Source organism: Elaeis guineensis, chromosome 16, assembly GCF_000442705.2.
Source record: "Elaeis guineensis isolate ETL-2024a chromosome 16, EG11, whole genome shotgun sequence".
NCBI lineage: Eukaryota > Viridiplantae > Streptophyta > Magnoliopsida > Arecales > Arecaceae > Elaeis > Elaeis guineensis.
The window spans coordinates 25,578,935-25,651,023 of record NC_026008.2 but is presented as its reverse complement, the minus strand read 5'-3'; the positions used below and the strand labels follow the sequence as shown (position 1 = coordinate 25,651,023).

General features: G+C 34.5%; 1 protein-coding gene across 2 annotated transcripts; it reads right to left on the bottom strand.

The window, feature by feature from the left end:
- Positions 1 to 28,289: 28,289 nt before the first annotated feature.
- LOC105059272 (cyclin-dependent kinase F-4) lies at positions 28,290 to 38,920 on the bottom strand. Of its 2 annotated transcripts, none has more exons than XM_010942513.4 (18): positions 38,784 to 38,920; positions 36,091 to 36,498; positions 35,501 to 35,994; positions 35,336 to 35,414; positions 34,953 to 35,021; positions 34,785 to 34,874; positions 34,558 to 34,696; positions 32,994 to 33,096; positions 32,850 to 32,902; positions 32,696 to 32,762; positions 32,441 to 32,549; positions 30,647 to 30,712; positions 30,446 to 30,514; positions 30,272 to 30,338; positions 30,065 to 30,184; positions 29,255 to 29,289; positions 29,102 to 29,177; positions 28,290 to 28,745 (listed from the first exon to the last, which is right to left on the bottom strand). In XM_010942513.4, exons 3-18 carry the CDS (start codon positions 35,506 to 35,508, stop codon positions 28,498 to 28,500), a joined length of 1,398 nt encoding a protein of 465 aa, XP_010940815.1. In that variant the 5' UTR covers positions 35,509 to 35,994; positions 36,091 to 36,498; positions 38,784 to 38,920; the 3' UTR covers positions 28,290 to 28,497. The 2 variants fall into 2 exon arrangements, with proteins under 2 accessions (XP_010940815.1, XP_010940816.1); XM_010942514.4 differs by having other exon boundaries at positions 28,290 to 28,742.
- Positions 38,921 to 72,089: the final 33,169 nt, after the last annotated feature.

The window sequence follows — 72,089 nt, the reverse complement described above, 5'->3', positions numbered from 1 at the left end:
TTCATTAAGTTTGATTTTAAAATCTTCGAGTTGTTGCTTAATCCACAAGATTTGAGCACAACAACTTCCGGCTGCAATGTATTCGGCCTCAGCCATAGACAGTGCCACCGAATTTTGTTTCTTGCTAAACCATGAGATTAGGTTAACTCCAAAAAATTGGCAAGTTCCACTTGTGCTTTTTCTATCTAATTTACATCCAGCAAAATCAGCATCAGAATATCCTAACAAATTAATTTGTGAGTCCTTAGAGTACCATAACCCTATAGTTTGTGTACCATTTAAGTATCTAAGGATTCTTTTAACAGCATTCAAATGAGATTCCTTAGGATTAGATTGATATCTTGCACATAAGCAAACACTAAACATGATATCAGGCCTACTTGCAGTTAAATATAATAATGAGCCAATCATACCTCTATAGTATTTTAAGTCTACGCTTTTACCTTCATCATCCTTGTCAAGCTTACATGAGGGACTCATTGGTGTGCCAATTGGTTTGCAGTTCTCCATTCCAAATCTTTTGAGTAGTTCCTTGGTGTACTTGCTTTGGGTGATGGAGATTCCCTCTTTTGATTGTTTGATTTGGAGTCCGAGGAAGAAGGTGAGTTCTCCCATCATGCTCATCTCGAACTCTCCCTGCATAAGCTTAGCAAAGTCTTGACAAAGGGATTCATTAGTAGACCCAAAAATTATGTCATCAACATAAATTTGTATAATTAGCATATCATTTTGGTTTCTTTTAATAAATAGAGTTGTATCCACATTGCCTCTTGAGAAACCATTATTTAGTAGAAATTTGCTTAGCCTTTCATACCATGCTCTAGGTGCTTGTTTTAGACCATATAAAGCTTTATTTAATCTAAAGACATGATTGGGAAAAGCATGATTTTCAAATCCAGGGGGTTGTTCTACATATACTTCTTCAGAAATATATCCATTTAAAAATGCACTTTTAACATCCATTTGAAATAGTTTGAATTTCATAAAGCAAGCATAAGCAAGTAGAAGTCTAATGGCTTCTAATCTAGCAACAGGTGCAAAGGTTTCATCAAAATCAATTCCTTCTTCTTGATTATATCCCTTAGCAACCAGTCTTGCTTTATTTCTAATTACATTTCCATGCTCATCTAATTTGTTTCTAAAGACCCATTTTGTGCCAATTATTGAATAATCTTTAGGTCTTTTCACTGAGGTCCAAACATTATTTCTTTCAAATTGACTGAGTTCTTCTTGCATAGCATTAATCCAGTTATGATCATTTTCAGCTTCTTCAAAAGTTTTAGGTTCAAGTTGAGATACAAAAGCACAATGATTAAGTACATCTCTAAGTGAAGAACGTGTTTTTACCCCATGCATAGGATCACCGATAATTAATTCCTTAGGGTGGTTGTGAACATACCTCCATTCCTTGGGTAAGTCATTTGTACCTTGAGGTTGTTCTTGAATTTCTTCACCTTTCTCATTTTGTTCATCTTCTTGATCCTTGTCTTCTGGAGTTGCTGAATCTTTTAGAGTGATCTCCTTCATACCTTCTATTAGTGGATCTGCATCATCAACACCCTTATTCTTCCTTGAAGGAAGATCGTTAGATTCATCAAAGACAACATGTATGGACTCCTCAACTACTAAGGTTCTTTTGTTGAACACTCTAAATGCTTTACTAGTGGAGGAGTAACCTAGAAGGATTGCTTCATCTGATTTTGCATCAAATTTACCAAGTTTTTCTTTGCCATTATTTAATACAAAACATCGGCAACCAAAAACATGAAAATAGGCAATATTTGGTTTTCTTCCTTTCCAAAGTTCATAGGGGGTTTTCTTTAAAAATTGTCTTATTAAAGCACGATTTAAAATGTAACATGCTGTATTAATAGCTTCCGCCCAAAAATATTTTGGAAGATTGCTTTCACAGAGCATGGTACGGGCCATTTCTTCTAAGATTCTATTTTTCCTTTCAACTACCCCATTTTGTTGGGGTGTCCTAGGAGCAGAGAAGTTGTGGCCAATTCCATTTTCATCACAAAAATTTTCAAAGTCATGATTTTCAAATTCTGTTCCATGATCACTTCTAATATTTTGAATTGAAAACCCTTTTTCATTAGTGACTTTTCGATAAAATTTCGTGAAAATTTGAAAAGTTTCATTTTTGTGAGCTAAAAAGAAAATCCAAGTAAAACGAGAGTAATCATCAATTAATACAAATCCATATCGTTTTCCTCCTAGACTAGTAGTTTTAGTTGGTCCAAATAAATCCTTTTTGATTAATTTTGAAAGAGAATGCATGCTAATATGTGCAAGTCTACGATGCCACAGCCAACTAGTCTCATTTATTTTAGCATTTAAGGAAACTAGGCATTGCATGTCTAATTTAGTTAAATCATTCAAGTCTACCATATAAACATTGCCATGCCTATGTCCTATAAATTTAATGCCATCGTTAATAGGACTCGTCACAATGCATACAGATGATTCAAAACTTACTTTATACCCTTTATCACAGAATTGACTAATGCTAAGTAAGTTATGCTTTAAACCTTTAACAAGTAAAACATTCTCAATGTATTTGGAGGGAGTGATACCAATGTTACCTATCCCGATGATCTTTCCTTTGCCATTATCTCCAAAGGTGACCATCCCTCCATCCTTAGCATCAAGCGTGATGAATTGTGATTCATCACCAGTCATGTGTCTCGAGCATCCGCTGTCAAGATACCATTTTCTGTTTCCTTCTTGGGATGCTAGACACACCTGCAAGCACAGATCAAGTTTCTGTCTTAGGTACCCAAGCTTTCTTGGGTCCTTTCAGGTTAGTCAGAATGGTTCCTTTTGGAACCCATATTTTCTTTGTGTTTGCATATTTGTTAATAAGACATGTGTATGATTTATGTCCTATTCTTCCACATTTAAAACAAGTAATATTTGTAGGCTTTTTGCTTGAATAATTTGCATAAATATCCTTCAAAAATTTTTGTTTCTTCAGGGGTTTATAACCAAGTCCAGCCTTATCATATATAGCTTTCTGATTATCAAGGATCATATTTAGCTTGTTTGAACTTAAGGTGAACTTATCTACTATAGATTTCAGCCTGTTAATTTCATCCTTAAAGTTTTGATTTTCTTGAATCAATGTGAATTTTTCAATTGAAAGAATTTCAGCTTGTTTCACTAAGGACTGATTTTTCAATTTCAGCTCTTTGTTTTTCTTCCCTAGTTTCTTTAATTCATCAATTGAATCATAGAAAGCTTCATGCAATTCTTCAAAAGTAAATTCACTAGTGGATTCAGAAGTTACCTCATTTTCATGTGCCATCAGGCACAGATTGGCTTGTTCGGTTGAGGTTTCCTCGTCGGAGCTTGAGTCATCACTCGCACTCCAGGTCGCCATCATTGCCTTCTTTTTGAATTTCTTTGGACCTTTCTTCAATTGAGGACATTCGGATCTGAAATGTCCTGGCTTCTTGCACTCGTAGCATATAGAGGTTTGATCTTTCTCCTTTTCTATGCTTTGATCCCCTTTTGTAAATTTCTTTCTCATCCCCTGTTTCCTTTTTCTTAGAAACTTCTTGAATTTTCGGGTGATGAGAGCCATCTCCTCATCCTGATCTTCATCTTCAGAGTCATCTGTTTCATAATCAGGTGAAGTTGTGGATTTGAGGGCAATGGTTCTTTTCTTTTTGATTTCATCCTCTTGATGTTGCATCATGCTAAGTTCATGAGTCATCAAGGATCCAAGAAGCTCTTCTAGAGGTAGAGTGTTCAAGTCCTTTGCTTCTTGGATGGCAGTCACCTTGGCTTCCCAAGTTCTTGGCAGTGACCTGAGAATCTTCCTTACAAGTTCACTGTTAGTATAAGATTTGCCAAGACTCTTTAAACCATTGATTATATCAGTAAAACGAGTAAACATAGCAGTTATGGACTCATCATGCTCTATTTTGAACAATTCATATTTATGTACAAGCATGTTTATTTTAGACTCTTTTACTTGATTTATTCCCTCATGGGTGACTTCTAACCTATTCCATATTTCTTTAGCAGATGCACAAGTAGAAATGCGATTAAATTCACTAGCATCTAGTGCACAATAAAGAACATTCATAGCTTTGGCATTTAATTGTGCCAATTTCTTGTCAACCTCATTCTATTCTTTCTCGGGTTTGGTTGACTCCTCACCATCTATAATCTTGGTGGGTGTGTGAGGACCATTCACTATGATACTCCACATATCATAGTCGAGTGCTTGTATGAAAATCTTCATCCGAGCTTTCCAATAGGTGTAATTAGACCCATTGAAAAGTGGAGGTCGGTTTGTTGATTGCCCCTCAGCTAGAGAAGTTCCAACATGGGTTGCCATAGATCTTTGGCTCTTTGATTGTTAGATCAAAGAAGGGCTAGAGCACTGGCTCTGATACCACTTGTTGCCCAGCTATGCAACCCAAGAGGGGGGGTGAATTGGGTTTCTAAAAATTTTAAGCCCAACAGATAACTTATGAAGAACAAAACAATGGCTTTAAATCAATATTAGTTAACTAAAGCAGTATTGCAAGGATATAATAAAGAAATAAGATAAAGCGATAAAGCACACCACAAACACAAGGATTTATAGTGGTTCGGTGCTAACCTTGCACCTACGTCCACTCCCCAAGATCCCACTTGGGAATTTTAATCCACTATCCTTTGTATTCAACCCGAATACAAAACGTCGGAAACTCCGACACTAGCTATCCCAAGCTAGAATACAAGACGTCGGAAACTCCGACCCTAGCTATACCAAGCTAGAACACTTGTTTCCCGGGTACAAGCAAACCCAAAACACTCCGATTTCAGGTTCAGATTAACCTTTCCTTGTTTTGGAAATCCTCCAAAAACAAGAGCAAAAACTCACAAAGAGTAAGAATATTTAGAGCACAGATGAATACAATAACAGCTCCTTAAATGAGCAAATATAACAATAAAAGCTTTACTCAAATGAAGAACCTCTTTTTCAGATTTTCTCAAGATGAATGAACGGTTGAACGCTTGAGAAGAGGTTGATTGTTGATTGAAGATCTCTTGAAAGCTTTGAACGATCTCTAGATCAAGGTTGAAAACAATCGACTTGAAAGATTCTCTCTTTGAATGCTCTTGCTTTTCTTTTTCACAAACTCTCTTGAATATTGTGGATCCTCTCTCTTCTTCTTGAATATTTCGTTGATCTCAGATTTAGGATCCTCTCTTCTCTTTTGATCTCACGTTTGATCTCCCGATTTCCACCCTTTTTCTTTGCAATTTGATCTGCTATTTAATCTGCAATTTCCTTTCACCATTTTAAGCATTTTATGGCATTAGTAGCAAGAGAAAATAATTTAGGCAGATAAAGAGCCGTTAGAGGATTTTTAGGAAGCATAAATGGCAATTAAAATGGGCAAAAAAATAGCCGTTGCTGACATTTTCCATCGCAGGGGTCGACTCATGAGTCGACTCATGCTTCAGGAGTCGACTCATGAGTCGACTTCTGTTGCAACAGACCAGAAGATCTGATTTCTTGATTTTTTGGCTCAAATCAGCAGAGGTCGACTCATGAGTCGACTCATGCCTTGTGGGTCGACTCGTGAGTCGACTCACAGGTCGTGCCAAGCCAAAAATCCAGCGTGCCATGGGAATTTTTTTGTGCCATTCAGCTCATAGTGCCATGAGTTGACTCATGAGTCGACTCATGCACTTCAAACCTTCATAACTTCAAAAATATTAGTCCAAACACAATAAAATTTTCACCAATAGATTTCAAATCATTTGTTCTACCAAATGGTACTATCAAATCAGGATTTTAGTGAAATTACGATTTTGCCCTTGAAGAGCATAAGGACTTTTTCAATTGTTTGTATCCCTTCAATCTGCTTTGTAATCATCAAAATCAATCTAGGAGCAACAACCACTATTGTAGCAGAAAGAAAGAAAGAAAAGATAAAATAAAGGACACAATTAAATATATGGATTAGCCCAAGGCTTACCTCCATGGGGTTGCAAGCTATTGAAATTTCATGATCTCATACATGCAAAACTTTTAAAACAAGTATGTAGCATAATTTAAAATTTTTCAAATTAAATCTAATTTGATCTAAGCATGCATAAGATCAAATCTTCAAACCATAAACAGGATCATCATATGTGAGATAGGACTTAGATACAGAAATCAAATAGAAAAAAAATAAATAGAAAACATACCTTACCATAGATCAATCCTCACAGTGAACTGATGATCATGGATGTCTTTCGAAGGTCTTTTGTAGCTGCATAAGCGTCCGGCCTCTACGGATATCCATACAAGACTCTAATCTGATCAAAAAATTTTTGATCTCATCAGGGTGCTAGCATCCTTGCAGAGATTGCATCTTGATGGTTAAATAATCTTCTTTTCTCTCAAGACACTCTTAGAGAAGAAGATGATGATAGGAGGATCTTAATCTCTACACTAGAGATTATGAGAAGAACTCTTTCTTCTCTTTTTTTTTTTAAATCCATGCACCAAATCTCTACAATAAAGATGTAAAAATTTTGTCCAACTTTTGGACAAAGAATAAGAGAGATACACATGTCTAAACATGGACAAAAGGGAGAGGATGTCCAAACAACCAACACTTGGTTGTTTGTAAGAAAGAAAGGATATGGGGATACATACCTCATGCCAACACCCATCACGTCGTCCCTCTCTCTCCCTTAATTTTCCATGCACAAAACTCTTGGATTTTTGATGTCTCATCTGATCTCTTCTCAGCCCCCAAACGTCCCTTGCAACCCACGTTTAAATAGGCTAAAGGGATAAGACTTTGGGTAGGAAGATAAGAGTCCATAACGCTTAGGACTCTTAGAATTTTTATGCCACCCACAACAAGGTTTCACACCCAGGTTTCTCACAGAAGGAAACAAGATTAAAACTCCTTCTTACATGTTAAAAAGGATGAGGCATGGAGTATTTGTGGCACACAAAATCAAGGTGGCGTGGGGCTGTTTTAAGGCCCATGAAAGGAAGAGTTTCAATCCATGTAGGACTCCTATTTAGGTGGCTGTTTTAAACCCAATAAAACTCTAATCAATTCTAATCATATTAGGACCAGATTAAACCTAAATAGATGAAAAATTAAATTTGATTTGGAGCCCAAACTATTTAGATTAGATGTCACCTAATTGGAGAAAGAGTCTTAGTCCTTTTGGACTCTTGCTTGGTGCTTAAGTCAAACTAAATTTAATCCTAATCTAATTAGAATTTAGTGCACCCATGAAAATGAGAATTCTTAGTCCAAATAAAAATTCATACATCCTAGTCTAATTAGGAATTGAGTCAAATCCAAATCTTAATTTAAATAGGAATCATTATCCCATGCAATTTAGGTTATCTCATAACCCAATCAGATTTGATCAAATCAAACCCATGTCAATTCAAATTTAATTCAATTTAATTAGAGTTGATACAAACCCCATAGCTCAATCAAATTAAGCCACTTAGCAATCTAATTACTAATTAATCTTCCTATAACTTACTAACTCTTTAACGAGTTACATAATGTAACTTTTACATTGGATCAATCATCAATCAAATTGATAATCAAATCTTATTACGATTCATAATCATAATTCAACCATTTGATCAGTCAAAAATCTCTTTTGTGTGTGATCTCATAGGTTCTATTCTGTTTGGTAGTGAGATATATTGTAATCTCTATCATAATATCATTGAAACTCTTTTCAATGGATTGGAACAGTTCTAACTCTGCCCATCAAGGATCATCGATCATCAAGATGATGCTTATGGGTCTTACAATCTATCAGTGACATCTAACAGTATGTAGTGGCAATCAAGTAGAATAAAAAGTGATAAACCTCTAGGTGCAGTTAACACATGATACAGTTCCTCTATCGTGAGTCCCGATCAGATGGTAGGTCATGGATGAATCATCAAACTTCATCATCGGTCATATGATAGATTCAATCAGCTCGAGTCCATATGTGATTTTATGAAAACTATTTTTCATCAATCACACTGCTATGGTCATAGACTTAAGGACTCAGCCTCTTAAATTTCAAAGGACTACTTTTTTCTGCTAGGATCGATAGATCCCATCTTGATGCACATCCTACTCCTATAGTGGACCAACTGTTGCCAACATCCATTATAAGGCTCATTGAGACCCATGTTGATGTGTCAGTCAAACTCTAGCAGTCTCACTGTGAGCAGTAGTACCATCTCAGGTCAAAAGATCAGTCATATAACTGCAGCATCGAGAAAGTCACTAACGAGTGAGCAGACATCTATGTGACTTCTCGTGTTAGTCACGTTCAGTGCTAGTTGTTCTCTAACAACCACCTGCACTCTTACTCCAGTGTCACTACACTACAGACTCGAAATTCATCTATCCAAAGGAAGCGATCCGTGCATTGGTCTATCCAGATCAATCACCATCCTTATGATGATCCTATGACCAGGAGCAATTTAGAAATTAACCATCAATGATACATGTCTCGAATTCTCAACTCTTTGAGAATATATGCCATCATCTTGTTAATCTCTTGGATGATTTATGGACACATAAAATATAAATGACAATATAAATATCCAATAAGTACAAAATTATATCTTAAAAATATGATATATGTCAGTCAAAATTGACATCTAGGGTATACATCCAACAATCTTCCACTTGCACTAAAGCCAATCTGCCATGTACCAAGCCCTATCTTTACAAGATAGGCTTTAGTCTTTAGCTTGCTAAGTGACTTACTAGTGGGTCATCCACATCTCATATAGAGTTTGCTCTCTGCACCTCTATATATTTCTACTTGAGGTAGTCATGTGTTCTGCTGCTCTATGTGCTTGGATATCTGGTGAGACTTAGGCTCCTTAACAAGGACTATGGTACCATTATCTTTACAGTATAGTATCACGATATCTGATGGCATAACATCCAATTCTACAACTAACATTAAAATCAAAATATATCCTACACATCTACAGTGTACTCAGCTTCCATCGATCGATTACTTGGAACCTTTTTAAAATATCTACATAAGAACACACCCCATGATGTAGATATTCTACCATCAATATCAGACATAAAATATGAATTGGTGTATCCTTCCACTCCTAGCTTTGATCTTTCTCTAAATTAAGAACAAATCCTTAGTTCTTCTTAAGAGCTTAAGGATGTTTTCACAGCAATCCAGCACTTTCAGTCTGAATACAACTGATATCTACTCGTGACACTCACAGTATTATCTATATCAGTTCAAGTACATTATATGGCATACATATATGCCCAAGAGGATAGCAGATCCCTCTTCGAGATTTTTATGCTGGACTCTTTCAGCATCTACTCTCTGTACTTTATTTATGAAAGTATAAGCATCCAATTACATTTATCTCTATAGATCTTTAGGATGCCTGCTTTATGTATTTCATAGAGAATTCTATATACAATCATATATTAACCAATGTCAACATTGGACACTCCCACTGATCCTTTTGAAAATATATAATTCCTCTTTTCTGATCAAACAATTTGATCATATCATCAAAATGACTGTTCCAACTCTAAGAGTATTGTAGATTTTATGATCTTCTATCACAAGAAGTGAAATTCATAAGCTATTCCATACAAAAATCTTCAAAAGATCTCTACTGAAAAAAACTATTTCACATCCCTTCTTGGAGTCGATGTCTTACATCACCTCGTTATAGGTTCTGGGATCATCTCTATGTTTCTCTCTCCCATGAGAAACGACTTTCTCTACATCCATTGTTAAGCATACCCAAGTACTTTTCAAGAGAATTGGAGATCCTACTATGTGTACGAAGTGGAGGAGGAATATATGTCTACTAGCTTATGAGGAATAGGTTCTTAAGGTCCTAAGGCTCACCGCTCTTCAGAGATACACTCTTAGAGCTTAACTTTTCTCCCACTGCTTCATCTTGGTTAAATAATTTTTTAAAATAGCATGTCGGGTCATAATCATATTGTAATCCTTTCAGAAGGTAATATCCCAAACTCTTTTAGGATGAGCTTTATAGACCTATCCTCTAACATATCCACCTGCTATCCTCGACACAAGCTGGACATCCTTGGATCTTAAAATAATCAAGATTCAATTCTCACCATGTCATATCTCATACGGTGTGGTAGGAACAGATTTTGAGAGAACCCAATTTCATAAAAATAAAGCATGATCCTAAAGAAATATAAATAAATTAGTAAAGTTTATTATGGACCAAACCATATCTCATATAGTCTCATAAAACTTCTTATCTCATGGAGCTGAGATGTACTAAGAGAGGTCCAATATGAAACTATACCATTTTATGAGATAACCAAGAAATTTTTTTCATCGGTATTGCATCTTCGATCCGATCGAAGTACCTATAGGAATTTTTTGATTTACTTTTCTACTTCATATCTGAATTCTTTGAACTTTTTAATAATTTTAGATTTATATCTCATACACTTATCTATACCATGACTGATCTTCGGTAAAGGTAACAAAGTAAAGTAACTCCTTGGTTAGCACATCATATGGGCTACACACATCAAATGTGTACAAGGATAAGTATCTCAGTGGTCTTTTTTTTCTTGTCTCACAAGAGTAGCTTGGTCATATTTTTTCAAAGAGATGATATACAAACTAAATATAACTCAACAGTCAATGAGCCCAAAGCTCATATTTCTTCAGTTTGTTAATCATTTCTTCTCCAATATGACTTAGCCTAAAGTTTCACATATATTTAAATTTTATCTCAACTCTAGATCTCTCTGATCCAATGGCATTCACTACTTGCTCAATTAAGTTCACAGATGCATCACCATGCAAATGATAGAGACCGTCTCTAAAAACTAAATCCAAACGATAATCATAAAGGACAGATATCCATAGCCACAGCAGCAACTCTTGTCCTATTATCAATTTCAAGGGTTACTTCCTCTGCCCTCTACTGTTCCATCGACTCTATGTAAAATTACTAGAGTATATAGCTCAACTGGGAGAAAAAAAATCATAAGGATAGCATTGAGTAATTTTGACATATCTACTCTAGGTGTATCTTTATTTCTTTAGGCTCTCTAGGTATTTACCTCTGAACTCTTTCAAGGTTCTTTTGTTACCAACTCTTTCACCAATTCAGAAAAGATGCCAAGATGGTCTTTCATGTGGTAGTTTACCATAAACTATCCATATTAATTAATCAAGAATCGCAGGATCAAATCCATAAGTAATTCCTCATGCATGGTCATGTCGAGCCTTTTAAGCTCCTTAATATCCTTGATCATTATCAAATAACGATCATAGACTGACTGCCCATCACGCATCACATGCACTGTGCGACTCTGATTACCTTACAACACTTGTAGATGGATCAATGTGTCGTTGGCAGTGAACATGTGCTCATGCATATATTGGAGTTCATCTAACATGGACTTCAATATTTAACATATATCTTTATTATTATTATCCATCCATTCATCAAGTATAGCTCGTTGACTATGGGTTGGATGGGTTGTTAACATCAGAATAACTTGGTAGAGAACATTGCTTAATTTTTAAAATTAAAAATAATTTTTAAGCATATAAGCCAGTCTATGTAATCAATTTTGGTTAATCGATTGATATCTAGGATTCAAGCTAGAGAGTTGGAAGCTGACATAATGAACAGCAGAGAGCAAAGATTTTAGTTAAATATTTATACTTATTTTATAATTTACTCTAAAAATTTTTAGATACAAAAAAAAAATTTTACTATTTTATCAGATATCTCACACTCTTTGGATGGAGAAACAAAAATCCTAATGCGACAACTAGATTTCTAGTGGGTACTGTAGTCCCACCGATGCCATGCACCTCACCTAACAGTTATTGGTAATACGAATGAACACCGATGCGTGGATAACTCATTGCCCAGATGCTTCTCTAAGCATGTTGCAGCCACTTGATCTTCAAGTTATGTGGGCTCTCCAAACAGTTATTGCCCATACTCCTTAGTTAAGCCAAACTCACCATTCACAAGCAGGTGCAAAGCCGTCATTGGATCCCTCACCTAACAATAATTGGATCCAACCCCATCTTTACCCTAGAGTAACTCTTTGCTAATAAAGTGATTGCGTGTTCCTGATGCAACTGAACCGCTGTGACCAACCAAGAACAATCAGCATTGGTAGCACGGCCGCATATCTACAACGGTGGAAGACCTTGGACTTAATATTTGTAGAGAGATTTGAATTTAGGTCTCATCTAATCAGTCATCACATGACTGATATAATTGACATGGGCTAAATCAAACCACCAAGTAACCATATTTGAGACTCAATCTTCTAAATTGGCCAGATAAGTGGAGATTGATGGGGGTCCCCCTGTTGCTTTCCTTAGACACCAATAAATTGATCAGATCAATGAATAGAATCAATTAAATAACTACATTTCAATTACTTATCCTAGACACCAATTGGACAATTGATTTGAATAGTTTAGCTTAGGTGAATCAGATTCGAGCTATTGAGCCGAATTAGGTCTTTAGGTTAATCAATTCTACATATCGGTCTCAATCGATTCGATCATCAATAATTGTATGATCTTAAGCTCTATTGACCTCACTCTGATCAACACTTGACTTGCTTTGATCAACTGCTAAATTAATTTAGACCCAATATGATCAAATCAGAAATCTTATGATGTAATCCAATTATATGACCTAATTTGATCTTTCCATGACCAATCCCTCATGCACAAACACTAATTTTAGATCTTAAATTTAAATTTTTATATCTAAATTCTTTGCATGAAAAGTATATTTTTGATCTCGAAATGATTTCAGATCATACATATAAATATGTATCATATACATAAACAGTTCAGATCATAGAAATAAATTTCAATCATGTTTTCATATATCAGATATATGAATCAAAACAGATCTTGAAACTCTTTTCAGATCTAAACAATGAAACATATATCATATATATGCTAAAAAAATTAGATCTAAAATTTTTTTAATTAAAAATTTTAATATCATTCTAGGACAACCATATAGTATAACAAGTTATGCCGGGACAACCTTATGTCAGAACGATATCAAAACTTTCAGATCTGAAATTTTTCTCTACAGATTTTAAATCTAAATCATAATCTCATGCATATGACATGGCTCTGGTACCATTATTAAAATTTTATAATTTCATGCATGCAAAATTTTTCAAACAAGTATACAGTGAAATTTAAAATTTTTTAAATTAAATCTAATTTGATATAAGCATGCATAAGATCAAATCTTCAAACCATAAATAGGATCATCATATGTGAGATAGGATTCAAATACAAAAATCAAATAGAAAAAAATAAATAGAGAACAAGTTTTGGCATGAATCAATCTTCACCACGAACTGATGATCATAGATATCTTTCGAAGGTCCCTTGTAGTCGCACAAGCGTATAGCCTCTACGAGTATCCACACGAGACTCTGATCTGATTAGAAGCTTTTTGATCTCACGGGAGTGCTAGCTCCCTTACAGAGATCGTATCTTGATGGTTGAATAATCTTCTTTTCTCTCAAGACACTCTTAGAGAAGAAGATGATGATAGGAGGATCTTGATCTCTATGCTAGAGAATATGAGAAGAACTCTTTCTACTCTTTTCTTCCTTAAATCCATGCACTAAATCTCTATATAGAGATATAAAAATTTTGTCCAACTTTTGGACAAAGGGGAGGAGAGATACCCATATCTAAATATGGACAAAAGAGAGAGAGATGTCCAAACAACCAATACTTGGTTGTTTGTAAGAAAGAAAGAATATGGGGATACATACCTCACGCCAACAGCCATCATGCCGTCCCTCTCTCTCCCTTAATTTTCTATGCACAAAACTCTTGGATTTTTGGCATCTCATCTGATCTCTTCTCAGCCCCCAAACGTCTCTTGCAACCCACGTTTAAATAGGCTAAAGGGATAAGACTTTGGGTAGGAAGATAAGAGTCCATAACGCTTAGGAGTCTTGGAATTTTTATGCCGCCCACAACAAGGTTTCACGCCTAGGTTTCTCACAGAAGAAAAGAAGATTAAAACTCTTTCTTACATGTTAAAAAGGATGGGGAGTGGAGTATTTGTGGTGCACAAAATCAAGGTGGCGTGGGGCTATTTTAAGGTACATGAAAGGAAGAGTTTCAATCCATGTAGGACTCCTATTTAGGTGGTTGTTTTAAAGCCAATAAAACTCCAATCAATCCTAATCATATTAGGATCAGATTAAATCTAAATAGATAAAAAATTAAATCTGATTTGAAGCCCAAACTATTTAGATTAGATGTCACCTAATTGGAGGAGTCCTAGTCCTTTTGGACTCTTGCTTGGTGCTTTAAGTCAAACTCAATTTAATCCTAATCCAATTAAAATTTAGTGCACCCATGAAAATAAAAAATTTTAGTCTAAATAGAAACTCATACATCCTAGTCTAATTAAAAATTGAGTCAAACTCAAATCCTAATTCAAATAGAAATCATTCTCCCATGCAATTTAGATTATCTCATAACCCATTCAGGTTTGATCAAATCAAATCCATATCAAATCAAATTAAATTTAATTTAATTAGACTTGATACAAGCTCCATAGCTCAATCAAATTGAGTCACTTAACAATCTAATTGCTAATTAATTCTCTTATAACTCACTAATTCTTTAGCAAGTTACATAATGCAACTTTTGCATTAAATTAATCATCAATCAAATTGATAATCAAATCCTGTTACGATTTATAATCGTAATTCAACCATCTGATTAGTCAAAAAAAAAATTTATGTGTGACCTATAAGTTCTATTCTGTCTGATAGTGAGATATATTATTATCTCTATCATAATATCATTAAAATTCTTTTTAATAGATTCGAACAGTTCCAATTCTATCCATCAAGAATCATCGATCATTAAGATGATGCTTGTGGATCTCACAATCCATCAGTGACACCTAATAGTATGTAGTGGTAATCCAATAGAATAAAAAATGATGAACCTTTATGTGCAATTAACGCATGATACAGTCCTTCGATCATGAGTCCCGACCAGATGGTAGGTCATGGATGAATCATCAAATCTCATCATCAGTCATATGATAGATTCAATCAGCTCGAGTCCATATATGATTCTATGAAAAATTTTTTCCATCAATCTCACTGCTATGGCCATAGACTTAAGGACTCGACCTCTTAAATTCTATAGGACTACTTCCTTCTTCTAGGATCGATAGATTCCATCTTGATACATACTCTACTCCTATAGTGGGTCAATTATCGTCAACATCCATTACAAGAGCTCATTTAGACCCATGTTGATGTGTCAGTCAAACTTCAGTAATCACACTGCGAGCAGTAGTACCATCTCAAGTCAAAGGATCAGTCATACAACTGCAGCATCGAGAAAGTCACTAACGAGTGAGCAGACATTCATGTGACTTCTCGTGTTGATCACGCTCAGTGCTAGTTATTCTCTAACAACCATCTATACTCTCGCTCCAATGTCACTACACTGCAGACTTGAGATCCATTTGTCCGAAGGAAGCGATTCGTGCACTGGTCTATCCGGATCAATTACCATCCCCATAATGATCCTATGATCAGGAGCAATTTAGGAATTAACCATCAATGACACATGTCCTAAATTCTTAACTCTTTGAGAATATGTGTCATCATCTTGTTAATCTCATGGATGATTCATAGACACAAAATATAAATGGTAATATAAATATTCAATAAGTATAAAATCATATCCTAGAAATATGATATATGTCAGTCAAGATTGACTTTTAAGGCATACATCCAACACAAGCTTCACTATGAAAGAAGAAAATAAGTACAAGAGAAGATCACACCCTCTCAACTCTCATACACAAATCTCTCTCAACAAAAAGTACTCACCCTCACAAAAGCTCTCACAAAATCCTCCAAGGAGATCCTCTCATAGGCCTGCCGAGCTAGGATCTTCGATGCCCCTAGATGGTTTCTGTGATACTCTCTGTCACTATATCATGTTGCAGCCTCTATCCCTACACTCACGGCCACTCCCACAGTCATTTTGGGATTCTCTCGGCTACCTTTGCAACTACACATGCCAAATTGCTCCTAATGCCCAGTTTGGTGCTCTCAAGATGCTCACGATCTCTCTCTAACCCTCACTGAGATGTGCTGCTCTCCACAGTCCGTCAGGCTTCTCTTGTAGGCACAAAAAAACTCCAAATCGGAATCAAACTTTCAACAGAAGTTAGATACCTTCTCTGACTGTTGGATTGAACCCGCTCGCTTCCCTGGCCGTATGATCATACAAAAAGCCTCCCTGATCGCACCTAAGCCATCTGATCGTGCAAAGAGCTCCTGTGAGCCATGATTTTTTGTTCCTGCACTGCTGTGGTCCATGTGCAAGACGTGGACCACAACTTCCTCCCACGGTCCACCATGGACCACTACATTTTGCATGCCTGGGCTGCACGCTCGTGCTGGTCTTAGTGGTCACGCACCCGCTTGCTAGCCCAACGCGCTGCAGGCCCTTAGGCTGTGCCGCTGCAGGCCTCTGGATCGTGCTTTCATGAGCTCTTCACATCTCGAGCTTTTCTTCTATGGACTTCACTATCTTGGGCTACAATGGATCGAATTTGAGATACCAAAATTCCAACAATCTCCACCTCGACTCGACATTCAACCTCTCTCTAACTTTGAAAGCTTTTGGATTTTCTGACCTCCATGCCCTAAGACAAATGTCTGCTACTCATGGATAGACAAACATGAGAGTCGAGCCAGACCACTCAATCCCATCTCCATCATATGCTCTGATTTGAGATCTGCTTGGGGTAGCCTCCTTATGACGTCGCATATCATTCTCTCTAGTGTTTCATCTCATATCCGATCTACCTCCATCTGGAGCTCCACCTCGCACTGGGCTCCCACTAACATCTTTCATGATAGATGGCTTCTCCTTGCATAAGAGAGCATCGATCAATCTTTTGCGGTTGATCTCCATCTTGATTATGCCTGACTTCTCCATCTTCTTCAATCCCGATCAACACTGCTGCAACTTAGACAATCTGACACTCTGGTACCACCTAGCTCTGATATCAATTGTTAGCAATATGGTACCACTTATTATAGCAGAAAGAAAGAAGAGATAAAATAAAAGATACAATCAAATATGTGGATCAGTCCAAGGCTTACCTTTATAGAGCATGCAAGCTTCACTATGAAAGAAGAAAATAAGTACAAGAGGAGATCACACTCTCCCAACTCTTATACACAAACCTCTCTCAACAATAAGCACTCGCCCTCATAAAAGCTCTCACAAAATCTCTTAAGGAGACCCTCTTACAGGCCTGCTGAGTCAAGATCCTTGACGTCCCAGGATGCTTCCTGTGATGCTCTCAGCTGCTATATCATGCCGTAGCCTCTGCCCCTATACTCATGACCACTCCTATAGTCATTTTGGAACACTCTCGGCTACCTCTATAGCTGCATATGCCAAGCTACTCCTGATACTCGCTTTGGCACTCTCAGGATGCTCACGGTCTCTCTCTGACCCTCATTGAGATGCGCTACTCTTCACAGTCCATCAGGCTTTTTTTGTAGGCACAAAACCCACTACAGATCAAAATCGAGATTTCAACAGATGTTAGATACCTTTTTTGATCGTTGGATTGAACTTGCTCGCTTCCCTGGCCACACTATCGTGCAAAAAGCCTCTCTGATTGTGCCGAGCCATCCAATCATGTAGAGAGCTCCTGTGAGCTGTGATTTTTCATTCCTGCACCGCTGCAGTCCACTCACAAGTTGTGGACTGTGACTTCCTCCCATGGTCCACTGTGGACCGCTGCATTTCATGCACCTGGGCACATGCTGGCCCAACATGCAGTAGGCCCCCTGGGCTGTGCACGCTGCAGGCCACATGCTACAAGCCCTCGAACCATGTACTACAAGCCTCCGGACCATGCTTTCATGGGCTCTTCACGTCTCGAGCTTTTCTTCTGTAGGCTTTTCTATCTTGGGCTGCTGTGAGTCGAATTTGAGGTGCCAAAATCTCAATAGTTGGGAGGATATTGTTGATAATAGAGAAGATTGCTCTTAAAATCTCACTAGAATCTATGCACAAAAATCCTCTCTTTTAAGGATATTCAATGAACCCCACTTTATTTGATGATTTTTTTTTTTAATCCACTTGACTCACTTTCCAATTGATTCTTCAATTTTTAAAAATCTTGGAAGTTGCTTGAGAATGAGTTTTAGCCATTGAAAAAGCTAGAATAGCCGTTAGATCCAAAAATTTGCCATTAAAAAGGTACAGAAGACTGACCATTATTACTATCAAAGATTATTGAGTCAACTCAAGCGGTCCTTGAGTCAACTCAAGGTCTATGCCAATGCCAGTCTGCGTGCTTGAGTTGGCTCAAGCTCCACTTGAATCAGCTCAAGGCCTATGCCAAAAATTGAATTTATGCAAGAGTCGACTCAACTCCTCCTGGAGTCAACTCAAGACCTTTCAACTTCATTCTTTTCATATTTTTGCCTCTCAAACTTAAATTTTTTGGCTCGCATGCTTTCGAATGATATTTGCTTCTTCTAATTTTATTTTTTTCAGGATGAGCTATCTAAATTTATGAGAACTTGATCTTTTAAGTACTTTGGCTTGACATCTTAAGAGAATTTCTTCCAATGATAATTTTTTGATTGGGAATACTTTAGAAATCCTACATCCACTCTTGAAATATATGATTAGTATCATAATTACTCAAAATTTAGTAATCATCAAAATCAAGTATGAGGTCAACAATCTCTTCCCTTTTGATAATGACAAAATTTTGAGTGTATGCACAAATAAACATAATATATTTTAATTAATTTATCAATATAAATATGAAGTGAATAAATAAATACTTATAAACACTTACTTCATGAATATTACCATTATATTCAAGAGTGCATACATCCAAAATTATATTTAACATAACGTACTCATTTCATATGATTTTCTCAAGCAAGCAAATGAGTATCTCAAGTATAATTAATTAAGTGATCAACTCAAGCATTTCAAGCATATGATCATCTTAAGTATATACTCAATATAACTTTCTTTTTTTGTGACAGCATCCAAAAGCTCAAGAAAAAAGTTTTAAAATGAATCATCAAAATCTAGTAGAAAGCAAAATAAATTCTGAAAAACTATATCAAATTTCAGATTTTAGAACTTCTCTTTTTGTTTGGACAAAATATACTTAAAAATACTTCTCCCCCTTTTTCAAATTTAACTTGAATCCAATTTTTAAATTCAAATTTCATGATTTATTTCCTCTTTTTGAAAGTTAGCATCAAATTCAAATTGAATTTCTTCCTCCTTTTTGGAACAATATAGATTTTTAAAAAATACTTCTCCTCTCTTGAGCAATATAGTTTCAAAATACATCTTTCCCAATTAAAAAAAATACTTTTTAGATCTTTTAAATTTAGTTGAAAATTGTTTCAGCGTCAAAGATCTAAGAAGGATAGAGTTTTTCAAAATAAAGAATAGGATATCAAAGTCAAACATGAGAGATGTTTAGAAAATCATCTTTTTTTTTCTTTAATAAGTATCAGTCAATTTAAATTTAGAAAAGATATCAGTTTTCATATATAGTTTCAAATGATATCAAATCATGAGTGCATCAGAGTAAAATGAGGTATCAAAGTGAAAATAAACTAGAGACAAAACATTCTCTTTTTTTTTTGCCAAGAGATAAAATAATAAAGTACAATGCAATAGTATGTTGTCTGATATCAATTATGAAAATTATGATATCAATTATAAAAGTTTTTGATCGAAAAAGATAAATTGATTAAATTCAAATCAAAATGATAAATTACTTTGAATTGATACCAATAGATCATTGAAAACAAATCATAAAGAGATATTTTAGTTTTCAATAAGAGAATCTCTTCCTTTTCTTCAGAAAATATCACTCAATTAAGTTCAAAAAAAAATAAAATTCTTAAATTTATCTTAAATGATATCATATTAGCTATGCAAAATCAGATTTGAGACAAAGATTTTTTTTTCTTTTTTAAAATTCTAAAAAAAATAGATTTAATATATATATATACATATATATATATATATATATATTTCAAAACATATATTTTTTTTTATAAATTCAGTTTTGGAACACATCTCCTGCTTTTTGAATGATATGGATGCATCAAAATAAGTTCTCAAATTTGGCTAGAAAATTGCTTTGAGTTTCAAGAGTCCAATTGAGATAAAGATTTTCAATGTTAAAGATTTTGAACAGTAAATACATGCTTTAGATATGTTTTACTTTTTCAAAAGCTCTCGTTCTTCACTTTAAGAGGTATTAATCCATTAAGTTCAGAAATGGTATAAGTTTATCTCAAATGTTATCATATCAAGAATACATCAATACAAAATAGATTTGAGACAAGTATTCAATTCTTTTGCCGAAAGATGAAGAAATAAGGCATAAGATAAGAGTGAAACCATTGATACTAAGTGTGAAAAAAGTTTTTAAGAGGAATCTTCTTGATACCAATTGAACTGAAACTCAGACCAAATTATGATTTCCTTAAAAGTTCGATATTACTTAAAGATTAAAGAAGATCAATTTTTAGATTTATTACTTGAACAAAATAAGGATTCATATTTCAAATTCAGCTTGATACAAGTTATGAAAAGTATTTTTTAAGTTCATGTTTCAAAAGAAGATCAACCGATGCAAAATATTATTTTTTTTGGATGCTAATTAATTGTCAAAAAATTGATACAATCAAACCATGCAAAGTGTGAATGATGAAATCAAGTATAAATTATTTTCTAAAAATAAATCAAAGCAACAGAAGTGTATAAATAATCATCAATAATTTTTGTTTTCACTAAGTTCCAAAGTGATTTCTCTTTTAAGTTCCAATAATGTTATCTCCCCTTATTTTTCATAGTTAGTGCCAAATGATTCACTTATCTTAATACTCTCCCTTTTTCTTTCAAATTATGTATATTTAATTAATTTCAAAGAAATAGGCTTTATATTTTTCCCCCTTAATTTTATAAATTAAACATATATTGAATCAAATAAATAACATCATCTAACATACTCAATTTCTAAAAAAGATTAGATTTTTATTGATTTGTCAAAATATGATTTCAAGAATTGATCAATAGATCAGTATATTTAAAATGTATGAGGATTATATGTACCAAAAAGATAGATTGCTAGAAATACTAATGTACAAAGAGAGAATCCTAGCATCCTAAAAAATCATAAGTCAACTCTCCAATATAGAAAATAGTTCAAAAAATTTTGATCCAAAGAAGAATAGCTCAAATAGGATTAGAATCAAGGCAAATCAAATTAATGATCTAGAAGGATATTTAAATCAGAATAAATGAATCGAATGGGGGATCAAGAATTAATCGATTAGAGGGTATGACAATCAATCAAATCAGATAGGATCAAATTAAGAGAAAACTAAATAAAGACTTTAAAAGTTTAGGTTCAGCTCAAAAATATTCAAAACCTTAAGGATCAATCTATGATGCAATGCAAATTAGTAACATCAAGCATGCAATCTTTTATGAATTGATGATTTATCTTGATGTTCCTTAAATCAAATAATTTTTTGAGATATTTCAGTAATTACATGTCTTATGAGAGTGTCAAAAATTAATTTGAGAGTTTTACACTCAAACATTTTCATAATCCATCAAACTTATTTTAATTTAAATTTTACAAGTGATACCATGTTATGAGGGGTTTGGGAGTATGCTGAATTTAAAATAAAACTTATACTTCTACCAATCAATATGATATAAGAATTAAGAGAACATATATATCAATATATTCAAGTAATCACTAAAAATCATCACAATATAAAGCATATGTATAAAGTATCAAAATCAATCACTCAAGCAAAATCAAAAATTAGTAATGATATAAAATGAGAAAAATTTAGCTTTTACCCAGTAACATCATCCATTCATCTTAAATCCTAAGCATCTATTTTTAAGAATTTACTCCTTTCAAATCATCATATGCTTAGCAAACCTGCAAACTTATTTCTTAAACTTTGGCACCCAAACCATCTTGGGTCTATTGGAGTTAGTACACATGATTCCTTTTGAAACTCAAATTTATCTAATCAAAGTATGACCATTTCTTTTAATATTATATTCTAAAATTTTATGGCCTAATTTGTTGAATTTGAAACATACTATAGAATGATTTTCATATGAAGCTCTTGTGAATATATTTTTAACAAGTTGTTTTCTTGAAAAATTAAAACCAATTTCTGCTTTATTCAAAATAGCCTTTTGATTATTCAGCATTAATTGAAGATTTTGAGAACTAAGGGTAAACTTTTCAACTATAAGTTTCAAAACTTCAATTTCTTTTCTTAATCTTTCATTTTCTTCAACTAAGAATTTTTCAAATTTTACAAAGTTTTCTTTTTCCTCGGCCAGGATCTTCTTTTCCTTTAAAAGTTCATCTTTTTCAATTAATATTTTATTCTTTTCTTCAGCCAAAGATAGATTGGTCTTTTTAATTTCTTTAGTTTTTAGCCTTATCCTTTTGTATTCATTCATTAAATCATTAAAGACTTCATATAATTTGTCAAAAAAAAAAATCAAAGGAGTTTTCAAGATATACTTCATCATCGTTGGTCATGAGACATAGATTTGCAATACCTTCTTCTTCTTCTTCTTCTTCTGAGCTAGAAATATCACTATCATCCTATATAGCCATCATCGTATTTTCTTGCTCCTTTTGGGATTCCTTTTAAATAGGGGGCAATCCAACTTGTAATGTCTCCTCTTGTTGCACTTGTAACAAATGACATTCTTTCTTTCTTTTTCTTCATTATCTTCCTTCTTCAACCATTTCTTCTTGAGAAACTTTTTGAGTTTTAAAGTAAATAGTGGCAAGTCCTCATCTTCATCTTCACTTTTTTTTTTCTTTTCATCCTTCGATTCATCGCTATCTTCGAATTTGATGGTTGATTTGAATACGATGGTTTTCTTCTTTCTCCTCCTTTTGATGCATGTTCAACTCATGTGTCATGAGTGAACTGATTAACTCCTCCAAGGATATCTTGGTAAGATCTTTTACTTCTTGTATGACTGTTACTTTGGCCTCCCATGTCTTTGACAAACACCTCAAAATCTTACAAATAAGCTCATGGTTAGTATATTTTTTGTCAAGACCATTCAAAGTATTAATAACATTAGTAAATCTTGAGAACATATTAGAAATAGACTCATATTACTCTATTTTAAATATTTCATATTTATAAACAAATAAATTAATTTTAAATTCTTTAACTTGGCTTGTTCCTTCTAAGTTATTGCTAATTTGTCTCAAATTTTTTTTACTGATGTACAAGTTGATATTCTATTAATTTCATATACATATCAAGAATAATATAAAATATTAATAGCTTTAGCATTCAATTGAGCCATCTTTTTATCATATTCATCCCAATGCTTTTTCGATTTAGAAAGAGACACTCCATTTACTTCAATTATGGGTATTTGTGGTCTTTTAGTTATAACTCTCTACATGTCATAATCCAAAACTTGTATGAAAGTTCTTATTCTAGTTTTTTAAAAAGTATAATTAGTACCATTGAATAGTGGTAATCTAGATGTGGATTGACCTTCGACAAAGGATGAACCAATCAGGATTGTCATGATCTTTAACTTAAGACCGTTAGGTCAACAATAAATATTAAAGCACCTATTCTAATACCAACTGTTGTTTAAAAAGGTAGCAACCAAAAAGGAGAGGTGAATTGGATTTTTTTAAAATTTTAAGTAAATTTAAAATCTAAATAGGTATGTACTTTAAATTAAATTTATTTGAGTATTTATGAAGAGTAAATAATGTATAGCAATGAATAAGTATAACTATACAAGAATTAAAATGATGCAAGGCATGCAAAGCAAGAGAGCAAAAGGCACAATACAAACATAATAATTTATAGTGATTCGATGCAATCTCGCACCTACGTCCACTCTCTAAGAGCCTCTTGAAAATTTTACTATAATCTCTCTGATTATAATGTGTTTATTTTACTCAAACTTACAAACAAATCTAGTTAATTTTTCAGGATCACCAATTACAATCTATACATCGATTATTTTTCAGACTCACAATCAACCCAGTTAGTTTATGAGCTCACCAACCAAAATCTATAAAGTCTAATTTTAGATTTGGATGGGCCTAATCCCTAAGTTTTTTTCTCTAAAAAAATTTATAAAGAAACAAAATACAAGAATAAGAATTTTAGCATAAAGTAAAAATAGAAACTTAGAACTCTTTTTAGCTTGAAGAAAGTCGACGAAGAATTGCTCTTTTAATGCTTGACTTCTCTTTTTTGATGGTTGGAAGGATGTTATTGATGATGGAGAAGATTGCTCTTGAAAGCTTACTAAAATCTATGCACAAAAATTCTTTCTTTTTTTTTTCAAGGATATTCAATGAACCTCACTCTATTTGATGATTTTCTCTTTTCAAGCTACTTGACTCACTTTTCAATTGATTTTTTAGTTTTTAAAAATCTTGAAAGTTGCTTGAGAATGAGTTTTGACAGTTGAAAGAGCTGGAATAGTCGTTAGACCCAAAAATTAGTCACTGAAAAAGTGTAGGAAACTAATAGTTATTGCTGTCAGAGGCTGTTGAGTCGACTCAAGCAGTTCTTGAGTCGGCTCAAAGTCTATGCCAGTGCCAGTCTGCGTGCTTGAGCTGGCTTAAGGCCTATGTCAAAAGCTAAATTTATGTCAGAGTCGACTCAACTCCTCCTGGAGTCGACTCAAGACCTTCCAACTTCATTCTTTTCATATTTTTACCTCTCAAACTTAAATTTCTTGGCCCCATGCTTCCAAATGATATTTGCTTTATTCAATTTTATTTTCTTCATAATAAGCCATCTAAATTTGTAAGAACTTGATCTTTTAAGTGCTTTGGCTTGGCATCTTGAGAGGATTTCTTTTAAAGATGATTTTTTGATTATAAATACTTTAGAAATCTTATATCCACTCTTGAAATATATGATCAGTATTATAATTACTCAAAATTTGATTATCATTAAAATCAAGCATAGGGTCAACAGAAGGAGGTTATGATAATATCTTGAGTTCCATCTCCAAATCATAGCAGATCTATGCTCCCATGCCAAAGGAATCCCAGAAGAACAAGCTCTAAAAGGAAGAAACTCTCATAACTCAAAATTTTCATAGTAAGAGGCTCTCAATTCCTCATCCATTATTCTACTCTTTTTTCTTATAGGTCGGCAAGTCTATAAGCCTAAGGACAAGGTGAAGACTAAGATCGAGCATGAGCTATCAAATCTAAGACTAAAGTGAAGACTAAGACCGAGGATGAGCTACCAAGCTTGAGATAGAAATCAAGATGATGATTGAGGCCAAGCTCCCAAACCTAAAGCTGAGGTAATGACCTAGGTCAAGCTACTAAGATGAGGTCAAGCTACTAAGCCCAAGGCTGAGGTGGTGACGACCCAGGCCGAGCTATCAAAATCGAGGCTGAGGTGAAGGTTGAAACTAAGGTGACAACCAAGACCAAGCTATCAAGATTGAAGCCGAGCTATCAAGTCCAAGGTTGAGGTGAAGACCAAGATCGAGGTGAAGATCGAGACTGAGCTATCAAGCCTAAGGCCAAGATGATGATCCAAGCCAAGCTACCAAGATGAGGTTGAGCTACAAATCCAAGGCCAAGGTGAAGGTTGGGATGAAATGATGATCTAGAACAAACTACCAAGACCAAGGTTGAGCTACCAAGCCCAAGACCAAAGTGAAGGCTGAGATTAAGATGAAGACTAAGACCGAGCTACCAAGCTTAAAACCAAGATGATGATCCAAGCCAAGCTACCAAGATCAAGGCCGACCACCAAGCCCAATGCCAAGGTAAAAATTGAGACCAAAGTGATGATCAAGGCTAAGCTATCAAGATCGAGAATGAGTTACCAAGCCCAAGGCTAAGATAAAGACTGAGACCAAGGTGGTGATCAAAATCAAACTACCAAGACTGATACTGAGTTACCAAGTCAGAGGCCAAGGCGAGATGTCTGAAGCCGAGCCCCTAATTCAGAGCATTTGAAGGCTAAGCTCCCAATGGCCGAGATCTCAATGCCCAGCTCCTAATGCAGAGCTCTCAAAGGTCGAGCTCACAATGTCGGAGCTCCCAATGCAGAGCTCACAATGTCGAACCCAAAGGCCAAACTTCCAAAGGTTGAGCTCCAAAAGATGACCTTAGAAGGCCAAAGAGAGAAGTCCAAGGCCAGGCTCATAGAGGCCGATCATCGGGCCAACCTGAGAAGGTCGAGGTAAAATGACCAACTTGAGAAAGCTAAGGTAAGGGCTGACTAAAAGTAAACCGAGTAAAATATGATAATATTCTACACTACTTTAATCTTCTCTTATATTTTCTCTTTATTATTATTATTCTAAAATCATTCCTTACTTAGGCATCAAAGGGTTCGATCGGAGTCACTCCGATGAACTTTTCTCTTCTTTTCTATGTATAGACCAACGGCCCTCCTCGGCTTGACCAACGCCCTCTAGGTCACCTTGATCAAATAGAATTTTGGCAGTAACAATGCCAATTGATGTTTATGCTAACTACTGTTTGAAAGGTTTGATATTGAGAATCATCTTGGTAAAATGCTTTTATACTGAGATATGCAAAAACTGCACTCTTACCTGCATTAGAATGTAGATTTTGCAATCTCCCTAGGCCATTGACCATGATCTTGTCTGATAGTAGCTTGTTTCCGTGGCTTGTCCAAGCTCCCTTGTTTAGCACCACTTTGGGAGAGCATGCCGCCTTCACCATCTTCTTCCCGTATTTTCTTTGTCATCCTCGGGCATGCACTGGCTTTACAGAATGCAGTTCAAATAATGCCAACTGCATGACAGCTCCTCAAGTCCCTGCATTGTCTTAGGTGTTATAACTCACCTCATGTCAATTTCAGGACTTAATGTATCTAGAAAATCAAAACGTCAGGTTTCCTGTTACAGTAATCTTCAAAGAGCATCATGGCATATCCCTCTGGAAGGAATGATCGTTTCGTCATTCTGTAAGCATCTAGGGCTGGACTGCCCCCTTTAGGATTATTTCTCACTCAGCATGGGTCCACACCATTTCTATTTAATTTGCCATATATCGAAACTCAACTACCCAAGGAAGACCCACTAAAATATCAAATTGTTTAGGAGCGGGATGACCAGCTTCTGATTTCATCTGTTGGTTTAGGGACTCGATGCAGTGACTTGATGCAGTGAGTGCTGCCAACCTCGGATAGCTCTTTCATGTGCCAGTAAATCCTTATTACCTTTTATTCTTCGCCAAATGGTTTTGATAAGATCATCGCTCTAAGAAAGAAAATTTTGATGGTGACCATGTTGATGGAAGTCATGACGTCCGTAAATAGTTATTACGAGTTTCTGACAAATTATCACCTTCAAGAATAAATAAATTTCCCCTTTCAAGAAAACTGCAATGCAAGGTGATTGGAAGGCTATGATTGTTTTTAATTCATAATTTCCAGAGAACTGCAATTTTTTCTCTCATCTGGAAAGATGGCTAATACAATCCAATATTTTGATCAAATATTTTTGTTTCCCAAGTTACTATTGCTCTCGCTAGGAGATCTACCTTGTCCCAACAGTCAATGTTTGATGCGACAGGCCCAAGCTTCACCGAACAAATAGCTGCTCAGGAGTCCGGATGGCATTTATAACCAACGGGAGGTAGAAACCAAATCCAGATGACAGAAATGCTCGTCACCTTTCCGAGACGACGGATGATGTCCGCGTAATTTTTTTTCTTTTGTGGGGATAGATGACACTAGCAAAAGATGAGAGAGAGAGAGAGAGAGAGACGATCGCATTACCATCGCCATACGAGCGCGGATCCTCCGCGGTGCGCATTGGTTGCTAATCACCCATCGCACACTGCCGCGCATCAAACGCACCGCAGAAGAGCCGGTTTCCATGCGAAACACCCCCATGAGCAGTAAAAAAATAAAAAAAAAATTGAAAAGAAAAACTTCGATCCCAAACTCCTCTAGGTGCCAGCAAAACCACAATCCCCCAACATTGATTAATAAACAAACTAGATGATTAAATTTGAAAATTAATATGCTTATATTTAAAAGTTAACCTCTAGGAATCCAAAATCCTGAATGCTAATATCAAATACTAGGCAATCCTGAGGACAGTGAACCAGTTAATCAGCATGATTCACTGAAAGCTAAACAAAAGCAAATCCCTTCTTTATTTAGTAAACATACTAAAACATATAGGCGGTCCAACATTCCAAACAAAAGAAAAGCTGACAAGCAAATGCGTCCGTTATTTAGCAAACATACTAATAGATATAGGTGGTCCAGCATTCAAAACGACACAGTTAAAGGATCACGAGATGAGTCTCCATAAGCAAGGCCCAAGGGACCACTCTCTTTAGCCCGCAACTTTCCTTGGATAATAGCTTCTGGGCGCGGGGGCTTCATCAGGATTGGCGAGGAAATCGGTAAGGCTGTGCCATCCACCAGCCTTCATGCGAGGTGGCTGCCTTAGTGGTTGAGGACCGGCCTTCAGGTGCGCCAGCTTCTGCGAGGCATCTGAAACTTTGTTGGAGCTCACTTTCAGGTGAGCCAACTTATCAGTGACGTCAGAAACACTACGCGAGTCTCTACCAAGATATCCTGCTACTCAAACAGAAACCGCAGCACAAAATCAGGCAAATGTAAAATATCAACAAACAATCATAGCTGCAATAACTTTAACATGGCACCTAAAATATTTGCTACAGCCGTTGCACCAGCAATAACAATGAAAAGAGCACCTAAAATGATTGCTATTGCCAACAGTTTTAAGGACCCCAGAAATTGCAGGATTGAGGATTTCATTGCCCCCACCCCCTGCCACAACTATAATATGCACATACCGTAGGGGGACAATACATAAAAAATCCTTTGTCAAAAGAAATGCACTGCAGGTTCGCAGAACCTTGAAACTTCGTCATTAATGCAGCCTTTAAAAGCACGGGAAACTTGCAACATACCTGGATTGTTTCTTGCTGGTGGACGGTATCGGGATTGTTTCAAACCAATCTTCGTGGATTTTTCATTCTCGGATTCCTGAAGATTGTAAATTTCTTCAAGACATAACCCACACACACACACAGACAATTGAGTGTCAGCATAGGAGAACTTACCTGATGATTCTCCATCGCTAGTTTCCTTTGCACACCTACAATGTACAGAATCATCTGAGACTCAGACATATAATCTTTCAAATTCCTTCAAAAAGGAATTAATGGTAAACCATGACATGGCCCTTAAATGGTTGATGTCATTTCTGGTTACGGGTGTCAAACAAACTGGGCAGATTGAACTCGGCTCACGAAGAGATCAAATCAAGCTTGGTTTGAAGGGAAATGAACCAAAAGCTTAAACCACAGCAAAAATAGTCCTAAGTTAATTTCAAGTTGAGCCAAAAATTAACTCAGCTCCATCAGACTAGGCATAAGGCTCAAATTATTTACTTTTTTTTTTTTGAAAAAATACAAGGGGCAAAATTCCCCCAACTTTTATTAAAGAAATGTATACACATCTGTATTTTATATAACAAATCAATGGACCAACATTTTAATTGGTACAAGTTTGTTAATTTTTTGGATCAATTAAATGTTAATTTAGGTCCGGACCAAACCTTAAACCAAACTTGAGATCAAGAATTGGGCTTTCGTTCAAGCTTGAAATTAAGCTCAATATAGCTCACATTAGGATCATCAAAAGCTGATCAAATATAGCTCAATATGAAATTAAGCTCAAAGTGAGCTCCAAAAAATGATAAACAAAGCAAACTTTATCTCAGAGTTCAATATCGAAATTAATTTCATACCAAGCTTGATCAGACTCAAGTTCAATCAAGCTCAAGCTCAGTTACACCCCTAGTTCTGGTTTAGGACAAAATGTATGCAAGACTAAACAAAATGTATGCAAGACTAAACAAAAACAATCACCTGTCCTCATGGAAGCATCACCATTTGCAGATGACAAATTGGTTGCTGGCTTTGTACCGGATAAAGCTCCCATAGAATATCTCCTAGCATTCTTCTGTTCAAAAGCTCCTTTCATTCCAACTAAAATGATGAAAAGCAACACTGCAGTTTAGGTTCATGCAACGCTGCCAATAAAATTAAAAAGGAAGTCACAGAAAGGAAACAAACCAGATGGAGGTGTTGCTGGCATTCCTGCTGGTCTCAGACAAACTGATGGTGGGATATAAAAGCAGGGCTGCAATATCAGAGGGAAGATGATAAGCATCACCAGAAGAAGACAGTGAGATGAAGAAGGATATTCTAACTATCTTTGACTTTGCATATGCATGCCCAATAAGTCACCTGGAAAAAAGAATGTTGAAGAGCCTCTGCTGCTGTGGGTCTTTTGCTGGGATCCCAAGAACAAAGCAGCTGCATATGTAAAGAACAATTACTACGGCATACAAAATACTTCAGGAAAATAAGATCACTCTTTTGAGTTACTCAAGCATACAAAAATCCATTCTGAAAGTTAAACCATTAATCTCCAAAACCACGGCTTACCGATATTAGGTTGATCGCATCCTTGCTAGCTGATGGGACCAGCAGTGAAAGATGGACACTTGCAAACTACAAAATAAGGAGAAGAACAATATAATATTAGTAATTTTAATTCCCAAAATAACTAAAAAACAACAGAAACTATGTCAAGATGTCTAGCAGCAACAGCACTTCATGATAAGGGTAAAGAGATGCATTTAATCAGCACAAAAACATGACCGCCACCAGCAACACCAAAGACTTCATTAGTTTTATATTTTCTCTTTAAGGTCAAACTAAGAAATTAAATGCTACATGTGTAAGCATTCATACATGTGAAAAATATCTTTACTGGTGCTAGAATGCTTCAGAGCTCAATGAAAAAACAAACATGGCTTAATTAACCCAAAGAAAGTGTGGAACAAAAAGCCAAATGCCTGCATAAAGGGCTATCCATTCATTTGAGTATATGTTGGAGAAGATATGACCATCATACACACCAAGCAATCAAGAATCCACCAAACCCCAGGATAACTTCTAATTCTATCAGGTTGTATTTAGATCTAACATGAGCACAATTTAGATGTTTCTCTAGATGGACTCGAGATCTTTCTCCAGGATGGATTCAAGAAGGTGCAGAAATTAGAGTTCCACCATTATTTCATCCACACGCATTGCCATATCCTATTCAGGTCCACTTGAATAGACAAGCATAGCAACAAACAGTCGCCAATGCATACAGGACACACATAAACCCTGAATACTTGAACATGAGGAAGGCATTGTAATCTTCTGTGCTAGTGTCTTCCATCATAGAAAACACGTTTTGATGGAAAAAGCTTACATCACAATCATGGTGAGAAAGATGATGACTACCTAATCCTTGGGCCTGGCTAAATTTCTAATAAATGATCTGGCAGGTACATATATAAGATTTTCCACTCTCATCAAAGCACAAGATCTGTACTTGGATGGTGCCACATATCTTTAGAGAACACGTGAACAGCAAAAGGGTGAAGAAACCATCGACTTTTTTTTATTCTGTTCTCTTCAATATTAGCATTCTCTGTTCTAGTTCACAGTAAATTGGGATAAACCAATAATGAGACTTGCTATAGCCAAGAGATGGACCAATAAAAAGAGCATTAGGAAAAGAAAAACATTGCAAAGACCTATATTTTTAAAAAGGGAGCATCGTGACCTTTTACAGAATGCCTCAAAATGATGCAACTGAAACCATGAAAAAAGGCAGAAAAGCAGTCTAATGATCATGAAGACAGCAACTACTTAGACAAATATTGGTATCTGAGTAAAAGGTTCCCAGACAAGTTAGCATGCAAAAATTACAGGAATGAAAGAATTTTGATATGTGAAGCTTCAAAAATGTAATAATGTTAATTCAGGAGTCCCACACATTCAAATATGCAATGTGATTTTGTATAACAACAAGATGTAATATCAAAAACAATAATGGAGAAAAATTTAATATAATAACAACTCCATTGCAAATCTACTTTTGTGCTGGCAATATACAACCAAATGGCAAATACAAGTGACCTACCCAGCTATCCACTACATTTGATGCATTTTTCCAACTATCGAACAAAATACAGTAAGAAGGGGTAAACAAAATAGAAGGCGCATTTTGGAGCACTATCAGTGACATTTGATGCATTTTTCCAACTATCGAACAAAATACAGTAAGAAGGGGTAAACAAAATAGAAGGCGCATTTTGGAGCACTATCAGTGATAAAGGCAGTAGGAGTAAAAAAGGCATAGCATTTTGGAGCACTATCAGTGATAAAGGGAGAAAAAACCTGGGGAAACTGAAACTTGATAGCATCTGCAAGCTGCAGTCCTTCAGCCCAGGTACCATGATTTGGAGTACCAATAATACTACAAATTTTGTATATCTCATCCGCTTCACTGAATAAAGAGTATATATAAGATGTATTATTCAAACATAAAGGGAGAGGAAACATAGAAAAGTGAAAAATTGTTTTCAGTGTATGTCAATGCTCAAATGTTTATAAGCTCTCAAGACAAAAAATACAACACCGTGAAACAAATACCTTGAGCCTGGAAAAAGAGGACGGAGAGTGAAAAGTTCAGCCATGATTGCACCCATCGCCCACATATCTACAGTTGAAATAAAGAGAATCATGACATATTCAAATGGCAACACATTTCATCAAATACTCAAGTAATGATTAGATTCTAACTCACCAACTGCAGAGCCATAAACAGAAGACTGAAGCAAAACTTCCGGAGCTCGGTACCTACAAAATCCACATACATTGAAAATTGACAGTCATGGAAAGAAGTGAACCAACACAATACATATTAAAACAACCATGTTTCAATACTCACCAGCGAGTGGAGACATATTCTGTATATGGTGGATCTGAAGAAACCTCACGAGCAAGGCCAAAATCTGCTATCTTGATGGTGTCTTTTGTAACCAATAAGTTTTCTGCAAAGGATGTCAAAATTATGTAATCAATGGCACAACTCACAAGAAAAAATGGCTTAGCAGATGCAAGCTTCATGTCTTGAATTAAGAGAATGAAGCATTTATAAAACAGCAAAAGGTTTTATAGGAACAGGAAAGTGCAACTGTGATTTTTGCAATTTCAAGTGCAAAACTCCACCCAACAAAGACAAACACCATCTCTTCATTCCATTGGCCAACATGGAGAAGTACATACAAAAACTGAACTCAAGCAACACTTGAATGAAGCTAAGCAAACTAGTATAAAAAATAATTGTGTGAAAAGCAAATAACCACAAGTAACACCTAAGAATCAAACAAGCCACAGTAAAGAAAGTTCAAGTAGAAAAGTTCTACAGTACTCAACCACCAAACAAGTCTTTAAACAAAAATGAAAAAGAAAAATCAGTAAAATGAAAGAAACAGTAGAAAGATAGAGGTAGAAGCATGTCCCCATTTTATCTTGTATCAGCCTCAGAGGGATCAGACAGTTGAAAGTAAAGATAAAGGTTTGAAAGTTTTAATAAAGATTCACCAGCAATTTACGTTGGTGCACAAAATAGGTATCTAAAAACTATTTGACAAGGAAGACACAATCACCGCATCCGTGTTGTTCAGGAAGATTTTGGAATATATAGAATTCCCTGATCTTAAACGTCCCAAAGAAATAAGATTTTTTGGATAAGAAGGGGACTTGGGAGTCTGATACATATTTAACAAACTTCATTTAGCAAGCAATACTCTGATTACTTCAGTGATCATATGAGGAAAAATATTTGCTTCCATGCAATCCATGTTCTTTATATAATACAAAATTACAAATACTAATGGCAAAACAGAAATAACTTTTATTTCACTACACCATGTGGTCAGTCCATTTGAAACTCCTGCTTCACCATACTCTAATAGTTGAACACTTCTAACCATGCTTGTACTTCCAGATACAACTTATTCATGCATATCATAACTAACAGCCAGAGATGCTAAAGGAAGCACATGTGCTGCATTAGTCCAGGGTAAGCTTTCAAGAAACATTCATCAAGTTCTTGGTCTGGAGCTTGAATCCAACTGGACCAAGAACTACCAGATGAGTCAATATTAATCCATATTCATGGACATTTTGTTCATGTAGGCTAATGCAGGAAACACAGATGGTGGAAAAAAGATGCAGAATAAATTACAATAAGTTTAAACAAGAAACTCAACTTAATGTGGCCCAAACCAATCCAAGCAGAAGTGCTCCTAACTTCCTGCCAATATTTCAGATGGTTTCCAACTGCCAAATTCTAATTATGCCTCTAATTTGTTATACAAACATACAATAAGTGGTCCAGATAGTTATAGCACTGGACAATAACAATGACAAACTATTACAACTGCAAGAAAGACACAATAATGTAAAACAGAAATCAAACATAACATTCTATCAGATATGAACAGTACCAGGTTTAAGGTCACGGTGAAAATAACCACGGTGGTGCATGTAAGCCAAAGCTCGGAATATCTGAAAGCACCAATTCCTGACTTCAGCCTCTGAAAAAGATTTCCCCCTATCTTTCATAAGCTGATAAAGATTGCATTCCTGAAATTACCAAAGTAATCAAAATTTAATGTCATAATATGCTCAACCTCAAGAAAACCATCTGATTATGACTAGGACAGAGGCATACCATGTACTCAAATACAAAGTATAACATATCATTCTCTCTAATAACCTCTTTAAGCTTCACGATATTAGGATGGTTCATCCTTCTCAAAGACTGGAAAAACAGGTACTCCATTTGTGAGAAAAGAGCCACCCAAAAAAGGGACAAAAATGGTAATAATATTAATATTACCTTCACTTCCCGAAGATTCATGCATTCTTCCCAAGAATAATATTTCCTCTTCATTTTCTTAATTGCAACCTGTCAAATTGAATACAGTTACATAATGCAGCAGCATGAGACAAATGATACAATATATTCGGCAATGGCACTTTAAGATGCAAAGTTAGTGGAGTAACATTGAGCAGGATTCACAACAACTCCATCAAAGACAAATGAGACCCTAACAATGCCCCAAAGGCCTCAGCAACTTAATTTGCAGTTGATGTAGCTGAAGCATTTGGTTACTTAAAACTTGTTCAAGTATGACTGCAGTATCTGATTGGCCTCCAGATACACAAAGCCAGGCCCCAGAGCAGTAAGAAATGTCTTTGCACACACAACAAGATACTTACAACTTCACAAGTTTGTTTATTTATTGCTCGCCAAACACTCCCAAAGGTTCCATCACCAACTTCTTTGATTACCTTGTACCTGTAACAGTGGTACACAAGTACCATTCAAAATAATTAGATGCTGTGGCGTGACAATTCAACTGAAAAACAAACATAAAAATATACCTTTCCATGTTTTCGGCTGATGATATACCCACAATCGGCTTATTTGAGAAAAGGATGTCTGAAAAATAAATTTCTGCAGATCCCACTATAAGTGTATCTTGAAAAGATAAACTTCAGGGAACAAAATAACTGGAACATCAAGCCAGGTTTGCAACCACTAGATCATTCCAACGGATGCACTTCAAATTCTTTATTTCTGATAACTTTCAAATTGTATTTTTGAGACCATCTGCCTTCAGTAGTACAGCGGACAAAATAATGCAACTCATATTAGCAGGAGAGTAGGAAAAGGAACCCTTTACTGCTCTAAACTACTGGAGAAAACATAGTTCAAGCATGATTTGGATTTCCCATATAACTTCTTCAAAAGATTAATATCAAGCCCGCTCTACACTTGAGACAAGGAAGAATATACTAGAAGAACTATAGATGGAGGTGCAGCAAGTCTAATAGCTAGAATCGGAGAAGACAGATAGGAGCTATTAGAATTTAACCTGGGATAAGAAAGCCAAAATATAATGATCAGAATTCAAATAACAGATAATTTCAGAATTAAATAACAGATAATTTATGAGACGATCATGACCTACCTGCAATATAATTCTTTGGTAACAAGCTCTTTAGACCGCACATAAACTTCAAGCAGAAGGTATGCAGAAGAAGAACTGCGAAAACCAAAAAATGTTGGAGCATGATGGCAGCAGGAGCACCATATTCAACTAGTGAGTGAAGTTGGTTTCTAAAACTGCACTATAAATCCAACACCAACTTCAGAAAGCAATTGCATCAGGCAGCCCCTGATGGTCATAAAACAGTAGCTGGGCCCTAAGTACAGTTAACAAAGGAAATGAGAAGGAAGTCTCCAAGAACGAAGAACCGCCAGTCAAGAACCTCCTGGAGCAATAAGACTCGGCACTGAAAGCAGCTTGACCAAAAGGGCACTTGCTCCATATCTTAGGTACAAAAGTTAAGCCCACACAAGTACACAAAGGTATGACCTGGCAAAGGAAGCAACAGACGTTACTAAATCAAGATATAACAAGGCCACAGGATGATCTTTCTGTCAGAAGAACAATAGGACATACAATACAACTACCAACAGAAATCGATTTAAATGTGCTTAATATCATAATTACCAAAACTTGGCGAAAGATATCTTCACAGTTAATAAGCATGTTTATTCATTATTGTCATCATATGCTATATTAAAAAGCAAGCTCCTCACCACTTTCTTAAGGGCATTCTTACAAATACATACTTTTAAGCTAAATGCACCAACCTTAGTTAGTCTCTCTCTCTCTCTCTCTCTCTCTCTCTCTCTCTCTCTCTCTCTCTCTAAGAGAGAAATAAGAGTAGCATACTACCCAAAAGTGGGATGGCATTATTACGTTACATAAAGTGTCGAAAAGTTCTCATCAGACAGGGGATTACAGCCACTCAGGCTTACTCTCACATGGACGGGGTATCATAGATACAAAAAATAGGAATGGCCACTCTGCAAGTGATGTGAGGCTGCATACACTTGATCCTTCCTAGACCTTATAGTGGCAAAAGCCTTGTGCACTGTGCCACCTTTATTTACAAGATAGTATGTGAACCAAAAGTGTGAGTTATCAAATTACATGAATAATAGGGGAAAAATATCATTGATCATATCAATGGAACTGGACTATGCTCCGTCCCATATGCATCGCATGTGCAAAATACAATCCATGTAATCAATACTAACAAATAGGATTACATTAATTTATGAGAAAGGCATTTAAAATTCATTTTATGGGTGAAGATGCTTGTCACTAATAAACATCCAATCAGCATAGGTAGGTAAATTTTCCATATATGAACAAAATATAATCAGCACCCTCAAATTATTATTTCCACTCCATTTTTTTAGGAACATCCACTTCATATTTTCTTTTTATAATTATGCAACAGTAAGAAGCAATCCTTGCCACCATCTTGCGATAATTAGCACAAAATTTCTAGCATCCAATACAACAACACAAGCTTCACTTTCATCATAGGAATGTGGATATCAATATATAAGAGTAGCATCATTAGTACTTATAGTGCCCCAATTCTTCCAGATCTAGACAGTCCTTGATCATATCAGCATAATGCATGGCGTCTCCATAAATAGTATGGAAACATCTAATGAATTACACTTAATTCCAGCCTAACTTGTCCCATTTTAGAATTGTTTTCCATCAAGAAAGTGCAGCTAGCCCAAATTTATGGAGATATTATATTCCAATATACAGTATCTCAATAAATCCCTCTTTGAGGAGCAACAGGCTGGATGCAGGAAGAGTACATGGTTCTTTTATGCATGATCAGTGATTTTTTTCCCACTAGTAGATGAGCATACTTGCAATGAATCCTTGGTGTTATACTAATTGAAAAGTTTTCTTACCTTAAAATTGCTTCTGATTTTAGCCACAAGAGACCATGTCCACGATGTGGTTAAAAATCATGTTCTAGGGTCAGATTTGGGATGGACTCCATAATCTGCAAGCCATTGTTGTACAGAAATTTCTCCTATCATTACGATCGAATATGTGGAAAGCTTTCATGATAATTGGTTGGGGTCATCCGATAAGGTTCTATATAGCATAAACCTATCTTTATACGACATCACATCTTTCATAGCAATCAAACAATAAGCTGGGTTTTTATCAGCGATAAAAACTATTTAGCCTAATATTAAAAAAATTCAATTCCTAAAAGAAATAGAGACAGTAAATAACTCAAAATCATAGATACTGAAATCATAATCCTGGTATGAAATTTACTCATCCGCAATTAGTCGTAATAAGTTTATCTAAAACCTAATCTTCACAAATCCTAATAATTTCACATGTTTGATAACCTAACGTCCGATCATTGAAACCCTTTAGTCATCCCCCCCTCCCAAAGAAAAACCACTGCATCAAACACGAATCCCCTTCAAATCCACACACCAACATAAAATCAGTCAACGAATCAGCAACAATACACGGAAAAAAAAAGGAATTAAAAACAAAACAGATCCATGTATCAGAAACCCTAGTATCGCTAAAAACTCCTCGCACCAAATTAAATCCTAAAATTCACCCCGATTCCCCGTCAGATCAAACCCTACGATCTAACAATAACCCAAATTCCAAAATCGACAACCCAAAACCCTCGAAATCAAAGAAATCGAAGGGGGCGGCACCGCCGATCAAGAAAAGAGGAACACGAGATCCAAAAAACAAAGACAAGATCCACATAAGGGGCGGAAGAGAGAAAAAGAAAGAGATACCTTGACGCCTTCCGGCATAACCTCCTTCGCCTCCCACCACGAGCGCAGACCGACTCCAGGGCCGAAGCGTGGTCGTCCAACACAATAACAGAAGAAAATAACAAGGGAGAACAACTCCTCATCGCCGAGGAGCTCTATTTATATTCTAGGTCTCAAATACGCTGTCCCACCGGAACGTCTTGCTTAAATGGAACCCGTGGTATTGGCTATTTAAGTACTGGACGTGACGTCATGGAGCACCTCACCGAATTAAAAAATTTGTCCTATTGCTGGTGGATTTGCACTCTTTCCTTTGGGGGCTCTACTTCGGCGTTATTTAACTCTCGCGGGTGCGGATAAGCCTTGGGGAGTCGGGGCGGTGGGAACGGCGTGCGATTGGAACCCGAACAATTATTGTTTTTTTTTTTTTTTTTTTGGTTTTTAAAGTTGGGCACTATGAGTTTTTTTTTTTATTTTTTATTCCTGTTCACGTTGAGTATAAATGTCAATTTCTATGCGAAAGCTGCATGTACCATTGGATGCCTTCCGAGGGAAGGATGAACGGCCACCTAGCATCCGCATAGAATTTTCCGTGCAATTTATTTACGGGGGTATTTATACGCGGGCGACGGTTACCGGAGTCCACGAGGAGGAGGTCTGACCCGGCACGCGTCGATTAACGTGCCAAAAATAAAACCCTCGATAGCGACTGGAGGTATGTTCACCGGATATTTTTAATATCCCAACTTGTGCATTATGATCAGAGCACACCCAAAACGAAACCGATGGAAGGATGACGCGGATAGACCGGGTTCGTTTGGTTGGAATGAAAGTCGAAATAATTATATTTTCTAATTTATTTAGATAAAGATTGAAATAAAAAATAAATTTTAAATTTTAAATAAATTTTTAAAAAATAAATTAAATATAAAAATATTTTTTAAAAATTTAATTTATTAGATAAATCTTATGAAATAGTATTTGAATATTTGAAGGAGAACAAAGATCAGATTTCAAGTACCTCCATTCATTTTAGGAATGTAGACGGGGATAGAATTTTTCTCAAATAAATAGTTATAATGGAGTCACTTATTTTTATTTTTTTATTGATGCCTAATTTTTTCTAACCAAATTAGATTTAAAAAATCTAACATAAATTTTAGATCTGATTGATAATATCAATGTCATGCCTTCGATCTGAGATAGCAAGCTGAAGGTCGCAGCAACTGCCGCACATTTATAGAAAACTCTTCTCACAAACATGTAAAACATCTTATCACGATATTAATACATCATAGTAGAATAAAATTTAAATAATTATTATTCAACTTTATGTCAAAATAATTAAATCAAATATCTTACATCAAATAAAATTTTATTAAAAATAATAAAAATAAATCTAAATTCAATGAAATAGATGATGTCAAGTCTCGTCTCTAAATTTTTCTTTCAAAAATAATGCTCATATTCATAATTTAATTATCTAAATTTGAAAAATAAAAGAGAGAGATGATGAGCTTAACAATCTAGTAAGTAATAAATATCTCAACTAGATATTTCAGATATTATATAATATTCAAAAACAATGTCATGAATAAACATAAGAATATATTTCATACTAATTCAATACAAATCCAATCTTTTCAAATATTTTTATATAATATAATCATAAATCTGATTCAAATCAAAACACTCGTAACTCAACAGTCTCGACAATAATCAATGTTTAACCCCCATTGATGGGATCCACTAAATACCAGCACACAACCCCCACTGGTAGGGTCCACAAATACCAGTATACAACCCCCACTAACAGGGTCCATTGAGTACCAACATATAATCTTCATTGATGGAGTCCACTGATTACCAACATATAATCTCCATTGACGGAGCCTACTGAAATATAGTTAGGCTGAGAGTATAAATTCGATCCATATCAAAGCACTTTTGTATCATAACATATCATAATTTTCACTGAACATATGTATAATCAATAAACTATAGTATTTCAAAATCACTTTTCGTCCAAAATATAATTTCATAAATCATGCATAATTTTAAATAATAATTATTTACTTTCAAATAAATATGAAATATCTCGAGAAGATGATTCATTACTTACCTTTCACAGACCACTGAATGAATAGATCAATTAACCTTTAAGAGACTCTTCAGAACCTATTATTCAAAATTATATTTTTATATTAATTCTAATTCAAAAGTAGATCTAAACAAATTTCAAATCAAAATCTCATTTAAGATCGGATCCTTCACTAAACTTGATCAAAATCATCAAAAGAGAGCCCTTCACTGGGTTAATCTAAAAGAGATGATTTCTAGAGAGAAATCCATCAAGAGAAAGAATCAATATAGAAAGAGAAAATTATAGAGAGAGAAAGATAGGATTCAAACTCAAAGTAGGGAGAGATGGAAGAGAGAGAAACTCTCTCTTCTTTTTCTTTTTTTTCTTCACGGAAAAGGAAACCCGCGTGTCCTCTTCCTTCTTTTCTTTCATGGAACAGGGGAGCTCTTGCTCCCCTTGCTCCCGAGCTTGGAGGACCCCCACCCCCGCAGGCATCCCTTAAGGCTGAAAGAGCAAATCCAAATGGCGACAATCGGCCTAGTCTGATGACTGATGGCGGCTGAGGCACTAAAAAATTAAGCTCAAAACTCAAAATAGGGGATTCAAAAAAAATCATGATTTTTAAGGGATTTTCAATAGAAAAACTCAAAAAAATCCAAGATTAAAATTAGGAAGGATTGAGGGAACAAGAGGGAAGAGATTTACCTGATTTAGAAGGGATTTTGAGTAGATTTTTTGATGGCCAAATTAAAAGCAAACCTGTTAGAAAAATGGAAAGAAAAGAGGGAAGAAAATAGTGATTGTTTTGGAGATTTTTCGGTGAGGAAAAAGTGAGGATTTAGGCCTTTAAATAGACCTCAAATAGAAAGATTTTAGAGTTCTAATTCATCTCAATTTTCCATGGATTTTAGACTCCCAATCCAAAGAAGAAAAGAACTCACGTGCGTTTCCCTCTTTGCACACTAATTTCCAACACGTGTAACCCGCGTGCATTCCTTTCTTTGCACGCTAATTTTGCTGACTCAAATTTATTATTATTAACTTTTTTAGTGTATTTTGTTTTAAAATTTTGGGTATTACATTCTACCTTCCTAAAAATAAATTTTATCCTCAAAATTTCTTATCTATCACCCTGCATTGTAAGCCTATGCATCCTATTGAGTAAGTGCATAAACTCTTCCCTGAGTTTTAGATTTTTGACCTCCATCCTTATTTTATCCATCATAAGTTCTTTGGCCAAATTGATTTTCAATCTTTAGTGGACAATTAGCAACTTTATGATCTATCTAACCATATTTTAAACAAGCACCTATATTCTAACAGCAATCTTTATCAATATGATTTCTGCCACATCTGGAGGACCACTCATCATCAATCTATTGAGTCTTGTTATCTATTGCTCCTTTAGCTGAACTTTTGATATTTTTGCTGGTCTGCATTATGTATCATTTAATCTGACTCTCTTTCTTTGTTTCCTTTCCCTTTCTGTATATTCTTCATTGACTTCTCTTTCAATTATCAGTACTTTGTTTATCACATCCGCATAAGTAGTGAATTCATACAGAATCACTTATTTTTGAATTTCAGTTCTCAGTCCCATCTCAAATTTATGAACTCATTCTTGCTTACCATCCACTAATCTTGAAGCAAATTTAGCCAATTTTATAAATTTTGCTTCATATTTAGTTACACTCATACCCTTTTGCTTTAGATAAATAAACTCTTGCTCTTTCTGAATCCTTATACTCCGAAAAAAAATACTGATCATAGAATACAATCTGAAATCTCTCCTAAGTAAGTATGTCACTTTCTTGTTCATACTTATACTGTAGTCACTGACACCAGTTGTACATTTTTTCTTGTAGTAAATAAGCTGCATATCGAATTTTTTTCTTATCATGGTACTCCTGGACAGCGAAGGCTTTCTCTATCTCTATTATCCAATTATCAGCCTCCAAAGGTTCAGTAGTCCCATTGAAGGTTGGAGAAGCTAGCTTTTTAAATGCCATAATGTTGCTCCACTATATTGGCTGCTCTCTATATTGTTGTGGTGGTTGCTGATGTTGCTATGCATCTCGTTGTGTCTATTATTATTCAAGCATTTACTGTTGTATTTGTTGTTGCATCTATATCATCCCCATTAGGGTCTGTATTAATTAAGCCATGTCTGGTTCTTGAGATGCTGTCGGAGTAGTTCTAGTAGGATTCACAACTCCCCCCTCTTGAAGGGTGCCACTAATTGGGTGGAGAGTGCTACCATCCTGTAGTTGCGATGCCTCTCTTGCAAGTCTTTGAGTAGTCCTTGCCATTCGACGGGGAGGCATTGGTAGTAAGTCCTTATTAAGTTCATTTATCTACTTATTATGATGGATTTTATCCCAATATTCATACTTTAACATCCCAGTTTCTTGATGTCTACCCACCTACACTCATGTCTGATTCAATGTATCATAATTTATCCACTTATGCTTTGATACTATATTAATTATTACACCTCCGATCCGAGATAGCGAGCCGAAGGTCGTGGTAACCACTGCACACTTATAGAAAACTCTCCCCACAAACATGTAAGGCATCTTATCATGATATCAATGCATCATAGTATAATAAAATTTAAATAATTATTATTCAACTTTATTTTAAAATAACTAAATCAAATATCTTACATCAAATAAAGTTTCACTAAAAATAATAAAAATATATCTAAGTTTAATGAAGCAGATGATGCCAAGTCTTACATTTAAATTTCTCTCTCAAAAATAATGCCCATGTTCATAATTTAATTATCTAAATCTGAAAAATAAAAGAGAGAGATGATGAGCTTGACAACCCAGTAAGTAATGAATATTTTAACTAGATATTTTAGATATTATATAATATTCAAAAATAATATCATGAATAAAAATAAGAATATATTTCATACTAATTCAATGCAAATCCTATCTTTTCAAATATTTATATATAATATAATCATAAATTCTATTTGAATCAAAATACTCATAACTCAACAGCTTCAACTATGACCAATATTTAACCCCCATTGGCGGGATCCATTGAATACCAGCGCATAACTCTCACTGACAGAGTCCACTAAATACCAACGCACAATCTTCACTGGTAGGATCCACTGAGTACCAACATATAATCCTTATTGATGGGATCCACTAGTTACCAACATATAATCCCCATTAATGGGGACACTGAAACATAGTTAGGCTGAGAGCAAAATCCGATCCATATCAAAGTACTTTTGTATAATAACATATTATCATTTTCATTTAATATATGCATAATCAATAAACTATAGTATTTCAGAATCACTTTTCATCCAAAACATAATTTCATAAATCATATATAATTTCAAAGAATAATTATTTACTTTCAAATAAATATGAAATATCTCGAGAAGATGATTCATTACTTATTTTTCACAGACCACTGAACGAACAGATCGATTAACCTTTAAGAGACTCTTTAGAACCTATTATTCAAAATTATATTTTTACATTAATTCTAATTCAAAAATAGATCTAAACAAATTTCAAATCAAAATCCTACTTAAGATTGGATCCTTCACTAAACTCGATCAAAATCATCAAAAAAGAGTCCTTTAGTGGGATAATCTAAGAGAGATGACTTCTAGAGAGAGAAATCGATTGAGAGAGAGAAAATTAATTTAGAAAGAAAATTTTAGAGAGAGAAAATAGAGAAAAAAATTTTGACTATCTAGAGAGAGAAAGGTAGGATTCAGACTTAGAGCAGGGAGAGATGGAAGAGAGAGAAACTCTCTCTTCTTTTTCTTTTTTTTCTTCACAGAAGAGGGAACTTGCGTGGTCCTCTTCCTTCTTTTCTTTTACGGAACAAGGGAGCTCTTGCTCCCCTTGCTCTCGAGCTTGGAGGACCCCCACCCCTGCCAGCATCTCTTAAGGCTGGAAGAGCAAATTTGGATGATGACAACCGGCCTAGTTCGGTGATCTGCGGTGGCTCAGGTGCTGGAAAATCAAGCTCGAAACTCAAAATAGGAGATTTAGAAAAAATTATGATTTTCAAGAAATTTTCAATAGAAAAATTCAAAAAATCCAAGATTAAAACCAGAAAGGATTGAGGGAACAAGAGGGAAAAGATTTGCCTGATTTAGATGGGATTTTGAGCAGATTTTTTGATGGCCAAATTAAAAGCAAATCTGTTGGAAAAATGAAACAAAAAGGGGAAAGAAAATAGCAATTATTTTGGATATTTTTTGATGAAAAAAAAGAGGATTTAAGCCTTTAAATAGACCTTAAATAGGGAGATTTTAGAGTTCTAATTCATCTCAATTTCTCATAGATTTTAGGACTCTCAATCCAGAGAAGAAAAGAACTCGCGTGCATTCTCCTCTTTGCATGCTAATTTCCAGCACATGCAGTTCAAATTTATTATTATTATTATTATTATTATTATTATTATTATTATTATTATTATTATTATTATTATTATTATTATTATTATTATTATTATTATTATTATTATTATTATTATTATTATTATTTATTATTATTATTATTATTATTATTATTATTATTATTATTATTATTATTATTATTATTATTTTATTATTATTATTATTATTATTATTATTATTATTATTATTATTATTATTATTATTATTTATTATTATTATTATTATTATTATTATTATTATTATTATTATTATTATTATTATTATTATTATTATTTTATTATTATTATTATTATTATTATTATTATTATTATTATTATTATTATTATTATTATATTATTATTATTATTATTATTATTATTATTATTATTATTATTATTATTATTATTATTATTATTATTATTATTATTATTATTATTATTATTATTATTATTATTATTATTATTATTATTATTATTATTATTATTATTATTATTATTATTATTATTATTATTATTATTATTATTTATTATTATTATTATTATTATTATTATTATTATTATTATTATTATTATTATTATTATTATTATTATTATTATTATTATTATTATTATTATTATTATTATTATTATTATTATTATTATTATTATTATTATTATTATTATTATTATTATTATTATTATTATTATTATATTATTATTATTATTATTATTATTATTATTATTATTATTATTATTATTATTATTATTATTATTATTATTATTATTATTATTATATTATTATTATTATTATTATTATTATTATTATTATTATTATTATTATTATTATTATTATTATTATTTATTATTATTATTATTATTATTATTATTATTATTATTATTATTATTATATTATTATTATTATTATTATTATTATTATTATTATTATTATTATTATTATTATTATTATTATTATTATTATTATTATTATTATTATTATTATTATTATTATATTATTATTATTATTATTATTATTATTATTATTATTATTATTATTATTATTATTATTATTATTATTATTATTATTATTATTATTATTATTATTATTATTATTATTATTATTATTATTATTATTATTATTATTATTATTATTATTATTATTATTATTATTATTATTATTATTATTATTATTATTATTATTATTATTATTTATTATTATTATTATTATTATTATTATTATTATTATTATTATTATTATTATTATTATTATTATTATTTATTATTATTATTATTATTATTATTATTATTATTATTATTATTATTATTATTATTATTATTATTATATTATTATTATTATTATTATTATTATTATTATTATTATTATTATTATTATTATTATTATTATTATTATTATTATTATTATTATTATTATTATTATTATTATTATTATTATTCAGTGGTGTCTTGTACTTACCATCTTGTTATCACCGAGGAGAAAGATAAAGATCACTAAAGGCCAAAGTAAAGTGTTTGATTAACAAAGAGAGAGCTTGCAACATGGGGCTTAATAAATCATGTTTGATAAGTTATGATCATGATGGACCGAATGTCTTTTGGTTTAGAATTATTATGAAATTGGGTTGGAAAGAGCATAGTGTTGGACCTTTTGCACCAAAGGAGGATGCACCTTCCCTCACATGAATCCACCGTTGGATTATGCAATGGCAACTAACATTTGGCATGCTTTAAGATCCATGCAGAGTGCCATCCAATGGTCAATATTATGGAAGAATCATTCTTTCATGTGAAATATACAACCCAAACTCCTGCAAGAAAAGGATAACAATGAGAGCTAACGTCCAAAGCATGATACGTCTGGGAGATGCTTTGGAAATTATGGTTGCAAGAATACTTTGTGTTAAATAATCACCACCTTGGTTGCATGACTATGACAATTTCCTTTACCTGTTCTACCAAAAAGTGAAAAAAAAAAAAAACTTCCATCACGCTTCATTGTTACAACTAATGGAGTTGACAAGGACAAGTGGCGGGGGGCACAAGAAAGGACCACTAAACCCAAGGAATGTCAAAATATCTAGACATACGGAAGGAGAAGAAGGGTATTAAAATAAGGGATGCGGTAAAGTGGCATAAGTGTAAGAAAACAATGGCAGAATTCATGCATCTGGAACAACAAGGTAGGAGTCCTTATCGCCCTATTTTGTGTATAATATTTGGACCTATAATTTTTCAGCTTCGGCCATTTTGTTGTATACATTTTTGTACACCGATACAGCTTCCTTTTGGTAATATCACATTTCATCTTCTACCACCAAAAAAAAAAAAAAAGAAAAAAAAAATAAGAAGATAATGTGCAATTTTTATTAGTAAATATAGACCCCAAAATTCTTAGCAAGACGCAAAAGGTACATGGCTGGTCAGAGGTGATTATTAGCCAACTTTCAAACTTTAATAATTGGAGCAAAACAATTTTTCACTCTCCAATTAAGTAAAGAAATTGTAAAAAAAAAATAAATAAATATGTAAAACTATCAATTGTAATTATAAGACCATTAGAGTAGTAAGAATTTATGCTTACCAGCCAATAACATAATCATAATTACCAAACACTTCCCCTTTATTTTAAAAATATCATATCTATAAGTTCATTTGTAATCTAGTTCCCACATTTCAAATTTATTTTTCCTAATCACGGCTATAATGAATTCACGGATTAATCGTGTCTTTTCTATGCATTGTATGTGAAATTTCATGATCTTCAAAGCTTCACTAGAGTTTTTTACCAATTTACCCATTATACTTTCCAGGGTCCACCACATACAATGCATATGCATATATGGACCCTATGATTCTACGAAGAAATAATTTACACCAGAAGCCATGTGAGAATTTTCTTTTTTAATTTATTGGCAGTAGTACTGGGACAACAAGAAGGAAATAAGTTTTTTTTTTCTCTTTTTTTTTTTTTTTCTCCATCCCTTGGGCAAGGGTTAAGCATGCAGAATAGGTGGGGCTGGTGAAGAGTGGGGAGCGAGATATTGGGATTACATTTTATTATTTTCTTTTTTTTTCAAAAAGAATGCGGTTTTAGGCCTTCAAGGCTAGCTATTGACCCCTAAGACCCCCTAATTAGTAGACTTTCAGCTTTATTTTCCAGTTTTCAACATATAGAACTCACAATATTCTAATGTAGAAGCCTTAATTAGTTTTCATGATATAGCAGTCCCAAAGAAATTAAAACATTTAAGTCAAAGAATCCAAAATGGAATAGAAGGATTACAAACCTCTTTTTCATTATCTCTTTTTTTTCTCCTCCTCCTTTTTATTTTATTTTATTTTTTTTATACTACATCTCAACAATCTAGCTAGTAAACAGAAGCAAATGTCACGTTAATTAAATTTGATCAAATCAAAGCAAGTAAAATCACATGAGTCTTGTTGAGACTAAATAGATGTCAGTTGTGAAATCATACTAAGGATAAAAACTTAGGTTGAACAAAATTTGGCCATGAATATGGATCAATAGGCTGAAAGATCATGTCTTGGATGTTGATTGGCAAAAGATCGAGACGATCATATTGATCCTAAATTCCCAAGAACAAATGATGGTATTGTAAGTAGGAGATGGTCAACACAAGTTATATCAAGATAAGATAAAGGCCAATAAGATACGATTATCATTCTAGTAATTGATAAATGATCGTACTTGTATATATACTGTTGAGAATGTGTCCTAAAGCCAATTGTCTAACTGTAGATGATTGTACATTTTATATATGAATTATAAATAAATTAATAAATATTATTTAGTAATTTATCATAATTTTTTTCATCTTTCTAATTTTTATGATGAAGTCCTTAAAACTATTAAACACTCGATAAAGGAGGATTTATCGAATAATTCTTAAATCTTGTTCGCAACCAAATGATACATTATTAATAGGATAATAATGCTTATCAAATATAGGTCGTTGTGTGCCATATGAGTTGGTTGTCCTCGTAACCAAAAAGTGTGGAGACACTGGTGTGGTATGTAGGTGAAATATAGGAATATATTTTACTGAACGTGACTCAACCGTAGAGAGCTCTACTGTTAAGAGCTACTCGCAAAGGATATAGATATAAATATCCCTCTGACTTGAGATCATCACGGTGACTTGCAAGTAACTCTTTGTGCTTTGGTGTTGGACTATCTATATTTTAATATAGTAACGGAAGGTTTCAGGACACAGTCAAGTACTTGCAAAATCTGTGTGTAAGTCAAAATGGGATTGATCACTTTTGGTTTCAGGAGATAATACTATACTGTGTTTCAATTTAGTAAAATCTTGATCAGGATAATCACGTGATCAGTCATGGGATTTATAAGGTGGAAACACAATATGGATAACTGATTAAAAGTTTGACAGTTTAACTCTGAGATCATCCTATGCATTGAGGGTCAAATGGATGAATTATACGGTAATCATATGCTAAGGTTCTTGAATGTTACTTTACAATATTTTGATCTATCCAGACGTTGGATATCGTTGCTAGATGGTCGCTTTGATTAGTATAAAAATTAGTTTCTGTACTACTGACTTAGTGTTTGAATTAATGGGATCACATACAATAGAAGTTCCTGTCTAATCAGATGGCTGATTAACGATTATAAATTATTGAAAGATAAAATCATCAATATGATTGATGATTAATCTTATGTAAAAATTATGATAAAATAATTTACTAAGAGTTAGTAAATTATAGAAAGATTAATTAACAATTAGATTGCTAATTAGCTCAATTTATTTGAGCAATGAGATTCGGATCAAGTTTAATCGAATTAGATTCAATTAGGTTTGACCTAATTAGGTTATAAGATAACCTAATCGCTAAGGAAGAATAATCTCTGATTTGATCAGAAGTTGGGCTCAATTAATTCTTAATTAGATTAAGATTTAATTGAGAGGATCAGGTTCCTAATTGAATTAGGTTCACTAATCTTCTTTGGGTCTAACCAAATGAGTTTTGGTTTGAAATAAAATTGTAGAACCCAAGAGACCAATTTGGATTGGACTACTCCCATGCGCCAACCACCTAATCCATGCCCCTTTTGTCTTCATGCAAATTCTGAATTTACTTGTTGAATTCCCATGCAAAAGGATGCTTCTCGTCCCTCCTTAATGCCCAAGTGGTTGGGATAAGCTTAGTTTAAATTTAGATTTAAATTCAACTTAAATTTTGAATTCAAGTTTGAATGGTTTTGAATTTGATTCAAACTAATCTAATCCTTATCTCATCCTAACTCCCTTGTACACCAATCTTAAGAAGGCATCTGTTTTGTGCATACAAAAGACCTTTCCATTGAATATTTGGGAGTGTGAAACCTGGGCGTGCATGAGATTCAGATAAAGGTTATCACCATGAGAAAGAAAGGGGTGGGCATGAGGCTTTTTGGCATGAGTTCCCTAGGGTTCTATCTAAGGTTTTTGGGAAGAGAGAAAAAGAGAGAAAAGAGTTTCTCATCTTCACCTTCTTCCACCACCTCATCTTCCTCCTAAAACCTTCTTATTCTCTGGAGGAGTCTGAGAGATCGAAAGAAAAAGCCAGATCAGCCATCAGGAGAAGAACTTTGCAAGGGAGCTAGTACCCTGGGAAGTTCATCGGATCTCTGATCGGATCAGGAGCTTCGTGTGGATACTTGTGGAGACCAGACATCTGTGTGACTGTGGTGCAACTAGAAGAATCAGCAAATCCATAGTAATCAGCTGTGATGAATATCGACCACGCTCAGATATTGAGATCTAATCTCAACTTCATTGTAGATATGATCTACATCGTAGATACGATCTATGTTTTTGATTTTAGATTTCAAACTATGCATTTTATGTAATGTCATAAGATCCTTGCTTAGGTAGTTTTTAGATCAGATCTAATGTATGTTTAATTAAAATATTTAATCATGATTAATTTTGTTATATTTATTTTAAAAGATTTTAAAATTACATGCATGAAACTATCCTGCAAACTTTCATATGTACAATAGAAAGATAGATAATAGCGATTACGAAAACTATCGGGAGTGGAGACCAGATGTGGAAAGCAACTATTCAAGTAGATAATTATTGTATTTGAGGACAGTTGTTATATATTAGTATAAACAATGAAATTATACAATATAAAAGGATCCTTGACAATTAATCTAGTCAATTTATCTTTATTTTTATCTTTGTCTTAGTTTTTTATACTAGAAGTAGGCGTAATTTAAATTATCTATCATAACCCAATACTGTACCATTGTCGTAGCCCAACACTACTATATCCTTCTATCATAGTTCAGTGCTACATCTCTATCTATTTCTATCCTCTTCAACTTGTGGTGTGATGATAGTAAAAATCCTTGAAAGTTAAGATTTTTAGATCCACATACATTACTCTCTATCCTCCATTCAACCCACATATTTTCGATTAGTTTAACACTGGTGGCACACCCACACATATGGAGATCTCATCAAAGCAAGTTTGATGATATGCCCTCTGCCTCCAACCAACTAAGTTTCTCAGGATCTTGAGTTCTTTGACTCATTCTGAATAGAATGAAAAGGATGATTGTACTCCCACACCTTTTTTCCTCTAATTTCTCTTTGGTTCTCAGCCAATATATAAGATGAGAGCTCCTAGATCTAGCTAGAAACAACAAAAGTCCCCAAAAGCATGGATGAGAGAGTAGACCACTCTCTCCCACATACATGTATAAATACATAAACACATACCCATATATGTATAGTATATAGATATAAATATACATATATGTGTATACAAATTTACAAACATATATATACATACATATATACATATACATATATGTATGTATATAATGTATGTATGTATACATATTATACATGGAGACTATACAATTGGATTGTATATTTTATGTTCAGTACTCCTAATAGGAGTTAATGAATTTAAAAATTAATGATAATCCATCCAAATTAAAGATCTATTGTATCGATCAATATCATCTATACCACAAAGAATACTTGAAAATTAGAAATATATTTCGGTAGTCTCTAACCCATGCATGAAGTTAGAACAAAAATAAATGATATCAATTGCACTAGTGTAGTAATATATATGATGTGGAGCTGAAATATCTACTTTGTAGATCATGATCTACATATCTTAAACAATGAGTAGGCTTAAAAACATTCCTTATGTTTTGATGATTATTAGGTTAGAAACCATCAAAATATATGTAGCAAATATTGCTAATGACTATTCAATTTCGGTTGCAATACCAAGTTTTCATAAATTACTATGAGATATAGATGAAGCAATGGTACATAAGTCTATCTTTGGAAAACTCTTCTATAATATTTGAGAGTTGAGTAGTATATCTTATATAGAAGAGAATTTTGGTGAGGCTTCAATTGGAAAAGAGCATGAGAGAGGTCTATTCTTTATTTTCTAAGTTTTCTTAATAAAAGTTATTTTCTTCTTCAAAATTGCTCTGACAATTCTTGTATTGTATATTGTTTTTCGTGCTTCAATTATTGATATTGGGTTAGCATTATCCTACACAAGGAGAATCATCATTTGTGATGAACTTTGTATGAGCATTTTAGTCATTATGAGCCTTTATCTTATTTTAATATTTTAATATAGACTAAGGGTGGGCTCTACATGATGAAATATAAAAGTTGAAACCCTTCTTCCTCTACTTCTTCACTCTTTGTCTTTCTCCCTTCTTTAATCCCCTCTCACATAACCACTCTTGTTCTAATTCTAGTTTATTTTTTGATAATTTTTATCGATATATAAAAAATATTGATATTAAAATTTTAAAGGCACTCACATATGCCATTAAAATAAAAATTTTTATCGATATTTTTTTTAAAAATATCAATAATTAATTGTCGATATTATCTTAAGACAGCACGTAAAAAAATGATACAAAAATATCGCTAAAGATATTTATGATATTTTTTCTGATCTATAGCGGTACTTAAAAATACTGCTAATAGTCATTTTTATTGTAGTAGTAATTTTATCTTTGAAAAACTCTTCTATAATATTTGAGAGTTGAGCAGTATAGTCTTATATAGAAAAGAATTTTGGTGAGGCTTCAATTGGAAAAGAGCATGAGAGAGGTCTATTCTTTATTTTCTAAGTTTTCTTAATAAAAATCATTTTCTTCTTCAAAATTGCTCCTGCAATTCTTGTAGTATATATTGTTTTTGGTGCTTCTATTATTGATGTTGGGTTGACATTATCCTACACAAGGAGAATCATCATGTGTGATGAACTTTATATGAGCATTTTAGTCATTATGAGCCTTTATCTTATTTTAATATTTTAATACAGATTAAGGGTGGGCTTTACACGATGAAATATAAAAATTGAAGCCCTTCTTCCTCTACTTCTTTACTCTTCGTCTTTCTCCCTTTTTTAATCCCCTCTCACGTACAAAACTATTCCTTTTTTTCTTCTTAAAATTCTACTTAGGTCGAGGGCACTAAAGAGATATTGGGAAGGATTCTTCTTCAGTGAAACTATTTTGTAAGGCTTATATATGAAGTGAAATTTTGGTTTGTGCATCATTGTTTAAAGGTTGGTAGTCAGACATTTTTATTCTTTAGGATTATATGATATATAAACCATATCTTTGGAGCATAGATGGCATTGTTTTAGTCATATATATGATGCTGATTATTTCTATTTCTATTTTTTTTATGTTGCAATCCCTTTCATCTACGTTACAATATGTTTAATTTTCTCTAATTGTTGTACCTATCATACAATTCTATGAGACAATATAGTGATCAATATTCTATAAGGGCTGCTGTATGGTTTACTTTTAACGCGAATCATTAAGTTTCTTATGGTAAAACGTCAATGTCTATATATGAGAACCAGTCTTTTCAAAAAAAAAAAAAAAAGATCAGGACAGGGGAAACCTTATCCCTTGCCCGATCCCGTGCCATGGGAGAAGTTAAGGCCGCGAGAGTGGCCAGATGGGTATCATACATCAGTGGGGGATGTCCAAGGGTTGTTGGATAGATTACGTCAGGGAAGTCCAACTTAATCCGAGGATGATCAAGTTTATCTCCTTCTCTCCCTCTTCTTCTTAAACCCCACCACCCTTCCTCTCGATCCACCATCGAAGCCCTCCCATTCCTTTCTTCCTTACCTTCAACAATTGCTAGATTGCTGCATTCAAGCCGCCATCACCAAAACGCTCCTCTGCTCTTCCTATTTTTTTTGTTTTCCTCTTCTTTGAGCTTGTTTTGCCGAGAATCGATAGCACCGATTGAGTCACCACTGCCCCCAGCATCTGGCACTACAACAAAAATGATCATTAGAGGTATTTTTAAGTACTATTATAGATAAAAAAAAATATTATAAATATCTTTAGCGATATTTTTATAGTATTTTCTTATGTGCTGTCTTAAGATGGTGTCGGTGATTAATTATCGATATTTTTTAAAAAATATCAATAAAAATTTTTATTTTAGCGGCATATGTAAGTGTCTTTAAAATTTTAATACCGACATTTTTTATATACTGATAAAAAATTATCAAAAAATAAACTATATATTTTAGAATTAAAATAAGAATAGGATTTAAATCAATGATCTTTTATTTGAATAGTAGGCTCTTAACCATCAACCTATAACTTATATTATTAATATATAAGTATAATTTATTTAACTTATTAACATACATTTACATCATTAAATAAGTAATGTTAAGAATATATATGTGTAATAATATATTTTATAAGATTGGTATAACTAAATTAATCAAGTTCTATATAAAATTAATAATTTAAAATTTAGTGATAATTTTTAAAATCTTATAAATTATGATATTATTTATCGATATATTTATTAAATATCATAAAACATAAATTTATAGTGGTATTTATAATAAAATACCATAAAATATAAATTTATAGTAGTATTTATAATAAAATATCATAAAATATAAATTTATGGTGGTATTTATGATAAAATATCGCTAATAAAATAATACTTATTGAAAGATAGTGGTATTTTTTACCAAAATACAGTAAAAAAAATTTTAGCGACTTATAATAATAAATGCTACAGATAATTTGCCGTTAAAAATTATTTTTATTATAGTATGGTGTCCTCACCGCCACCACCTGATCGTCGACCTCATTCTCTCTCTCTTCCCTCCTTGCTCTCTTAAAAAGGCCACAGAAAACATGTGTTTGGCTTGGGAAGAGAGGGAGAAAGAAAAAAAGAAAGAAAGAGAAAGAGAAAAGAGAAAGAGAGAAAAGGAAAAAAAAGAAGGGAAAAAAAGAAAAGAAAAAAAGAAGGGCAGAGAGAAAGCCAAATTCTTTTATGAAACTATCCTATTGATTAGATCCTAATCTAATTAGATCTAAATCAATCTAAGATTTTTAGATTTGTCCCATGATCCAACCCAATCATGATCTAGACCGAGCATCTCTTTCTTTTTTAGATTAATTGAGTCAAATTAAATAGATTGAACATTGATTTTTCTTTCTTGTGTACCTCTTTCAGCTGATCAAATCAAGTTTAATAAGTCAAAATTTTTATTGATTAATGAAATAGACTTGATTCAAAATTTTGATCAAGATCTGAAGAAGCACAGATCTAGGGATCAAGCCACGTGCCGAAGATCGTAACTTTTAGATTCGACTGACTGTAAGTTTCTTTTGATCTCTGAGTTTTTAATACATATTCATATATTTAAAAAATAGATTTTATACCTAAAAATTATTTAAAATATTTAGAAGTTATAAATTTTGGAAGTAAGTATTTTGTGCATAAAAAGTTATTCAAAATTATGAATCAAATATGATGTCATCTTAGCATGATTACAAAATTTAAAATGAGATGATTTTTTATTTTAATATTACATGATCTTTGGAAACAAAATTAGATATGTTTATCATTGCACTAATTTTGAATAGAATTACTCTCTTATTTCTGAAAATGAGATGTGGAAAGCTTAATTTGATTAATTATAAAAAATTAGTTATGATGAAATTATGAGAACAACTCTCTAATTAGACTATGATATAGGTCTAACCAATAAAAAAATTATTAGCTATATATCAGAAACTTATTTCTTTCAAGTCTAGCAGTTAGGGCTGATCATTGCTAAAGCTAGTTCTTTTGAACCTAGCCAGTTGGGACTGATCATTGGTACATGCTAATGAGTCACCTTTATATTGTCACGCTTCAAATCCGAGATATAACACGGTCATACTATCAAGAGGTACAGCCCATGATAACATGAAGCCAATATTCATCTTCTTAATTATAATAACAAATGTATCATAAATAAAAGAAATAAAAAGATTCAATTCAAATTTTTAATTAAACTAAAACTGGTTCAGAGTATTTAAATCCAAAATCAAATATAAATTTATATCTCAAAATTCATAATTATTTACTACAAGTTTGTGATCATCAAATAACTAAACTTTTGCTACCAAATTTCTAAGCTTACTACACAGATCCTCAAGTTTAAATCCTTCATCAGTCCTAACCTTTTTTCTCTATAAAAGAAAAAGAAAATAAAAAGAATATGAGCTACACTAGTCCAGTAAGTAAAACTTGCGCTTCCTTATCAGATCAAGTATAAGTTTTTCATGATAATATAATATTTAAAAAATAACAGATAATATAAAATAAAATATTTCATAGAGCATATAATAAAATAAGTCATAAATCAATCATACATGCATAAATCATGAATATTTCATAAACATGTTTCGTAAATCATTCTTGTCATGTATCCATGTTATGTTTCTAAATCTTGCTCACAGATATTCTTACTACAGTCACTTTATATCCGTGATAGGGTCAGTATTTTTAATCGACAAGTTCATATTTCATATGCCAACTTTATACTTGCTGGCAGGGCCTGTGTTCTTATGGATGCTAGTTTCGGATGTTGACCTTTCCAAAAAAATTCATTCATAGCTATCTGAGAGTCTTTGAAATCTTTATATCTTTTTTCTTAAAATATACATATACATAGATAGAAAAATAATAAAATTCATGCTTCATAATCATACTATTTTCATAAAATATATTCATGAAATCAATGCTCATAATAAAACATGCTTTTTCATATCACATATACTGATCTTTATTTTATGAAAAATATGATTTTATCAATAATAATTTTTTGTATGAAAAATATGATTATTTAAAAATAAATAAGGAGCGTAAGATCCACTTACCTTGATCGTCCTTGATCTTTAGTCTTCTTTAAATAAATTTGATAATCTTATTTAAAATATTAAATCAAGATCATTTTTTATTTTATTTATTTCATAAAATTAAATAATAAAAAAAATAGTTGACTGAATGACCAGTCTGATAGACCATCCGGATACTAAATCAACTCAAGATCATCTCACTGAAATCAACATGGATCCCTAAAAGAGGAAAAGATGGCCCGATACAAGATTTATAGATCTTTCTTAGAAAGAGAAAGGAGGAGAGAGAAATTTTAGAGAGAGAAAGAGAGAGAGAATTTTTAAAGAGAGGAAAAGAGAGAAAAAGAGGGAGAGGAGGAGAGAGAAAATCCTCTCTTCTTTTTTTTTTCTTTTTCTTCTTTTTCTTTTTCTTCCCTTCTTCTTTTCTTTTCTTCTTTCTTTTTCTGGCCGAACAGAGGAGGGACACAAGGGGGCTTGGTGGCTCGTGCTCCGATGAGATGCGACGGTACGTTGGATGTTCGATAGCGGCAACCGACGGTGGTGGAGCTAGAGATGGCCGGCGATGGGGTTTGATCGATGAAAAAATTAGAAAAATCAGAAAAACAGGGGACCACCCCCATTTTCTTGAATTTCTTCGATCATTGATCGATCACCGATGGCTATGACCTTCGAGAAAGATAGGCAAAGAGGTGAGAGTCCAAATCTAGGGATGCGGCACCATGGGTGGTGGCACTGATGGCCGAAAAAGGGAGGGAGATGGCTTGATCGAACAGAGCAAAAATAGGGTCTTGTTCCTTTGTAGATTTTCTGACGAACCCAACGACCGATGAGGGTGCACCAGGCCATGTGAAAGAGGGGAAGAAAGAGAAGAAGGAGGGTTGGGGCTTACCTCCGACTCTAGTGAGGTCTCCGATGAGAATTTGAGACAAACACGAGGAGGGCGTGGACAGCTTCAACGAGAAAATCTGAAAGGAAGAAGAGGAAGAAACTGGTGCTCGTCATGGCTGGCTATGAAAGAGGAAGAGAGGATTTTATAAGCTCTTCTTAGGATTCCTATTTGCCCTCGAAGACCCTCTCCTAATTGGGCATGGGGAAGAAGAAGACTCCCGTTGGGAGTCTTCGTTCCAATTTTTTTTTTTTGGGCTTGGTGGGCCTAATCGGGTGGACTTGATTTTCTTAGGACCGGATATTACATTTTACTCTCTTTAAAAAAAAAATTTATCCTCGAAACTTGGCATACTTGATGTTTTGAACATTAAAATACCTAACCCTCGTATTGTCCTTAAGCTTTCAAATTATTTACATCTCAAAGTACTTATTCTATGAGTTTTCATAAATAATTATACAGTATTTTGAAACTAGATTATTTCTATTTGCAAGATAATGATTTTTTTTTGATCTCTTAATCTTAGATTAAAATTTTATAATTCCTTATCTATGAAATTATTTGCTTTTGATTAATTTTACATGAGAATCATAATCGACCCTATCTATTCTTCATAAACATAGAAAAGTCTAGAGCATTAGATGCTTAAATTTCTTCTAACCATTGCTATAATAAAAGAACCAATTATCGAAGATAGTATTGTAACATCTAAACAAGCCCAAGAATCAATAATCTTATCCTTTCATTTATTAATAGTGGTCTCTTTTACAAAAATCAAATCTTCATTCGTATCACTTAATGCATTAGTATTCTTAACTAGTTTTAGTATAATTCAACCACCATACTTCTATTATGCACTTTGATATGAACCCATCGAATTCTCCAAGGCTATCGGATGAATCCTAACAAAAGGTCCAACCTTCCAATTTTTTTTAGATAGAACTAGAACAAAGTTTTAATTTTTTTTATCTTTACTATTCCTCGAGTATGCCATATTAAAACTAAATCTTGATCCACTTTCTATATTTGAAATCATTGCATAAGCTTTCACCACTCATCTAGGATTCAATATATCTAGAATTAATTTGGAGTAAGTAAACTCTAGATTTCTTGATAATTGGGATAATTTCAAACTAACCTTTCTTTATAAAATGATTAACCCAAACATCCAACAAATTAAAAGGTCTCAAGTCAATACCATTATAAGTAGAATCAATTTGGTTATCTCTTATGGATAGCTTCTTTCATCATGACTCTTACATCAATAAATAAATCGACATGAAATCTTATTGCTTATTTATTAAAAACTCATATTAGTCTTTCAAAAATTTGATAGTAGTAAGATACTTTAGATCAGCTCCAAAACTTAAACTTTGACTTGAAATAATTAATGTACTCAATTATCTTCAACAGACTTAAGAAAGATACAAATTACTAAAGATTCCACTAATATGTGCATGTCATCCAATCTATAAATAAACTATATATATATATATATATATATTATTTACCTACAAATTTTATACATGATCTTCTTATAGGTTCAATGCTTGAAAAATATTTATTTTTTGTATGATGTAATTCTTTCTTAAGCCATATCCTAAACAAATTTATTTTAATAAATCTAAAATTATAATGATCAAATAATTAATATCAAAATTTGAAAAGCCATCATGATCTTCACCCATATCAAGTTTAGAACTCTGAAATTATCTAAATAATAATTGTACAAGTATACTCAATACAATATATCAATATATCTTATTTTATTTCAGAGTCAACATCTCTCATACTTAAGTCAAGCCTTATTTATTGAAATCCTAGATATAATTCATCCAATTCTTTAATACACATCGTATACCACTTTTTACAAAAAAATTTTTATTATAATGCCTATTGATCCGAAATCCAGACTTTGAATTCTTTCTGTTACTTCTATCATGTTTCTTGTAATCATAACATTTATACTTAAATCCCACTTAAGTCATAGTCTCTATTGATTATAACCAAAGCTCTGATATTACTTATATCATGCCCTAGTCACTTAATCCACAATCCCAAGTAATCATAAACTAGGCTCTAATACCATAAAATATCATGCCCCAAATTTGGGACATAACACGATCATGCTATCAAGGGGTACAACCCATGATAACACAAAACCAACATTCATCTTCTTAATTATAATAACAAATATATCATAAATAAAAGAAATAAAAAGATTCAATTCAAATTTTTAATTAAACCAAAACTGGTTTAGAGCATCTAAATCCAAAATCAAATACAAATCCATATCTCAAAATTCATAATTATTTACTACAAGTTCGTGATCATCAAATAACTAAACTTTTACTATCAAATTTTTAAGCTTACTATACAGATCCCTAAGTTTAAATCCTTCATCGGTCCTAATTTTTTTTCTCTATAAAAAAAATAAAAATAAAAAGAATATGAGCTATACTAGTCCAGTAAGTAGAACTTACGCTTCCTTATCAGATCAAGCATAAGTTTTTTATGATAATATAATATTTAAAAAAAATAGATAATATAAAATAAAGTACTTCATAGAGCATATAATAAAATAAGTCATAAACCAATTATACATGCATAAATCATGAATATTTTATCAACATATTTCGTAAATTATTCTTGTCATATATCTATGTCATATTTCTAAATCTTGCTCATAGATATTCTTGCTATGTTCACTTTATACCCGTGACAGGGTCAGTGTTCTTAATTGACAAGTTCATATTTCATATGCCAACTTTATACCCGCTGGTAGGGTCTGTGTTCTTATGGATGCTAGCTTCAGATGTCGACCTTCCCAAAGAGATTCGTTCATAGCTATCTGAGAGTCTTTGAAATCTTTATATTTTTTTTCTTAAAACATACATATACATAGATGAAAAAACTATAGAATTCATACTTCATAATCATGCTATTTTTATAAAACATATTTATGAAATCAATACTCATAATAAAACATACTTTTTTATATCACATATGCTGATCTTTATTTTATGAAAAATATGATTTCATCAATAATAATTTTTTGTATGAAAAATATGATTATTTAAAAATAAATAAAGAGTGTAAGATCCACTTATCTTGATCGTCCTTGATCTTTAGTCTTCCTTAAATAAATTTGATAATTCTATTTAAAATATTAAATTATAATTATTTTTTATTTTATATATTCAATAAAATTAAATAATAAAAAAAATAGTTGACTGGATGACCAGTCTGATAGACCATCCGGGCACTAAATTAATTTGAGATCATCTCGTTGAAATCAATATGGATCCCTAAAAGAGGAAAAGATGGCCCGATACAAGATCTATAGATCTTTCTTAGAGAGAGAAAGGAGGAGAAAAAAATTTTAAAGAGAGAAAGAGAGAGAGAAAAAATTTTGAGAGAGAAAAAGAGAGAGAAAGAGGGAGAGAGAGGAGAGAGAAAATCTTCTCTTATTTTTTTTTCTTTTTCTTCTTTTTCTTTTTCTTCCCTTCTTTTCTTCTCTTTTCTTTTTTTCTTTCTTTTTCTGGCCGAACAGAGGAGGGACACGAGGGGGGGCTTGGTAGCCCATGCTCCGACGAGATGCAGTGGCACAACTGAAGGTTCGGTAGTGGCAACCGATGGTGGTGGAGCCGGAGATGGCTGGCAGTGAGGTTCGACCGACAGAAAAATTTGAAAAATTAGAAAAACAGGAGACCACCCCTTTTTTCTTGAATTTCTCCGATCATTGGCCTATCACTGGCGGCTATGGCCTTCGAAAAAGATAGGCAGAGAGATGAGGGTCCAAACCTAGGGGTGTGGTATCATGGGTGGCGGCGTTGGTGGCCGAAAAAGGGAGGGAGATGGCTCGACCGAACAGAGCAAAAACAAAATCTTGTTCCTTTATGGATTTTCTAACGAACCTGACGTCTAGTGAGGGTGCGGCAGGCCATGGAAAAGAGGGGAAGAAAGAGAGAAAGGAGGGTCGGGGCTTACCTTCGACTCCAATGAGATCTCCGATAAGAATTTGAGGCAAACACGAGGAGGGTGTGGACAGCTTCAACGAGAAAATCTGAAAAGAAGAAGAGAAAGAAACTGATACTCGTTGTGGCTGGCTATGAAAGAGAAAGGGAGAATTTTATAAGCTTTTCCTAGGATTCCTATTTGCCCTAGGAGATCCTCTCCTAATTGGGCACAGGGAAGAAGAAGACTCCCATTGGGAGTCTTCATTCCCATTTTCTTTTTTTTTTTTTTTTGAGCTTGGTGGGCCTAATCAGGTGGGCTTGATTTTCTTAGGATCGGATATTACATATATGTTTCAGAAATAGTCACTTTGCCTTATTATCGGGCTAATTATGACCGTATGAATCAGAGCTAGTTCTTTTCAAACCTAACCAGTCATGGTTGATTGCTGGCATACATTAATGCATCTTATGTTTATTTCTCAGAGACTAATCTCTTTCGAACCTCATCATGGGATTGATTGTGGTCATAGTCTCCAAACATCAAGAGAGAATTTTTGGATTTTACTATTATAAATGGTATATTATGAAAAAAATTATATTATTACATATTACTTTTAAATTACTATATTTTGAAAAGTAATTATACTTGATTCCTTAGAGCTATTGATAACTTACTAAGTCCGTAAAGCTTACCAGCTCTTTTTTACTTTTTTCAGGTCCAAAAGATCCTATGGGGCTTGAGACCAAGCAAGTGAGGAGTATAAGATTTTAGAAAATATTTGCTTAGTTTATTTTTGAATAAATATCGATCTTGATTATGATGAGATATTGATAAATTATATTTTATTTGAATCAATAAAATTAGAGTGATCTGATATAATATTTTTGAATGATAAAATATATTTTGTATATTCTTTAGGATCCTGTTCTAAGAAGTGTGCAGCCATCATATGCCTGATCTAGATGTTAGGTTTGGGGCATGATAGAGTGGTATTAGAGCTTAGGTTAAAGATCATGAGAACTTAGGTTAGTGAAAGTGGGGTAGAATTAAGATTTTAATTAAATATCTAAAAATAATTACTGATACTAGAAATCCAATGAATTATTTCATAATGTCTGATATTATTTTATTGATATAAATTAAGTTTCTTAAAATTTTACTTTGGATGAGTATAAAAGATTTGTATTATTAAAATTCTGGTCAAATGCACCAAGCCTAGATCTAAAAGGTATGTCATTACTAAACAATTGATATATAGAGGTATCTTTTAAGTAATATAGATAGGTTGCCTTATGTTGTGTTAACGTTGGGTTTATTTTAGGAATTTAAATCTTGATACGATTATAGAACGCATAGCTATCTTAAAAACTATTGAAAATTATTTTAAATTAGAAGATTATAGTTGTTTGTTGATAAAGAGAATAGAAAGAAGGTAATTGAATGATTACTTGAAGATATTTTAAATGAAGAAGACTTCTATGATCAAGATGAGATTTGTCAAAGGATGAAATAAGGTTTTATTATATAATAGTTAACAATTATCTTGAATAATTCCTTTACTTGATGTTTTCAATAGACCTTATAAGTTACAATTGATTGTTCTCTCTAATTACGATGCTCTAGCAATTTTTAGGATCATGATGAATAAGTCAGAAGTTGATTTTCTGAAAAGAGAGAGATTGATTTGAATTATCTAATTGAATTGTTAAGGTGATCCAGCATTGGCTTGACTCAAATTAAATTTAGAAGTTAATATCTTGATCATATAATGATGCAAACATGGCAATTATCTAAAGAAATAATTATGATCCAATGTACTTTGGCAATAAAATCTTTGCTTGAATTTTATAAAATTTTAATCTGAGATCATTAAGAAATTTTGGAGAACATTAATCAGAGTTATACAGTAGAAGTGTGGTGGTTGAGTCATTTAAAATTGATCGAACGTATTGATTATGGTTTGAAATATATTATGATGGAAGATATAATTTTTCAATAAAATAGACTTTTAATCATAAAGAAAATATGAGTACTATGAATTCTTAAGCTAGTTATGATATGACTATATTAATCGTGTTAAAGAAAATTTTGACCACCTTACATCCAAGGTTAGTTGATTGTTAATTAAAATTGATCTATTTATCAAGTATCTGAACAAATCTAGTTTGATTTGTTCCCTCCTTATGATCTCAATTTTGACATAGGAATCATGATATTAATATTTTATCTTCTTGGTTTTAATTTTTATGATCCAATTTTGAGATCATTTCTATAATTATGATGGATCATTGTTGCCTATAGCCAATTACTACATAATCATCATCGCTTTTACTATCATCTAATTATTTGATCAAGGTGGGTCATTATCTTTTATGGAATTAAAGCTGCATCATAGTGTTTATTTCAAGCTTTATTCCAAACATAATTAAATTTAATAATCGATCTTGCTGTAAGATTTTTGCATCTAATTGATCCCAACTCAATCTTAAATGAACATGCATTTATCTCAATCTTAGAGTCTTGATCACTTAATTAGTGCTAATCTTATTAGTCTATATCTTGTCTTAAAAGTGATATAAAACTTGTCATCTGATAACCATACTAATTTTGATCGAGAAGAGACAAAAGGGCAAAAATTCCAAAACTAGTGTGGAGGTACCGAATTGTAAAGCATTTTTGAGAAGAGTTTGTGCTTTGGCATACAAATATGCATAAGCATTATCATTGACTCGAGGGTCAGATTGCTTGTGGGCATTTTAGTAATGTGATCATATATTTAGTTGAACAATTATGTCAAGTTAGGACAAATAGTATATGAAAGTTTTGGATTGAGCATCTTTAACTTTAGAAGATCTAAATTTCTCAAATTTTAAGGACAAAATTCTTTTAAGAAGGGAAAAATGTGAAAACCAATCTTTTTCAAAAAAAAATTGATTAGAATAGGGAAAACCTTATCCCTGCCTGATCTCGTGCCATGGGAGAAGTTGAGGCCGCAAGAGCGATTGGATGGGTATCGTATATCGATGGGGGACATCTGAGGGTTGTTGGATGGATAACATCGGTGAAGTCTAGCTTAATCCAAGGATGATCAAGGTTGTCTCCTTCTCTCCCTTTTCTTCTTAAACCCCACCACCCCTCCTCTCGATCCACCATTGAATCCCTCCCTTTCCCTTCTTTCTCACCTCTGACAACCATTGGATTGTTGCATTCAAGTTGCCATCACCAAAACCCTCCTTTGCCCTCCCTAATTTCCCTATTTTTCTCTTCTTTAGGCTTGTTTTGTTGGGAATCGACAGCATTGACTCATTCACTGCCACTGTCGGCACTCGACCTCACCACCACTACCTCATCGTCGACATCACTACAAGAAAATAAATTATTAGCTATAAAAAATTTTCGTCACTAATAAGCCAAATTCGTCATTAATAATAATTAGCGATGAAAATTTCATCGCTAAAATTTCATCGCAAAAAATACCGTCGTTGATAATATTTTATGATGAAAATAATATTTTTATCATAAATAATATTAATTTATGATAAAAAATTTTAGTCATAAAAAATAAAAAATGAAAAAAATTATTCATAAAAAAAATAATTTATGATGAAAATAATAGTCACTAATAATAATTAATAGTGATAAAAATATATTCATCGCTATTATTCACTTTTAGCGATAAAAATTTTTCATCGCAAAAAATTTTATTTAATAAAAAAATAATAATTAAAAAACTTTAGTGACTAAAATTTACGTCATAAATAAATATTTTTTTGACAGAACTTTACGTTGCTAATAAGTATTTGTGATGAAAATTTTTTATCGTTGTTAATTATATATTTTTTAAAAAATTAAATTATTTTTATAAATTTTTTGTGATGAATATTTCATCAGTAATAATTCCATCACTAATTATTTTTTTAAATTTTGGATATATTTTTTTAAGTTATATGTATAATATTTTTTATAAATTAAAAAATTTGAATAAGAAATTTATACAATAAAATGATAAATAAATTTTATTATTTTATTATATCAAATTAAAATTATAAGAATTTAAAAAAAAGATACATCAAAGAGCCGTCACATATCGGTATGTGGAGAACAAAGTGGCAATGGAGAATGCTCGACGGAGCTCAGACCGACGATGAAGCTCGGACCGACTTGCTGCTGCCTCAGCATCTGGATCGTCTGCTCCATCTACGCCATCCAATCCATCATCTGGATCTGAAACTGCTGATACTGGTTGATGCATTTAGTCAGCTCTTGAGCTCACTGCTCAGCCTGCTGTCGATCCTCAACAGTCTACTGTCGATCTTCGACAGCCTATCTCTGCACCTCCACCAATCGAGCCTAGCACATAGAATAGATCTTAGTCTTAGATGATCGTGAAGATGAAGCAGTGATCCCACATCCTAGATCCCTAACATAACATTGTCTCGTACCAAGCACCTGATCACAGATCTCATCATTTATGGGTACGATCAAGCCCTCAAGGATAGGTTGGGATCTCATGTCGGTCATACGATCCTGAAAATAAAAATTTGAGTTATTTTAATTTTTTAATAAAGATTAAATTATGAATAAAAAATTAATTGAGAAAACTTACAAAGAGCTTCTGGCTCTCCATTGTCCACTCTCCCGACTGTCACTGGTGGGTCTGCTGATAGATATTGTTGGGTGTAAAACCCCCCCAGTCGAAGTTCGTGTCAGGAGTGACCCCTCGAGGATTCTACAGGAAAACTTCGTCTGGACTCCTACGGAAGCCGAACTCCATCTCCAACTTCGACTACAGACAAACTTCGTCCGGACTCCTACGGGAGCCGGACTCTGTCTCCAACTTCAACTGCAAACAAGCTTCATCCGGACTCCTACGGGAGCCGAACTCCGTCTCCAACCTTTACTGCAGGTAAACCTCATCCGGACTCCTACGGGAGCCGGATTCCGTCTCCAATTTCAACTGCAGGTAAACTTCATCCGGACTCCTACGGGAGCCGGACTCCGTCTCCAATTTCAACTGCAGGTAAATTTCATCCGGACTCCTACGGGAGCCGGACTCCGTCTCCAACTTCAACTGCAGGTAAACTTCATCCGGACTCCTACGGGAGCCAGACTCCGTCTCCAACCTATACTGCAGGTAAACTTCATCCGGACTCCTACGGGAGCCGGACTCTGTCTCTAACTTTAACTGCAGACAAACTTCATCCGGACTCCACGGGAGCCGGACTCCGTCTCCAACTCCAACTGCAGACAAACTTCGTCCGGACTCCTACGGGAGCCGGACTTCATCCCCAACTTCGACTGCAGGAAGACCTCGTCTGAGCTTTTATGGGAGCTGGACTTCGCCTCCGACTCCAGCTACAGGTAGGATTTGTCCGGGCTCTCACGGGAGTCAGACTTCCGCCCTGAATTCTTGCTGAAGGTCTCGATCGAGGTTCCTCGACAAATGATCCCCATCCGGGCTTTCGTGAAAATCAGACTCCAATCGAACTTCAGCTGACAAGTCTAGACCCCCTGACAGACCGTAGTAACGGCCACAACTCTGCTCCACTCCCTGCAGCGGATCCTACGTGGCTCCATTACTCCCTGACAGGCTGCAGTAACGACCATGATTCTGCTCCACTCCCTGCAGCGGATCCTGTGCGGTTCCACCACTCCCTGGCGAGTCGCGATAACAGACGCCGCTCCACTCCCCGCAACTGATTCCACATGGTGAGCCATGGTGACAGCCATGACTCCACCCCATTACTCTTCATGATAAATTCCTCCTGGCCCCTACGGCCCACGATGAGGCGATCATAAACAGTCGCTATCAATCCGCTGCTCCCCCGTCTATAAAAGGGGACCCCAGATATGTTATTCTCTAAGCTCTCATTTTTACCTAGAAACTTTGCTAAAATTTCTGTTCGAGCACTCCATTCTTGTTGAGGCAGAGAACTGACTTGAGCATCGGAGGATCTTACCGGAGCAACCCCACCTCCGGTTTAGACTTCTTTTGCAGGTTTCGACGGCGACCGCGACTCCCTCGACTCCAGCTTCTCCGACGCAGGTGGATTTTTGCACCATCAGGATTGGCGCTAGAGGAAGGGCGCGAACCTTCGCAGTACCCTTGTTCTTAAAGGAGCGCTCAATGGGACCGCCTCTGGTCATCTTCTCCGACATCCACTCCTCCTTCCCCCACTAGATCCTCGCCCGATGCCTTCTCGCGAAGCATCCACACGGCGACCCACGGCCTCCGCAGCCAGATCTCAGGCTCCGGCCTCGCCTCTGATTTCTCAGGCTCCAGATCCTTCAGCAACGGTCGCCGGCATGGAGCGGTCGGACAATCGACCTCCGACGGATTTCGCCAACACCATCTCGGGAGGATCCCGACAGGAAGCAACCAACGTACTGACCGTACCCCCCAAGCGATAAAAGATTGAGGAGCCCATAACCTTTACTGAAGAAGATGCTCAGGGAGTCCAATTCCCTCGTAACGACGCAGTTGTAGTTTCCTTGAATATAGCAAATTACGACGTCCGCCGCATTCTTGTCGACAATGAAAGTTCGGCCGACATTTTGTTCTACGATGCCTTTTCAAGAATGTCCATCCTTGACGGCCATTTGAGGCCGATTACCTTCCCTCTAGTAGGGTTTACCGGCGACGCTGTCTTGGTGGAGGGAGTGGTGACTTTGACTGTAGCTGCAGGTCGATATCCAAGACAATCCAGGGCTCTGGTGAATTTTCTGATGGTGAAGGCACCGTCAGCCTACAACGCAATCCTCGGTCGACCTGACCTCAATGCTCTCCGAGCCATCGTGTCAACCTACCATTTGAAGTTGAAATTCCCTACCAACCAGAGGATCGGAGAGGTCAGAGGAGACCAAGCCCTGGCCAGACACTGCTACAACATAGCCTTGCAAAGAAGCGACCAATCTGACCCCTGTCCAATTGATGGGCTGGATGCTCGTGACGACCTCACTGAAGAGAGGGGCGGCCCAATCGAAGATCTGGTACTGATCCCTTTGAACGATGGAAATGCGAAGCATGTGGAGATGATCGGCTCCAACCTAAGGGAAGAGGTGCGGACGTGTCTCATCGATTTCCTATGAAATAATGCAGACGTCTTCGCTTGGATTCCGACAGACATGCTAGGGATTGACACGGAAGTCATGGAGCACCGTCTAGCCATCGATCCAAAGCATCGATCGATGAAAAAAAAAATTCGAGGTCATGCACCAGAGAGGCAGAAGGCGATAGCCGAGGAAGTGGATAAACTCCTGAAAGTCGGATTCATTAGAGAAGTCAATTACCCTGATTGGATTTTCAACGTTGTCCTAGTCAAAAAGGCAAATGGCAAGTGGAGAATGTGCATAGACTTCAAAAAGTTGAATAAAGTCTGCCCAAAGGATAGCTACCCTCTGCCTAGAATTGATCAACTGGTGGATGCGACCTCGGGCCATGAGCTCCTCACCTTTATGGATGTATTCTCCGGTTATAATCAAATCAGGATGGCACCGGAAGACGAAGAAAAGACTGCTTTCATTACTAACCGTGGCCTTTACTGTTACAGGGTCATGCCTTTCGACCTCAAAAATGCAGGCGCAACCTACCAGCGGTTGGTGAACAAAATCTTCAAGGAGCAGATCAGCCGCAACATGGAGGTCTACATGGACGACATGCTCATAAAAAGTAAATCTTCCATGAACCACATCGCCGACCTCGAGGAGACCTTCGACGCCCTCCGAAAATATAAAATGAAGCTGAACCCGACTAAATGTGCTTTCGGAGTGACCTCAAAAAAGTTCCTGGGCTTCATGGTATCGGAGCGCAGAATTGAAGCCAATCCAGAGAAAATTCGCGCCATCCAGGAGATGGTCGCCTCAAAGTCAATAAAAGAGGTTCAGCGCCTTACAGGGAGGGTAGCAGCCCTGAATCGCTTCGTCGCGAGGTCGACCGAACGGTGCTTACCCTTCTTCCAAACCCTCAAGCAGCCGAAGAACTTCTGTTGGACCCCTGAGTGCCAACAGGCATTCGAAGAACTAAGGAGCTACCTCGGCTCACCTCCACTGTTGGCGAAGCCAGAGCTTGGAGAGGAACTATTTTTATACCTGGCGGTCTCTCCCATGGCTCTCGCGACAGTCCTTGTCAAAGAAAAAGCAAAAGTCCAACGGCCGATCTACTACGTCAGTCGCACGTTGAGAGACGTCGAGACCAGGTATACTAAATTAGAAAAACTGACTTACGCCCTGTTGATTGCAGCCCGGAGGCTCCGACCCTACTTTCAAGGGCACACCGTAACGCTGCTCACCGACCAACCGATCAAGACGATTCTGCACCGGACGGATGCCTCCGGGAGGATGGCAAAATGGGCGATCGAGGTCACAGAATTCGACATCCACTATCGACCCAGGCCAGTAGTGAAGGCCCAGATATTGGCAGATTTCATAGTGGAGTGTACTATCCCAGAGGAGGCCGAACCTGAACAAGGTGAAATTAACGGTCTGGAGTCCCGACCAAACCCCCCCAAAGAAGAAGCAGATCCCTCTGGTTGCTTTTGGGCCCTTTACGTGGATGGGTCTTTCAACATGTCAGGCGCAGGCGCGGGCATGATCTTGATCAGTCCAAAGGGAGTCGTCGCGGAGTACGCTCTGCGCTTCGAGTTCTCCGCAACAAACAATGGAGCAGAATATGAAGCTCTGATTGCAGGACTGAGGATCGTCAAAAAGCTGGGAATAGATCGGCTCCAGGTCCACAGCGACTCTCAACTAGTAGTGGGACAAGTCAACGAAAACTACGAAACGCGGGAGGACAGCATGGCTAAATATCTTAAAAAGGTAAAGGAGCTCGTCTCCGCCTTCAGCAGCTTCAGCATCAGGCAGATTCCGAGGTTGGAAAATATCAGGGCCGACCTTCTCTCCAAGCTAGCAACGCTGGCTCCGGCCGAATTACCCAAGGGTGTCCTCTTTGAAGTGCTCAAGTACCCGAGTACGGAAGAACCGCAGCCCGTGTTGGAAATTGACCACGAGTCCAGCTGGATCGACCCACTGATAACATATCTTAGAGATGGGGTTCTCCCTCAGGATGCGAAAGAAGCTCGGAAGCTCCGAAATCAAGCCTCCCGATACATCCTTTATGAGGGCAAGTTGTACAAGAGATCATACTCTTTGCCCCTTTTAAAATGTCTCCGGCCTTCGGAAGCTGACTACGCCTTGTGGGAGGTGCATGAAGGAATCTGCAGAAGCCATCTGGGGGCTAGATCTTTATCCCACAAATTGCTCCGCCAAAGATATTATTGGCTGACGATGCATCATGACTCGATTGAATACGTCAGAAAGTGTGATCGATGCCAAAGATATGCCAACATCCAGAGACAACCCGCCACCAAGCTTACACCCTTGAGTGCCCCATGACCTTTTGCGCAATGGGGGATGGACATCCTTGGACCCTTTCCCATGGCGTCGGGGCAGAGGAAGTTCCTCCTGGTAGCGATTGACTACTTCACCAAGTGGGTCGAAGCCGAACCACTGGCAAAAATCATAGAAGCTAAAGTGCAAGATTTCGTCTGGAAGTCAATCATTTGCAGATTCGGTCTGCCAAGAATCCTAATCACTGATAACGGGCGACAGTTCGCGGGAGCAAGATTCGCTGAATTCTATGAAGATCTAAACATCTCCCACAACTTCACATCAGTAGCCCATCCTCAGGTGAACGACGAAGCTGAAATGACCAACAGAACCCTACTGCAAGGGATCAAGACAAGGCTCGAAAAGGTGAAGGGAACCTGGGCGGACGAACTT

What these genes read in the sequence shown, in the direction of transcription:
- LOC105059272 (XM_010942513.4), bottom strand. An exon ending in TGTTTATGGCTCTGCAGTTG is followed by an intron (nt 32,763 to 32,849) that starts GTGAGTTAGAAT and finishes TTTCAACTGTAG; the next exon opens with ATATGTGGGCGATGGGTGCA. An exon ending in GCCAGCAACACCTCCATCTG is followed by an intron (nt 30,185 to 30,271) that starts GTTTGTTTCCTT and finishes TCATCATTTTAG; the next exon opens with TTGGAATGAAAGGAGCTTTT.